We start from the raw sequence: 72,089 nt of genomic DNA, 5'->3' as shown, positions 1-72,089 counted from the left end.
GATTAGTCCGTGATCACTAACAATCTAGAATAGTCGAATGTTCTGACACATTGAAAAGAGACCCATTACTTATGATAATGTCAAACGACCAGTCTAAGTCGGATAAATGGTTAACCAAGTATGGTAAGTATAACGACCGACCATAAAATTAAGAACTAAAAGCCAATAAAGTATTATAACATCATGTCTCGACTAGGACCGATCATATCGTGAATCCTAACTCTCTAATTTCACTACTCAACCATTGTGTATTATGTATCTATTATTTTATTTTGAATTATAAAATGAAAATCATATCTATTATTTCAATATTGTCAATTAGATTTGTATAAAATGAACATGTATAGTGAGTACTAATGATTGATGTCATGTGAATCTTTAAAATGTTTAGTTTCACATCCCTAGCTATATATACCAATTAATCGTAGTTTATTTTATAAAGCTTTGCATGTATTGAAATGATTCAATATGATTTATAGTCATGTTAGGTGAGGTTATTAGTAGGAATTATTTGTGGACTTACTGGGTAATCATTGTTACTCACCCTTTCCTACCATTTTTTTTAGTTCTAGAACCTGCAGTTGATGAGGCGGGTGTAAAGCCGACAAACGAAGAACATCTAGTCGGTCAAATAGACAACCAATGTTCATTTCCTAGTGAGCATTAGGACTACTTCCAGTAGGAGTCAATTCGTCCAAGAGGTGTATATAGTTTTTGGGTTGAGTGGTAGGTCCATGTTAATGAGGGGATAATTTTTGTAATGCTGTATATTTCACTCATTGTGTAACTCTGATCTAGTTTTATGTTGTTTGAAATTTATCGTATTATGTATCTTGTATATTTTTGGCACATACTTATATACAAGATTTATTATATATGGGTTTGTCAAATTTTCGAGTGCCTTGGAACGCTAACATAAATAGAGGAAACCACGTCAAAATTTTGAGGTGTCACCTAGTACGTCAAGATTTAACCTTGGGATTTGTGTTAGTATTTGGCGGGGTGCTATAGATGCTATGAAAACTTACTAGTAGTTTCGTATTGAGATTACGAGCTCGTCCATGTTTAGAGTCCATAGAACCTAGTAAGTCTAGGATAGGATTCTAGGTTCGTTCTATTAGTAATGAAAATGGTGTTCATTACTAAATTCCTAATTGAGATATTAATTAATGTTTTCATAAGAATGATTTTGGCCGTATGATGATAAATGTCATGTGAATCTTTAAAATGTTTAGTTTCACATCCCTAGCTATATGTACCAATTAATCGTAGTTTCTTTTATAAAGCTTTGCATGTATTGAAATGATTCAATATGATTTCTAGTCATGTTAGGTGAGGTTATTAGTAGGAATTATTTGTGGACTTACTGGGTAATCATTGTTACTCACTCTTTCCTACCATTTTTTTTAGTTCTAGAACCTGTAGTTGGTGAGGCGGGTGTAAAGCCGACAAACGAAGAACATCTAGTCGGTCAGGTAGACAACCAATGTTCATTTCCTGGTGAGCATTAGGACTACTTCCAGTAGGAGTCAATTCGTCCAGGAGGTGTATATAGTTTTTGGGTGGAGTGGTAGGTCCATGTTAATGAGGGGATAATTTTTGTAATGCTGTATATTTCACTCATTGTGTAACTCTGATCTAGTTTTATGTTGTTTGAAATTTATCGTATTCTATATCTTGTATATTTTTGGCACATACTTATATACAAGATTTATTATATATGGGTTTATCAAATTTTCGAGTGCCTTGGAACGCTAACATAAATAGAAGAAACCACGTCAAAATTTTGAGGTGTCACCTAGTACGTCAAGATTTAACCTTGGGATTTGTGTTAGTATTAGGCGGGGCGCTATAGATGCTATGAAAACATACTAGTAGTTTCGTATTGAGATTACGTGCTCGTCCATGTTTAGAGTCTATAGAGCCTAGTAAGTCTAGGATAGGATTCTAGGTTCGTTCTATTAGTAATAAAAATGGTGTTCATTACTAAATTCCTAATTGAGATATTAATTAATGTTTTCATAAGAATGATTTTGGCCGTATGATGATAAATGTCTTGCTGTTGATAAACAGAAATGAGATAAACAGACAAGGCAGAGATCGATGGAAAGGTTGAAACACAGTAGAGGCGGGACATGCATCGAATCAGACCTTTGATTCAATAACGCAGCTAATGTCATTTATGGGACAAATAGCTGAGTCTTAGAAAAAGTTTCGAAAGAAGATGCTCAAGTTATAGGCTAAACTAACTGGTGAGGTGACTGAGTTGAGAGAATGCTAAGCTTTTCACAAGGGATTAACCCTAGTCCACCCCAGGTTCCACCATCGAAACCATGGCCACAGGTTATACCATTGAGGGAAGTAAGAACTCTCCCACCCCAAGCATAGACAGATCAGGTGATATGGCTACAGAACTTCCAACAACTACGTCCGCAAAGATTTGGAGGTTCTTCCAATCCAATTGAGGTGAGGATTGGGTTTTGAAGACCCAGGAAATTTTGAGTGCCATGTAATGCCGGAGAGCCAGTGGGTTATGGTGGCTACATTTCAGTTCAATGGGGATGCCAACCATTGGTGACGTTCCGAAAGAAATGTTTTGGGAGATGGACCTTTCGAATAGGCTGACTTTGAGAAGATGTTCCTAAATAGATTTATATCCAAGACAGCTTGAGAAATTAAACACCAAGAATTTTCTTGGTTGGTGCAAGGTAATCTATCCATTATAGACTACGAGCTGAAATTCACCAAATTGTCACGATATGCGCCCGAACTCATTCCAATTGATTTACAGAAGGCCCGTAGATTTTCAGATGAATGTGACCCTACCTAAGGGCCAAGATGTCAGTGATTGAGACCACCAGCTACAAAGACATAGTGAGTCAAGCTCAAAAGGTTGAGCGAGAGGATATGAAGTTGTAGACTTTGAGGTGGCAGATTAGTCGACCTTAGGCTTCTTTTCTGCCCAAATCTGATCCGGTCAAGAAGTCGATGTATTGAAGGTCGAATGCCTTCGGTTCTATATATCGATAATACTGAACTCATATGCCGTTAAGTTATGAAGCAGTTGGGGCTCCAATGAGGCCAGTAGGGCCAAGGGAACCAACCATGTAGGCTCCAAGACCACCGACTCCAGCTTACCAACCACCCGTCCCACAGAGACATGTACATGTGGGACCATTGACATGCTTCACATATGGTCAGGCGGGACATATAAGAAGAAACTGCCCTCTATCACAGCCATAGGCAGGGGTGATTCCAAAACCCTAGGAGAGGGTTTATCATTTGACCCAAGAGGAGATACCTATTTCGGACGAGGTGTTGGAAGGTACAATCTTAATTTTTAATGTTAAGATTCGAGTTTTGTTTGATACTGGTTCCTCTAAACCATACATTTCCACTAAGATTGCACAGTTGCTAGAATTAGAAATTTCTAACATGGGCTAGATAATGAAGCTGTCTATACTGTTGGGAGACTAACAAACAGTCCAAAAACTATGTCAAAATTGTGTAATTAGGATAGAGGACCAGGAGATGATTACTGACCTCATGACATTAGATTGTTGCAACTTCAATGTCATCTTGGGAATGGATTGGTTAGCAAAGAACTATGCCTATGTCGACTAATTCGCGAGATCAATTGTCTTTAGAAAGCTAAGATATCCGAGAATCATGGTTCAAAGATCCAGGTATAGAAGAGACGGTGCTTTGTATAACCAGTTGGGAACTTTGAGAGTATCGGAGTTAGAGACGTCAACCGATATGGTAGAGGTAGTCAAAGAGTTCGAGGACGTCTTTCCAGAAGAATTGCCAAGTTTGTCACCATGTCGTGAGATAGAATTCTCGATTGACTTGATGCAAGGCTCAGGGCTTATTTCTATTTCCCCATACCAAATGGCCCTGATAGAAACTCGAGAGTTGAAAGCACAGATTAATGAGTTACTTACTTGGGGTTTATTTGATTGAGCTCCTCACCCTAGGGAGCACCTATTTTGTTTATCAAGAAGAAGGATGGGTCACTTCGATTATGTATTAACTATCAGAAGCTAAATCAAGTGACCATAAAAAATAAGTACCCCCTTCCGTACATCGATGATGTGTTTGACCAACTACAGGGTGCCTAATATTTCTATAAGATCAATTTGCGATCTGGGTACTATTAGTTGAGAATTCAAGAGGTAGATGTTCTGAAGATCGCATTTCAGACTAAGCTAGGACACTTTGATTATCTAATAATGTCTTTCGGTCTAACGAATGCACCGCTGCATTTATGGATCTTATGTACCGATTATTTTGGGAGCACCTCAACAAATTTGTCATTGTATTCATAGATGAAATCCTAATTCACTCTAAGTCGAGGGAGGATCACGAAAAGTACCTCAGAGTCAAACTACAGATTCTATGAGAGCATAAGCTATATGCCAAGTTCAGTAAGTGTGAGTTCTGGCTACAGAATGTGAAATTCCTAGGGCATGTGGTGTCCAATGAAGGGATAGCAATAGATCCTTCCAAGGTTGAGGCCATGTTGATGTGAAAACAACCGAAGACATTAATAGATATTAGAAATTTCCTTGGGATGGTCAACTACTATAAAGATTTATTGAGGGATTCTCCACTCTTGCAGCACCATTGACAAGACAGACGTAGAAGAACGTCCAGTTTGAGTAGGAAGACAATTGCAAGGCTGCATTTCAAGAATTGAAAAAATGATTAACAACCACTCCAATCCTAGTATCTTTGATTTCGGGTAAAGGTTTGACTATCTTTACTGATACTTTTGGGATTGGTTTGGGAGGTATATTGATGTAATTTGAGAAAGTAGTGGCATACGTATCTAGAAAATTGAAGAACCATGAGAAGAATTACCCCGTTCATGATCTTGAATTAGTCATTATAATGTTCACACTATGGATTTGGAGACATTACTTATACGGAAAGAAGTTTAAAGTATTTTTCGATCATAAGAGCCTCAAGTACATATTCTCGCAGTGAGAATTAAATATGAGACAACAACGTTGGATGGAATATCTAAAAGATTAGTTTTTTACCCTTGAGTATCACCTGGGAAAGGCCAATGTAGTTGCCGACGCATTGAGCAAAAATACTGTAGCTTATATGATAGTAAAAAAATGGCAGTTTCTATAACAAATCATATAAACAGTATTTGAAACTCTAAGGGAAAGGTACAGACCGCACATATATCTTGGTACATTGAGGATCGAAAATGAGTTGATAGCACCAATTAGGAAAACCTAGAAAGCAGATGAAGATGTGGAAGAATATGAGCTGAGAGCTAGGGACATGACTGACCTAGATTGGTCGAAATGATCAAATAAGGTTCTCAAATTTAGAGGCAGGATATGGATACCTCAGGACTCATAATTGAGATATGATATATTGGGTGAGGCACACTGTTCTTGATATTCTATCCACCCAAGAGGTATGAAGATGTATAAATATTTACGAAGAAATTTTTAATTTTTGGGTATGAAGAAGGTAATTGCAGAATATGTTAGCAGATGCCTGACATGTCAGCAAGTCAAGGCAGAACACTGCAACCCAATAGGCTTACTCCAACCATTACCCATAGTGGAATGAAAATGGGAGCATGTGACCATGGACTTTGTAATAGGATTACCAAGAGCTAGTTACGAGTCAGATGCCATATAAGTGATTGTTGATCGACCGATGAAATCGCTACAATTCATTCCGATTTGAGTTTCATTCGACGTTGACAAACTTAGCTTGATATACATAGCTGAGATAATTCAACTGCATGGGGTGCCAGTTTCTATCATGTTAAACAAGGATCCCAAATATACTTCTCGATTCTAGGAGAGTTTACATAAAATCATGGGTACTCAGTTGAACTTTAGTACGACTTTTCATCCACAGTCCGATGGACAGTCTGAATGAGTTATTTAGATTTTATAAGACATGTTGCAAGTATGTGTATTGGATTTTGGAGGAGGTTGGAAGCGTCAGTTACCGTTGGTGGAGTTCTATTATAGTAACAATTTCCAAGCTAATATCGGTATGGCACCATTCGAGGTTTTATACGATAAGCCATGTCAATCACCGATATGTTGGATAGAGACAAGAGATGTCATAGTATTGGGACCTGAGATTGTTGAGGAAACTACTAAGATAGTATGTATTATACGGAATAGACTAAAAACTACTCAGAGTAGATAGAAGAGCTATGTAGACAAGTGGCGCCGACCTTTAGAATTTCAAATTAGGGATAGAGTACTCTTGAAAGTATTATCCCGAAGAAGAATCTATAGGTTTGGTGTGAAGGATAAATTAAAGTGGCAATTTGTGAGACCGTTTGAAATAGTGGAACGGATAAATCCAGTGACTTACAAATTGATTCTATCACCGTAGCTTGAACAGGTCTACAATGTATTCTTGTGTCCATGCTGAAGAAGTATTTACCAAATCCTTCACACGTGGTCGACTTGCAAGAGTTAGAGGTAAACGAGGATGTATCATACAAGGAAGGTACGATACAGATACTTGATAAGAGAGTAAAGCAACTCAGATCCAAATCTATTCCTCTAGTCAAAGTATTGTGGTGGCATCACAATATTTAAGAAGTTACATGAGAAAAAGAGGTTGAGATGCAAGCTAAGTATCCATAACTATTTCGAGAATAGGGTATGATTTCAATTTCAATGACGAAATTTTTATTAAGGGGGGGGGGGGGGAGAATGTAATACCCCAAGTTTTTAATTCATATCTCGAGGAAATTTGATAATAAAATTTTAAGAAATTTCTAAAAGAATGACTTAGAGTAAAATACTTGAATTTTCAATGAAAACTTACTTCGCCATTAAATTCAAAATGGTCAAAATACATACTTTAGCCTGTAAGTAAGCTCGAATTCGAGTTTAGATGAAAAGATTATAGAATCCACATATTTCGTGTCAAATGGGACCTAAAATGGTGAATTTTTGTTAGAATAAGAATTAATAAAATTCGATTTCACCAATAGGTAAACAACAAAAAATTATTAAAGATAAAGTATTCATTCATCGATTTTCAAGTTCGGGAAGTCGAGATATCGTCAACCATCGAAATAAATGGAAAAATTACAAAAGATATCCTTAGCCCTTTGTATATAAAAGAAAGTTGATTTTCTTTTATTACTTTCTCTTCTTCTCTAAAGAACCCAAACCCAACCTATTCTTCATCCAAGGGTTTCAACCCATTCTCATTAAGATCTATCGCAAACGAATCCAAGTTAATCGTCAACGAAGAAGGAAAAGTCGTCGGCATCGATAAGCTCCACATTCTCACTACCTTTGATCTTCTTTTTCCTTTCTTTCTTTTCATATCTCATCAAAAATAGTAAGTGAGTTTCAATACCACCAACTTGGAGCTTCATCTCGTTAGAAGAAGACTCGTTTTCCATTATAGAAGAAAATGAGAGTGATGTCGTCGAAAGCTTTGCAAACCCCTTGTTCATTTTGCACCCAAATCGGTCCAACTTCGAGTTCCTAGCTGTCTACCTTTGATCTTCATGCTAGCTCATCACCTTTGATGACCACGATCTTCAGTAGGGGACTTTCAATTCCTAGTGGTAATCGTAGATTTCAAAACATACATTTATGAATTTTTATCGAATATGTGTTGTACTTATGAATCGTAGAAGTCCTTTATTTTGAATTTTCAATTCATGTTAGAATTAGATATTTGATGTGTTTTTATCAAGTTTTAACAATAAATTCATGGTGCGTCGATGGATTTGAAGAATAGAGGAGAAACCCAAAAAATTGGTTGAAAAATCAAAATTTCGAGCAAGCTAAAGTGCTTACTGACGGCGTCGCTGTCAAAAGAAAAAGTCGACGCCATCATCTACAGTCAAAATTGATGGCACCGCCGTCAACACAGAAACTTTGCCAATATTGAAAATTTGTTTTTAGGTTGTCCTCCCTACTACTTATATATAGTTTTCCACCATTTATTTAATTAAATGTCCTCTTTAATTTTTAATTTATATTTTCTTTAAGTTCTTTAATGAAATTAATGAAATTAAGGTTTTTCCTCCTATTTCGGAATAATGGGAATGGTTTCAAGTTCCTAATCTCAAAGGATCAAAATCCAATTTTCGATTTTAAGAACAAAATGTAAATTTCAATATTTTCGTCAGATTTTCAAAATCAAATATCTTTTTCGTTACATTGAATTGGACTATAAAAATCACATGATGTCGAATTTCGTGCTCAAGGCTTTTATTTCCAAAATTTATTTTCAATTTAAAGAACTTTGAAAAATTAAATTTTCGACAATTAACCAAATTTATACCAACTTTCCAGTTTTGAAAGTTTGGTTTTGCGCATTGACAGGACCTCATTTTAGTAAATTTTATTTTTTATTGAATAATCAAAATCAATTTGAAATTTTGAAAGAGAAAGGTTGTGTTCGAAAAGATGAAAAGTTATAATATTGAAAAAAATGGGAAAATATATGAAACAATAAAATGCTAAAATCACACTCAAGGGGTGATTCTATTTTTTACATTGTTGTGTTGAGTGTAGGTTGGTGAATGGATATTCAAAGATAATGATTATGGTTGCATGTTTATATAATTTCTATTAGCACAAGGTGCCGGTTTATGTTTCCATTCTATTATGTATTTTAGGCCGGTGGGCCACTATTGTGTGGCGTCCCGCCAAACGCTAACACAAATCCCCATGTCTGATCTCGGGGTACTAGGTGGCACCTCGAAATTTCGGCATGGTCTCATCTGTTTATGTTAGCATTCCAAGGCGTATAACCTGCACCTGATAAACGACATACAATCCTGGATATAAAGGCATAAAATAGAATACTAGCGGAAGCTTATATATGAAAGCGCCCTGGATCCGCGGGGTTGCAGATCCGCTTTTGACCCTTGAGGTTTGGGAGTCGTCACCTAGTTATTACGGTCTAGGAATCGAATACTGACTCTAAACAGATAAAAAACTAATCTACTACAGAAAAATTGAATCCGGAGATCACATTAAGGGGTTTGAAGGTGTTAGGCACCAACCCCACCCGGCCAATGCCGGTCTCTACTTATCCCAAATAAGACTACATTGTTAATGGCAAAACCTAGATAAAAAATAATAGAAATGTTACCTTCGATACGCAAAGGTTCTATTCCCTCAGATCTGGTGAAACTGCTCCTTGTACCATACTCCTTACTTCGTTCTATCTCCAGATCTGATTTCTAACCTCCGAGGCAAGGTATCTCCTTCTTGGATCTGGATGCTTTGAATTTGATATGGATTTTAGGGTGTTTTTGAAAAGTTTTAGGTGTTTTTCAAGCTAAAATCGAAGTATGGGTGTTAGGTAAGGAGTTGGGACTCCAAAATTAGGATTTTGGAGAGGTTGTAGAGGCTTCTTCACCTACTTTTTCTAGGATTTTTTCTTTGATACGAAAATAGGATGTGGAGGCTCTTATTTATAAAGTTTTTTAGAAGAATTAGGGTTTGATTAGGATTTCTTTTAGGGTTTTAATTAGGGTTTTTACTTTGGTCTTATGAGATTGACTTAGTCTTTAGGGTTTTAATTTAGGGTTTTGACTTTAATCTTATGAGATTGACTTGATTAGTTTAGATTAGGATTTTGATTTAGGGTTTTGACTTTAGTCTTATGAGATTGACTTGATTAGTTTAGATTAGGGTTTTTATTTAGGGTTTTGACTTTAGTCTTATGAGATTGACTTTAATACTTTGACTTTAGTCTTTCTTGGTTGGCTTTTAATATCTTGACTTTGGCCTTACTTGATTGACTTTAGTCTTACTTGATTGACTTTAATTTTTTGGAGAACCGCCTTTTATTATATCTTTAATTCTTTGGGCTCCCAGATGGAGGGGTCCTTGAATAAATATTCTGACAACCATCAACAATTTTGCCTGAAAACCTAATTGATCGATTTTTTGATTAAAATTTTTAAATTAATTTTATTAATGTTTCACTTTACATTATTTAATGGTTTATTTATTAATTTCAAAATTTTTAATTATTAAAATTATAAAATTACCGTTTTACCCTCAAAGAGGATTTTTTATGTTTTAAGTCATTTTTCAATGTTTCAGGATGTTTTGGAATCAATTTTTCATAAAGAATTCAATGGGAATGTTGGTTTTTGTCATTTATGAATTTTTTTGTATGAAATGGTCGTGAACTTTATGAGGGGTATTTTCATAATTTTGTCAAATTCTATGAAAATTGGCGAAATGATTTATTTGATTTTGATTTGTTATTTTATGTGTTTGAATGAGTTTTCCTAATCGTAACATAGGCTCTAGGGTTGTTTTAATGTTAGGGGTATTTTGATAATTTGATCATTTTCAGTGATTTTTATCGTGAAACTTCTTTTTGATCTGCAAGATGATGATTTCTATATTTTTGGGGTTGTATTTTCCTAGCGTAGCGTGATTTCTAAGGTTTATCAGCTCGAGATACCTCATTCTGATTTTTGAAACATATCTGGTAACAAAAGAAAGCGTTGGAATAAACATCCATCAGTGGGAACCGTTGCGATCGGGTTGACGAATTGATTAATCAGACGAGTGCAAACATGAAGTGTCTACAGATGCCCCTCTTTGGCAGAGGGTTGAAGCAAACTAGATAGCAAATCTATTTTGGTAGATAGTGCGATATTCGAATGCACAAGCTAGTGAGAGTTCATTTTGCAACCTGATTTAGCAATTCGTCAGGACGTTCGGATCCTTAAGGGTAAAACTCTCCCTGAACAAAAAGGTTATCAGGTCCTTGAGCGAGAGCTCTCACTGACTGTGTCAGATCCTTGAATTTTAGAAAATTCTCCTTGACTGATGTAACAACTGTGCAAGTGTGTGGACTTAAAATCTGAGATAAATTTTAAAGAGTTTAAGTTGGAAATGAGTCAAATCTGAGCATGAAGTGAATATAAATTGAGTTAAACTGAGCATAAACTGAACATAATTCCTAGAAACCCTCGACGGTATCTGAGCATAGTTCCGAGAAAATCCTCGGCAGCATCTGAGCATAATTCCGAGAAAATCCTCGGCGGCATCTGAACATAGTTCCGAGAAAACCCTCGGCGGCATCTGAGCATAATTTCGAGAAAACCCTTGGTGGCATCTGAACATAATTTCGAGAAAACCCTCGGCGGTAACTGAGCATAATTTCGAGAAAACCCTCGACGGTATCTAAGCATAATTCCGAGAAAACCCTCGACGGTAACTGAGCATAATTCCGAGAAAACCCTCGACGGCATCTAAGCATGGTTCCGAGAAAACCCTCGGCGGCATCTGAGCATAATTCCGAGAAAACCCTCGGCGTCATCTGAGCATAATTTCGAAAAAACCCTCGGCGACATCTGAGCATAATTCTGAGAAAACCCTATGTGGTAACTGAGCATAATTCCAAGAAAACCCTCGGCGGTATCTGAGCATAGTTCCGAGAAAACCCTCGACGGTAACTGAGCATAATTCCGAGAAAACCCTCGGCGGCATCTGAGCATAATTCAGAGAAAACCCTCGGCAGCATCTGAGCATAATTCTGAGAAAATCCTCGGCGGTAACTGAGCATAATTCTAAGAAAACCCTCGGTGGCATCTGAGCATAGTTTCGAGAAAGCCCTCGGCGGCATCTGAGCATAATTCCGAGAAAACCCTCGGCGGTATCTGGCTGAGTAAAACTGAGAATGAAGGAATAAATCTGGGAAAGAACGATTGAAAATGAATCTGGAAAAGAGGGATTGAATTAGGGAATGAATAGATCTGGGACAGAATGAATCCCCTATCTCCTATGTGAGATCCAAAATGCATTTGTTTGAAACTCAAGGTTTTATCCAAAAGTTTTATGAATTTAAAACCTGAGTTTTTATTTCTTTTTTAAGCTCAAGAGTTTTTCAAAAACTGTTATCAAGAGGGTAACCTTAAGTTTGGGGTTCCCATTATCTTTTAGGATTGCTCAAAAACAAAATGCCCCTGGTTTGATAACAAATATGGTACTGGAGATAATTGAATACATCATGTAAAATAAAAAAATGCCCCTCGTATAAGGGGAAACTACATCTTAGAGGAAAAAGAAAAATGCCCCTTGTATGAAGGTTTAAAATATTTGATTACCACAAACGCAACAAAGATCCAACTTTTTATTTTGATTAATTTTATTGAAAATTTTGAATCAGGCTCAAGAAAGCAAAAATATTTCCTTTTGAGACTGAATTCATCTTTCTCTCCCTTGGTTCACTTGGGGAAATAAGAATTTTCAGATCGATCGTAGACAAGATACTTGTGGCTTCCGAGTCTATGTCTGGTTGAAGCTAAGTATTGAACTTGATTATTCGGACTTCTGATGTTTCAGCTCGGACCGCTCTCAGCTTGGGATTTTCTTCTATTTCTCTTTGTTGCTCTAACTTTTGCCTAGATCGCCTTTTCAGGTTTTCAATCTATCGAGCTTGCTCTAGCTTTTGCCTAGATCACCTTTTCAGGTTTTCGATCTAGCGAGCTTCTTTTTTTTTGGCTCTGATTGTTGCCAAAGTTGTCCTTTCAGATTTTCAACCTTGCGAGGTTGCCTTAATTTTTGCCTAAGTCATCCTTTTCCGATTTTCAAACTTAGCACGCTTCATCATTTTTTTTTCCTCCTCTGAACTTCTAGAGTTACTGTCTGATCATGCTTTGCTATCTTCCTTGATTTTTCATACGGTACTTAGGAGGACTTTTATAGGTAAACTTAGGACTGGGTATAAAAAGAAAGGAATTTTGAGACTCAAAAACCCAAATGCCCCTTGTGTGGCATTTCATTTAAAAAATTTTGAATTTTTTCCCCATTTTGGATGATATTTCTTTTTTTCTTTCTTTTGAACTTTTTCTAGATTTTTTCTGAGGAATTTATTCTTTTATTTTGATGTGGTCGGGCCTGAAGTAACTTCTCAGGTTGCCTACGTACCCCAGAATTTTGGGATCAGACCAAGACGTAGTTCGAATTTTTCCCTCCCCTGGGTTAGGTAATCAGGCTAAGAAATAAAAGGCATAAGTTTTCTCTTTTTGATGGCTGCAAAGGTGTTGAGAAAGGAGATAATGAACCAGGTAGTAGGAAAATTGATTCGGCCCAAAAATGCCCTCCTTAAATGTAGTACCGTTTGATCTGATCAAGGATGGTTGGTTCTTGTAACTCAATTCCATCATGATCTTGAAGCTGGCAGCTTTTCCTGGTAATATTTCCTTGATGATGTACGAACCTCCCCAATTTGGTTTGAACTTCCCTCTAGGGTCAAAGATAGGTGTCCGATTCTTTTTGAGTACTAAATCCCCGACTTGTAAGTGACGGGCCTTGATCTTTTTGTCAAATGCACTGGCGACTCTTCTTTGATAAGCTTGCACGTGATACAAAGCTCTCAGTCATTTTTCTTCGATCAAATTCAATTATTCATACCACTGGCAAACCCAATCTGTTTCTGACAACTGACTTTCCAACAAAACCCTGAGAGATGGAATTTCCATTTCCACTGACAAGACCGTTTCCATGCCATACACTAAGGAGTAAGGAGTAGCTCCAGTATAATATCGAATTGAAGTTCGATATGCCCATAGTGCAAATGGCAGTTTTTCAGATCAATCTCGATGTGATTGACACATTTTCCTGATGATAGTTTTAAGATGCTTATTAGTTGCTTCGACTGCTCCATTAGTCTGAGGGCTGTAAGGAGATGATTTGTCGTGTGAGATTTTGAACTTTGAACACAAAGTAATAACCTCAGCTTTGAAATGTGATCCATTATCAAAAATCAGTTCCGAAGGTACCCCGTACTGGCTGATGATGTTTGTTTGGATAAACTTTGCAACTCGAGACGCGGTGAGGACAAGATAAGAGGCAGCTTCGACCCACTTAGTAAAATAATCGATAGCAACTAAAATGTATTCATGCCCATTTGATACTTTAGGCGATATTTTACCAATAATGTCAATTTCCCAAACTGAGAATGGCCATGGTGAAGTTAGACCAACTAATCTAGAAGGTGGCACATGTATGAGATTTGCATGTATTTGGCATTTGTGGCAGGTCCTGACCATGTGATGACAATTTGTTTCCACGTAGGCCAGTAGTACCCTTGTCTCATAATTTTCTTAGCTAAAATTTTCCCACTCGTGTAAGGGCCGCATTCTCTTGAATGTAGTTCAACCATTATCTGTTCAGCTTGATCTTCATCGACGCACGACAAATGAATCCCATCATAAGACCTTTTGTATAAACTTCATGCACACAGGATGAATTGAGATGCTAATCTTAATAGGGTTTGTCGTTCCTTCCTCGATGCTTCTTCTGGGAATTCTTGTTTTTCCAACACCTTTTTAATGTCTGTGTACCACGGCTTTCCATTAGGTAGTCGGGTAGCAATGTTGATCTGGTAACAATATGCAGGTTTGTCTTTGACTTCGACAGTGATCGGCCTTAATTCCATGCTAGGGGGCAGATGGATCATTGAAGATGGAGTGACTAATGAGTCAGCAAATCAATTATCTTCCCTTGACACATGTTGGAACAGAATAGCTTTAAACTTACTCACTAGGTTTAACAAATACTCATGATAAGACTTCAACTTTTCGTCCCTAGTTTTCCATTCTTCTAATGACTGGTATATGATCAAGGCTGAATCCCCAAAAACTTCGATTTCTGTAATGCCCAGATTCAAAGTAGCTTCAAGTCCAGCAATGCATGCCTCATATTCAGCTGTGTTATTGGTGTTAGAGAAGGCTTACTTAATAGCGATCGAAATGTGGCATCCTTCCGGAGAAAACAGGACTGCCCCTATTCCATACCCATTCTGATTGGCAGCTCCATCAAAATACAACTGCCCTGTTTGATTCTGAGGATCTTCTTCAACATGCAAGATGTTCTCATCTGGGAACTGATCAACAGGCCTTATTTCTTTCTACTACCGGGTGATCTGCCAAGTATTCTGCTACAGCTCTCCCCTTGATAGATTTCTTTGTAACGTGCGTGATGTCAAACTCTGATAACAACAATAATCATCGTGCGGTTCTCCCTGTCAGTGCCGGTTTCTCGGAAAGATACTTGAGAGGATCCATCCGAGATAACAAGATAATTGAATGAAATATCATATAGTGTCGAAGTCTCTGAGTAGCCCATACTAGTGCCAAGCAAGTTTTTTCCAGGGCTGAATGCTTTCGTTCATACTCTAACATCTTCTTACTGATGTAGTAGATAGCCCTTTCTTTACGAGTATCTTTGTCATACTGTGCAAGCATGCATCCCATAGCTTCTTCTGTGATTGACAAATAAAGAAGAAGTGGTTCACCCGGTGTGGGTGGAACCAAAATAGGCAAGTTTAAGAGATACTCCTTGACTTGGTCGAAGGCTTTTTGACATTGCTCATTCCAAACTGTTGGTTCATTCTTCTTGAGAAACTTGAAAATAGGTTCGCAGACTTTGGTGAGTTGAGCGATGAATCTGCTGACATACTGGATTCTACCTAAAAAACTTCGAATTTACTTTTCAGTTTCAGATGGTGGCATATCTTGGATAACTTTAATATTCACAAGGTCTACTTCGATCCCTCTTTGACTAACCACAAATCCCAACAATTTTCCAGATGTTACTCCAAATACACATTTCTACGGGTTGAGGCGAAGTTTGTACTTTTGAATCCTCGTGAAAAATTTTTCTAACGTAGCAACGTGCCCCAGTCGTTCTTTGCATTTGACTATCAGATCATCTACATAGACTTCGACTTATCAAGTCATGTAGTAGAGTCGTAACTGCTCTTTGATAGGTGACTCCAGCATTCTTCAAACCAAAAGGCATAACCTTGTAGCAAAAGGTTCCCCACTGTGTGATGAACAACATTTTTTGTATATCCTGAGGATCCATTTTTATCTGATTGTACCCCGAAAAGCCATCCATGAAGGACAATAAAGCATGCCCTCATATGCTATCTACTAGAACGTCTATGTGTGGTAAAGGAAAACTATCTTTTGGGCTTGCTTTGTTTAGGTCTTTGAAGTCTACACATATTCTGACTTTTCCATCCTTTTTAGGCACCGGGACGACATTGGCAATCCACTCAGGGTATTCTACTACTTCCAAAAATCCAGCGTTAATCTGCTTCGTAACTTCTTCTTTAATTTTCAGAGTTTATTCCGGCTTCATACGTCGAAGTTTCTGTTTAATGGGTCGAGCATCCGGGTATAACGAAATACGATGTTGAATAATGTTTGTGCTTATTCCCGGCATATCCTCGTAAGACCACGCGAACACGTCTTTGAACTTTCTGAGCAAGTCTACTATCCCTTTGCGTTCATCGGGGGATAATGTGATCCCTTGTTCCGAGGTAGATAACCTCTACTTCCTCCATTAGAGGTTAAGCCCGACATTCATTTTCTTGTTCAAGTAATTTGATTATTTCAGGGGGAGGTTCTTCTCAGAAGATTCTCCTTCCGAAGCTAAATTATTAGTTAAATTATTATTGCGCTCAGGATAATCAAAAATTTATTTCATTTCATTGAAAAGAGATGGGGTAACAGGACTCACTGCAGACTTGACAGACCCACTTGACTCGGCAGGAAAAATAGACTCAGCAGAAACAACTAACTTATTTGACTCAACAGAAATAACGGACTCAATTGGCATGTCAGCCTGAACAGGACTAAGGGGACTGACAGATCAAGTCTTGACATGCAACACAGGACTAATTATATGATAGTTAGAGAGACACCCTACAGCGGGTTTGATTGCAGACTGAGGATTTGGGATCCCCTTCTCAATTGACAACACCAAGACACTGCGATCTTCAATGAATAACTGGTCAATGTTGAGGGAGTCTAGATTAAGCTGCCAGTCTTCAATTTTCTTATCTTCAGCTTCTATGCTTGCTTCCTTTTCAGGCCAATCCATACCAAAGAAGATCTCAAATCCCGGCAGACGAGTACCTGTGATGTGGTCATTGAATGGCTCTGGGAACCCACAGTAACGTAAATCTTCTCCTTCCTTCACGAAATAGCCATTAAGAGTCTTACGATAGGACTTCATTTTAATGAGATCCGTAGTGCATTTTTGCCATTTTGTAACTGCCTTGTCCCGCTTTGTCTTTCAGTATTGGGCCCAATCTTCCTTAATAGGCTTATATCCTTGCCCGAATGTGTCGATGACCTCTTTAATCACTAGTGCCTCTTTAATACCTTGCTGCTTGCGACCTAAGCCCATACCAAGGAAAAATCTTATTTTCTTGAATATATTGGCCATGTAGCAGCTAGAGGTATTTTCCATTGGAAAATATTCTTTCATGACTTGATCTCATTAAACTGAGCATATATTTTCAAACTCGAACCCACTGAGCTCTACTCCTTGTTGTTCTGGCTGAATCTCAAGCAACGGCTCATCCTTAGCTTCAGTACTGTTTATAATCCCTACAATTTCAGCATCTCCATGGAGAGTAATCACTAGCCCATCCTTGATAAACTTAACCTTCTGGTGCAGCGTGGAAGGGATAACTTTGATCTGGTGTAACCATGGCCTCCCTAACAGTAAATTGAAAGAAGACTGGATATCAATAACCTGAAATTCCACAGGAAATTCAGCTATGCCTGTGGACAGTCGCAGGTGCAAAATTCCCAGTACATCCCTTTTGGTGTTATCATAGGCTCTAACCCCTTGATTAGTGGGCTTGAGATCTTCAGTTTTAAATCCAAGGCAAGTGGCGGTCTTCAAAGGGCAACTGTGGCAACTGTGATGTGCAATGGCTTTGTGTGGCTTGTTCCTTCCTTTGGGAGATCGGAGTCTAAGAAGGATAAGATATTTCTCACGTAATTCGTCCCTACTATGTTGGTCAGCTGATCTGGAGAAGTATCAAGGAAGACTTGGGCTGTACTTAATGCTTTGAGAATGGCTTCTCTATGAGTAGTGAAAGCCTTGAGTAAACCCCATACTGAGATGTTGGCCCCTGATTTCTTCAACTGCTTGATCACAGAATTATCTTCTTCGATATTTTCTTTGATAGGATCTTCTCTTTCTTTTCTTTTAAGGGCTGCCGGATTATCAACACAGAGTTTTTGGAGCTTAAAAAATCTTCTCCCTCGAGTCATATGTCTAACTTCATCATAGGAGAGGGAGTAAGGCTCATCTTCTTCAGTCAGCAAGTATGGATCTTCATCTGTCAAAGATACAGGGCTTTTCAAGTTCATCTGAGCCAACAGGTAACTAGTGAATGCGGGGCTACTATATCGAGGTGGGGATAAACAATGCGTATCATCCGAGGTTAAATCAAATGGTTCATAGTTTGTGGTGAAAACCTCATCAGTGAAGGCTATCTCGTCAAGGGGGTAACTAGGCGGTTTGACTTGGATGGGATGGATAAGAGAGACAGGATCGAATGGAAATGGTGTATCAGAAACCATGTTCAGGGTTGGTGGAGGTTGGTAGGTAGGTAGTGGATTAGTGGTAACATTTGGTGGGCTAGGGATTGTGACCTTTTTGTTGTCAATAAGGTTTTGAATGGCATGGTGTAAGGTGATACATCGATCCGTGTGATGGTCAGGATTTTGATGGAACTCGTAGAATAAGTTAGAATTGTGTCCAGCTGGCAAAGGATTAGGTAAAGGTCAGGGTTGGATAGGGGTAAGAAGCCCTTGTTTCACCAATTTGTGAAGAACTACAGTAAGACTCATCCCTAGATTGGTAAATTGACGCGGAGTTCGAGGTTGACTTGGGTGAGCATGGTTATTAGTTCGGACTGGGGGTTGAGCTGGGGTAGCTGATGTGTTGGCTATGTAGACATGGTTGGTGCTAGATTTAGAAACATAGGGTTTCTTAGACTTGTTATCTGAGGGGTTAGAGAGAATCCCAGAGGCAAAAGCGTCCTCAAGTTGGCTTTCAGCTTGTAACAAAGACTCAAAAGTAGGGAGATATTGGGCCTCTAAGTGCTAAGCATATCCTTGTGAGAGGTTCTTTAGGATAATTGCTACTTGTTCCTTCTCCGAGGGTCTATCCCACATTTGGGCAACCTTGGCCCTCCAGCGACCAATGAAATCAGTGAATGTCTCCCCATTTTTCTACTTAGTTGCCTCCAGATCTCTTCTTAAAGTCTCAATCTCGGTACTGTACTTATACTGATGCCAGAAGGCCTTTGACATGCTCTCCTAGGTGCCCACAATAACTGGATCTTGAGACATTAGCCAGCGTAGTGCTGATCCTGATAAAGTTATCTGAAACAACGACGTCATATGTTCGTCCTGAGCCCCATAGTGCGCATGTTAGTAACATACACCTTAAGATGTGTTTTTGCACACCCTATACCACTAAACTTGTCCATTTTCGACATCACAAACTTCTCGGACAAATAGATTCTAGGGATGCGGTTCAGAGTTTCAATGCCTGTTGTAATTTCATCGATACCCTTTATGCTCTTCATAGTCGACTCTAATTGAAACATTCTGTTAGCTAACACTGAATTTTCATCAACATACTCTTCGTCTCCGTCGAGTTCGAAGACTTCACGTTGACGTCTCTCTTCTGCCTTCTTTCCTTCTGGGTCATCTAGGGGATTACCCATTGATTCCAAGGTTTGTTCTAACACTTCCACTTTGCCTTTTATACTGTTGATATCATTGGCAAAGGCTACCAAGATCTTACGGATCTCTGTGAGTTCAGATTCTGAAGCCATCTCTGCTTGTTGACTTGGTACTGTAGCTCGTTCTAATCGACTAGACCTAACACTCCAACTAGGAGGTGGACACTTGAGTTTGGGCGCAATGATAATCCTATATGACCCCATCAAAGGTAGATTTAGTTAATTTCAGTATTATCCTCTTGATAACATTTTAAAAAATCACTTTATTGAGGTTTGTGCACCAATCCATTCACACAACGAACATTCAAAGAAGAAATAAATATTTATTTGAAAGAAAAAAATATCTTTATTGAAAATGATTGAAAAAGAAATGTTCTCATTAAAAACATCTTTCAACAAATTTGACTTGAACTATTTTTACATGGACGCTTGGCTTTGTCTTGATGGTCATCAGGATTGCTGTCAAGCTTGACCCTTTTGGCTCTTTGAATTCTGCTGGTCCGTCTAGATACCCTAAGGTACGCTTGTTCCAAGCTTTCTCAATGAGGTGTACCAACTTTTCAGTCAAAGGCTCGGGGGGAAAGAAAGCTTTGTGCTAAGGTAAAGATAACTCTATAAGTACGTCGTACTATTCTGGGATTAGATTAGGATGGTAAAATGATGTTTCTTCTAAACCGATCAGACGGACATAGTAGGATCCTTTGGTTCCTAGAACAGGGGGATCAGACATCACCAAGGGCACCTAAAACTGATATGACAGGCAAGGCGAGAGGCTAACCATTTGCTCTAAGCTTTGACTGAATTGTGAGGCACTAACAGGTTTCTCTTGGAAAAGTGTTCTGGCCCATATTCGAGGTTTAAGGGGACATCTACGATTTTGAGACGATCACAAAGCCACATATAGAGTAAGTAGGGGCTTCCTTTGAAGCTTTTCCGCTCACCATTTTTTATGGCATCTAAACCTGAGAAAGTTTCAGCTAGGATGAGAGGTATTGGGTTGGCTTTCCTTGAGAGTTGAGAGGCTATATCTATGAAGGACTCAAGGATAGTTTGGCCATCACTATTAGAGGTCAGTATGTATTGGGCTAGGATTCCTAGGCACAATCGATAATCTCTAGTAGCTCGTCAGGCTTCGGGTTTTACATTGATAGGGTGACTGCGGAAGCGATATGGGCCCAGTGAAGATACTAAGTCCAATCTCCCGTTATGAACTAAGGCCTTGGCTTCTTCCTTGGTAATGTTCAGTCCTGTGGCGAGGTCACAAGAATATCCGATCTTCAATGAGGGCCTGAAGTGGATATCCCCATGATGCCACAATAATCCTCGTGAGTGGGGCACAAGTGCATATACCCCATATGGAATATATGAGATGGGGGTTCCATCGCTTAGCCATAGCGCGTAAGAGGTTCCAGTCTATCTCAAACTCGTGGAAGTAGAGAGCACTCCTCAACATGAATTTTCCAAAATTGATCTTCTCTACAGGGTGCATCCCTACGACGATTGTTTTGACTAACTGATCGATTGGGTTATCGCCTGCGACTAGCATCCTGGTTTGACACAAAAGGGTATTTTAGTACTCTTCTAAGGTCCATGTAAAATATCAATTTTCTCTTTATTTTCTTTTAGAAAATATTTTCCTTTTGGAAAATCTTGTTTTTATGGAAAATATTTTTTCTAAATAACACTTCTTTTGAAAACATTCTTCTCTGGAAAATATTTTCTTTCTATAAACTATTTTTTCTTTGAAAATTTGACTTCCATTTGGATTTAAATGGTCCGGTCCATCATGATTGTTGGATCGGGATGGACTAGGTAATTATTATAAAAGAATGGATTCTTTATTGGGTCGGTGCACCCATATTAATTACTTAAAAGAAAAACTTTAATTCTTGAAGGCAGCCATACATTTTGATCTCATCATCCACATCATTCACATCAATCACAAAGTCCTATAAGATTCCATTCAATGAACAACCCAGGAACACCCACGATAAGTTCGAGTCGTGACCTATAGGGAAGGTTTCTAAACTCTAAGCTTATTACGTGCAATGCATTTTTATCTTGCCACCCTTGTCCAAATACACCTATATACCTCTCGATACGTGGTGACTTGGTTTGATATACCGTATAGGTGACAATCTAAAACCTCAACTCACTTCTCTGAAGTCAAAAACAATCAGTTTGATCTCCAGTTGAGAGGTGGCGCACGATCCTGAGCAAGGGCCCACTTAAATACCTCTCATCTAGAATAGACGTAGTCTATCCCCCTCATACAGTAGGGTACAGCGGGGCATGATCTCGCTTAGGCACCAATTTTGACCAAGAAGTGCAATTGGTATACTTAGATTATCTTTTACATACCTATAGGTACGAGTCAAGGGTTGTAGCTTTCATAAATGGTTTGGCATCCCACAAGGGGACCGACCACGTACTAGTACTACGTTGGCAATCGGGACATGTGACTGTGTGGCTCACAATAGGTCAGAGGCTCAGGTCCTTCAAGCCTAGGTGCATCAATATACCTCTTAGAATCACCTGATCAGAAAATATTGATGTCCCAATTTGATATACCCTAAGGTACGTGACTGGAGTTCTGGTTTTTATGAATGACGTCGCATCTCCGAAGAGACCAGGCCACGCACTAGTGCCATGTTGGCTATATAGGATGTGTAAGTGTGCAAAATAGTAAACGTGCATGTGGTGTGTGCAACACAGGGTGGGGTGTGCCCGGGCCCTTTTTCAAATAAATGGACCCATGGGTCCAATCAAATCAATCATTATAACATGAATCACATGAATATTTAATCGAGACCAACACCATTCTAATCACATAGATATTTAATCAAGATCAACAGCATTCTAAACACATGATTAAAGATAAGCATATCAACCATATATCCATGTTAGAAACAAACATTTAATCCGACATATTTCTTTATGTGTTTCAATCAAGAGTCATTTTGGATGGTCCAAACCAAATTGGTATTTCTAAGGATATTGGATTAAGAATGAAGTGACAATCGTTGGGATGAAAGGTTATGATGATCTTTAAACAATTTGAAAGAGAAAAAAAAAAGACAAGAAAATAAATCAATAAAAAAAATGAAACATTTTAGAAAACAAATCGTTTTTTATTTTTTTTTATTTATAAGCAAACTTAAAAGAGCACATTAAAAAAAAAAAAACTATTAAATGGACAGCAAGTAAAAACAGCAAAAAAAAAACTATTTAAAAAAAAAAAAAAAAACAAAAGGCCATTTTGTAGGATGTTGTTAGGAACTATCCATCGTATTCAATAAAGGGGGGTGTCCTTAGTAAAATGAAGATTTTATATAACCCTCACACCATCTCCTCCATCTGTTTTCAGCCATGTTCACGTTTTTTTTTTACAAAAACTGATCTAGACTATCAACCCGATCAGTTGAGGTCAGTTTGATCGATTTAGAACTCTTTACTTATCATTGATCTCCTATGATTTCAACCCTGGTTTAACTACAATAAGCCGCTGCCATTAACGGTTTGTTCAGCTCAAGATCGAAGTAGAAAAAGTCTCCACAAACTCTACTGGCCACGGCTTCCTCCACGTTTGATCTAATGATCACATGGTCTCCCAAGTTACAGATTCAATTAAAAATGAAGTAGAGTAGTTCGTGGTCTGAGTTTGAACTTGAAAAATGCAGATTTTGCTTATAACCGATGGGAATTTCTAAAAGAAAACTTTCTATAATCAAGATTTGATTTTTTTGCTCCAAATCTTGAATCAATCAGATTTATGGATTGAGGCTGATCGGATTGTGTTGGCTTTTATAGCCTAATGAAGACGATGAACTCAAATCTTAAGCCATTTGGGGAAGATGGTGTGGGAATATAAAAAAATAGACTTTATCAATTACACACCATTCCACACTCTCAAACATTGTTGATAAGTTGGTGTGTAAACCAAAAAATAATGCCATTACTCATGACACACCAACCCAAACAACTTGACAGAACCTCAAAACGAAAAAAAAATCCTTTTTTTTTTGTTAAAATTTTTCTTTTTAATTTCCTTCTTGCTGTCAATGAATGGACAACACTACTTTCCTAAAAACAAATTATTTTATTTAAAAAAACTAATTACATACTTCTTTTTTTTTTTTTTAATTAAAAAAAAAAAAAAAAACTAAGCAAACAAAACGCTGTCCAATGATCAATGGCACACACTCTAAAAAAAATAAAAAAAATATTAAAAAAAATCTACACACGTAAAGATCAAATGTTATGGTCCAACAATCATATTATCTTCAATAAAACCAACCATTCCAAAACCCTTCATGATCACCTTAGATGACCCTTGATTAACTCACAAGAATAATATGCCGAAGCCAAATATTTAAAATAAAAAAAACATGCTCAATAATCGAATAAAAAAATAACAAAAAATAAATATGCAAATATAATAATGAACAAACTAATAAATAACAAAAAATAAATAAATAAATAAATAAAATAAACAAATAAAAACATTTTAAATCATTTTAGCGATGTTCCCATACTTGGGGTTTTTCAAGTTTGATCCTCAATGTCCCCAATGGAGTCGCCACTGAAAGTGCCTTGGATCCGTGGGGTGTGCGGATCCGCTTCTGACCCTTGAGGTTTAGGAGTCGACACTTAGTTATTACGGTCTAGGAACCGAATACTGACTATAAACGGATAAAAAACTAATCTGCTACAGAAAAACTGAGTCCGGGGATCACATTACGAGGTTGGAAGGTGTTAGGCACCAACCCCACCCGGCCAGTGCTGGTCTCTACTTATCCCAAATAAGACTACATTGCTAATGGTAAAACCTAGATAAAAATAATAGAAATGTTACCTTCGATACGCAAAGGTTCTATTCCCTCAGATCTGGTGAAACTGCTCCTTGTACCGTACTCCTTACTTCGTTCTGTCTCCGGATCTGATTTCTGACCTCCGAGGCAAGGTATCTCCTTCTTGGATCTAGATGCTTCGAATTTGTTATGAATTTTGGGGTGTTTTTGAAAGGTTTCTAGGTGTTTTTCAGGCTAAAATTGAAGTATGGGTATTAGGTAAGGAGTTGGGGCTCCAAAATTAGGGTTTTGGAGAGGTTGTGGAGGCTTCTTCACCTACTTTTTCTTGGATTTTTTCTTTGATACGAAAAAAGGGTGTGGAGGCTCCTATTTATAAAGTTTTTTAGAAGAATTAGGATTTGATTAGGGTTTCTTTTAGGATTTTAATTAGGGTTTTGACTTTGGTCTTATGAGATTGACTTAGTCTTTAGGGTTTTAATTTAGGGTTTTGACTTTAGTCTTATGAGATTGACTTGATTAGTTTAGATTAGGATTTTGATTTAGAGTTTTGACTTTAGTCTTATGAGATTGACTTGATTAGTTTAGATTAGGGATTTTTATTTAGGGTTTTGACTTTACTCTTATGAGATTGACTTTAATACTTTGACTTTAGTCTTTCTTGGTTGGCTTTTAATATCTTGACTTTGGCCTTACTTGATTGACTTTAGGATTGACTTTAGTCTTACTTGATTGACTTTAATTTTTTGGAGAACCCCCTTTTTATTATATCTTTAATTCTTTGGGCTCCTAGATGGAGGGGTCCTTGAATAAATATTTTAGCAGCCATCAACAATTTTGCCTGAAAGCGTGATTGATCGATTTTTTTGTTTAAAATTTTAAATTAATTTTATTAATGTTTCACTTTAAATTATTTAATGGTTTATTTATTAATTTTAAAATTTTTAATTATTAAAATTATAAAATTATCATTTTGCCCTTGAAGAGGATTGTTTACGTTTTAAGTCATTTTTCAATGTTTCAGGATGTTTTGGAATCAGTTTTTCATAAGGAATTCAATGGGAATGTTGGTTTTTGTCATTTATGAAGTTTTTTGTATGAAATGGTCTTGAACTTTATGAGAGGTATTTTTGTAATTTTGTCAAATTCTGTGAAAATTGTCGAAATGATTTATTTGATTTTAATTTGTTATTTTATGTGTTTGAATGAGTTTTTCTAATCGTAACGTAGGCTCTAGGGTTGTTTTGATGTTAGGGGTATTTTGGTAATTTGGTCATTTTCAGTGATTTTTATCATGAAGCTTCTTTTTGGTATGCAAGATGATGATTTCTATGTTTTTGGGATTGTATTTTCCTAGCGTAGCGTGGTTTCTAAGGTTTTGTCAGTTCGAGATACCTCATTTGAATTTCTGAAACATATCTGGTAATAAAATAAAGCGTTGGAATAAACATCCATCATTGGAAACCGTTGAGATCGGATTGACGAATTGATTAATCAGGCGAGTGCAAAAATGGGGTGTATACAATATACATCTAATATCGTACGATAGATCAGAGTACGGAAGAAGGAATTAATATACAAGATTATACAAAACTCCTCACTCTAACAAAAGTCCTAACGCTCAAGATAAAATCAATAAGACTACCTGGATGAACTGACACCACTAGGGGAGTATAGCCTCAGTACTCACCAGGTAACGGACTCTGGTCGTTTATCTAACCTACTAGATAGTCCTCACTCGTGTTCTACACCTGCTTCGCCAAGCTCCAGATCTGAAACTAAAAAAAATGGAGACGGAAAGGGTGAGTAACAATGGTTACCTAGTAAGGAAACAAACAATTTCTACTAATAACCCCTCCTAACATGAACGAATAATCATACTGAATCATTTTAAAATATATAAAATTTTACAGAAGAAACTACGATTAACTGGTACATATAGCCATGGATGAGCAACTAAACATTTTAAACTACGATTAACTGGTACATATAGCCATGAACGCCCCTACGACATTCTGCACCATGATGAATGACCTCTTCAGACCATACCTCGACAAGTTTGTTGTGGTATATCTTGATGATATCGTAGTATACAGTTCTACCTTAGAAGAGCACGTTCAACATTTACGCAAGGTATTCCAAGTGCTTCGCGATAATCAGTTGTATGTCAAGCTAGAGAAGTGTTCATTCGCTCAAGAGCAGATTATGTTTCTTGGCCACGTTGTGGGTAATGGACAAATTCGGATGGACATGGAGAAAGTACGAGCCATTGATGAATGGAAAACCCCATCTACCGTCACAGAACTCAGGTCATTCCTTGGTCTTGTGAATTATTATCGACGTTTCGTCTAAGGGTATTCCAAACGGGTCGCACCTCTCACAGACCTGTTGAAGAAAGATCACACTTGGTTCTGGTCGAACAAGTGTCATGAGGCGTTTGAAGACCTCAAGCCATCTGTTATGCAAGACCCAGTCTTAGCTCTACCCGACATCACCAAGCCGTTTGAAGTTCAGACAGATGCATCTGACTTTGCTATTGGAGGAGTGTTGTTACAGGATGGGCATCCGCTTGCTTATGAAAGTCGGAAGCTCAATGATGTTGAGAGACGTTATACCGCACAAGAGAAAGAGTTGTTAGCCGTCGTCAACTGCTTGAGAGTTTGGAGACATTATTTATTGGGATCACAAGTTCATGTGAAGACCGATAATGTGGCAGTGAGCCATTTCCTGACTCAAAAGAAGTTGACACCAAAACAAGCTCGTTGGCAAGAATTCCTCGCAGAGTTTGACTTGGCCTTGGATTACAAGCCAGGAAAGAACAACAGCGTGGCCGATGCCTTAAGTTGTAAAGCAGAGTTAGCAGCATTTCCGCGACAAGTTTCTCAAGTTACTAGCACTTTACAGCAGAGAATTCATGATGGGTTGAACAGTAATCCCCAGGCGAAGGCCATATTGGATATGGTGCAGAAGGGGAAAGCACGCCATTTCTGGCTTCGGGATGGGTTGTTATACACCACCAAGAGCCGCATGTTTGTTCCACGTACGGACGGACTAAGACGAGAACTGATGAGGGAGTGTCACGACACTCCATGGGCTGGCCATCCGGGTTGACACCGCACATTAGCTCTCTTTGAGTGAGGATACTACTGGCCGAACATCCGTGATGATGTGTTAGATTATGTGAAGACCTACCTCATTTGCCAGCAAGACAAGATCAAGCGCGACAAACCAATCAGGCTACTGGAACCGCTTCCAGTCCCCCAAAGGCCTTGGGAAAGTATTTCTATGGACTTTGTCTCAGGTTTGACGAAGGTTGTAGAGTATGGATCCATCCTTGTGGTTGTGGACCGTTTCTCCAAATATACTACATTTATACCGATCTCGACATATTGCTCAGCAGAAGAAACATCGCACTTGTTCCTCTAGCATGTCATCAAGTATTGGGGTGTGCCCAAGAACATTGTCAGCGACAGAGATTTAAGATTTACAGGGAGATTCTGGACCGAATTGTTCAGATTACTTGGGTCTCAGCTTGACTTTTTGACCAGTGGACATCCTCAAACAGATGGGTAGACTGAAAGATTTAATGCCATGTTGGAGGAGTATCTCAGGCATTTTGTCACTACCAACTAAAAGGATTGGGCGAATCTACTTGATGTCGCACAGTTCTGTTTCAACCTTCAGAAGAGCTCTTCCTCCAACAAGAGTCCTTTTGAACTTATTACTGGCCAACAAACTTTAACTCCTCACACTATTGTTTCAAGATATCAGGGACAGTGCCCAAGGGCGTACAAGTTTGCTAAGTTTTGGCAGGACAACAATGAAATTGCCAGATCTTACCTTGAAAAAGCGTCGAAGCGGATGAAGAAATGGGCTGATGAACATCGTCGATCAGATCGTTTCAAAGTTGGTGACTTAGTTCTACTCAAGACAGATCAGTTGAGAAGATTCAACCGAGTACAGCGAGCACACAGGGGACTACTACAGCATTATGAAGGTCCAATGCTCATCCTCTCTCGAGTCGACAAGGTCTCCTACAAGCTGAAGTTACCGTACTGGTTACGCAACATCCACCCTGTCTTCCATGCCAGCTATCTCAAGCCATTCCATGCAGATCCAGCAGATCCAGCACGCAGCATTCCAACACGTTCACCATCTCGTTCAACAATCCAACCGAAACGTGTTGTCGACCAAGTTCTCGCCGAGCGTCAAGTCAGCAGCAGTTCAAGCAAGCAGCAGCACATGGAGTACTTTGTCACATGGAAGAACTTGCCAGAATGCGAAGCCACCTGGAGAGAGCAGAGAACCTACAACCATTCAAGCAGAAGATTGAAGAGTTTGTCAGGGACAATGCGACGAGGACGTCTACAGAATAAGTAGGGGAGACTGTAACGGCCATGTACTCTGACACCTAGAGTTTAGGTGTAGCTCACCCCGGAGTCACCTGGGAGCACCTATGTAATACTATGTAAGGCTCGTTATGAAGCCATGTCAGCCCCACGTACCAGGGCATATCTGTTAGCTTAGGGTACATGTCAGCCCGTTGCCAGGGCACACTTGTTAGCTTAGTGGCATTTTCGTAATAAGGGAGTATGACCGACCTCTACTTTTGATTTTCCTTCTGAAAACCTAGTAAGAGACTTAGCATACACTTTGTAAAAAGGGTGGCAGTGCTATCCCAGCCCCGGCCTACACCCACATTATTTGTGTTGAAGCCCTTAAAGCCCAGTCGTGAAAGTCCCGCGTGTCATAGGATCAATCTGTGCTTGTAACGCATCTATTGCTTTTGTAACGCATTGCAAACCGTGTAATTCAATATTAGATCAACAAAGTTACCTCCGGACTTTGCCTCGGTTGCCTCAATTACTTGTTGATGAGACTATCGTTGTTCTTCTCACCGGAGTTAATAATAATCTTAGTTTTACCTTACTTGTGGGGCAAGTAGGGGATCGAACCCAAGAGAAAGGAGGAATAGAGCTAAGCTAAGAAGATAAAATTCAAATTAACTAAAAGGAATTAAAACTGTTTTTTCTTTGTATTTTTGAACTTATAAGAAGATGTAAAATTGCTAGAAAATAAACTAAAGTAAATGAAATTAAAAGCAAGTAAACTTATGAATTAAAACACCATTGGAGGTGGATCTACCTAAAACATGTTAATGAGCAATTTCTAGTCTCTAGCCTTTTTATAACTCAATCATAAGGGCTTGGTGTTAGCTCCTTAGATCGGAAAGTTTTGCAATAAAATGAAATAAAGGAACAAAATAAAGTAGAATTTCTTGAGAACTTCTTACTACAAATTATCTAATTTAAGCATACTTTATCTTGATCTAATCTAAGCATAAAGTATCTATATTAAGAATAAAATGTGCAAGAAACTTAAAGAGAATTCATAAGCATTTTAAATAAAAGAAAGGCATAAAATTAGAAATAACACAAGAACTTGCTCTAGGCTTTTCCACTCTCCAATGGAGGGGAACTTAGCCTAATGTCATTGCAAGAGAGGGAAGACAAGAGATGAAAGAACTTTTCTTCATTTCATGGAGAAAATTACAACTTCTTCTTCTTCTACTTCTTACAAGACTAGTTAACCAAAAGAAAATAACTAGAAAATGAAAATACAAAAAATAAGAGAATAGGCAAAGAGCCTTAGATTAAAGGAGTCTTGGATAAGAGAACCAAGATGGGACCCTTTCTCTAGAAATGAAGGCTCTATTTATAGAGAAAAATGTGTGTAGAAGAGTCTAAAAGTAGCCTCCACTTTTCTTTGCACAAAAAGACAAAAGAGGAGAATATGAGTTAAGGATTAGGGCATTCCAAAGGATTAGGGCATTCCAAAGTGTTAGGGCATTCCAAAGTGGGCCCAAATGCTTTTGCCTTGAGATTTTGATTCCAAATTGTTGATTTTCTGCACAAGAAACACACGTAATTAGATTTATCTAGTAAATGAATTTATTTATATATAATTAAGCCTAATTAACATGCAACGTGGTGGTTTGAGGCTTATCATGATTATTATCTTAATATAGAGAAATAGGTACAAAAATCAAGATAAATATCAGAAAATGTGCGTATAATTGAGTGTTTGGAGACACTCATCACACCCCCCAAACTTACCTTTTTCTAGTCCCTAGAAAATAAAACTGCCACTTTCGCAGGCACCTCGACTGCATTTAGCGAATGCAGCAAGCCCTTGAACCGCTAGGTTACCCCTAGTGGACGAGTTTGACTCGTGAGGGTTTGCAGAAAATATACCCACAAAATTTGAAAACAACTTTGAAGTAAAAATAGTCAAAATCAAAACTTATATTGAAAAGCACAAGTCTTTTTTTTATTTTATTTTGTCAATCAATTAGAAGTACTGCTTGGTATAGAGTCCCAACCCTTATTTCTCTACGACAAAACTTAGACTTAAATTGACCTTTGAGCGATAGTGATTCTAACTTAGAAATTTAAGAGATTCGATTTCTCAAAATGAGTTTCAACCTTCTAACTACTCAAGAATAACTGGAGTAACTTAGGGTTTAATTCTAAACTTAGCATCCTGTCTGGGGTAGTGAGAAGTGTGGATATTCACTTTAATACCTCTAAGGGGCTTTATCTGTGATATTCCAGTATACTCACATTTTTTACATTGATGGCTTTCACCCTACTAAAACTTTACATAAACTTTTGGATCTTTTTACTTTTTTCTCTTTTTTTTTTTATTTTTTTTATTTTTATATTACTTCTTCACTATTTTTCTAAGAAAAGTAGGCAGCCCTTTTCAAGGTACCCAGTCTAATTCAATGGTTGCTGTACAAGGTGTATACAATCCAGTTCTGTTTTTCTTCTAATCAACCAACCAATTGAACAAGGAAGTCAAAGTTCATCAAACCTAGTTTTTCCTTAAACTCTAGGTAGAAAGAAGGTAACAAGCTCTTTTAATACAATCTAGACTCTTGGTAACCTTATTAGAAGTGACTATAAACCAAAAGATAACTTTGCTCTAATTTTTGCCTAAGAGAAACATAAATGGGGACTCCAGATCATAGCTTCCAATGAAAGACTGATTAAATATTTTCACTAAGTGCTTAAAAGATACAAGCTAAGACTTTGAGAAAAATACAACAAAGTTGCCAACCAAATATTTTTCAGTTTTTTTTTTTTTTTTTTGTATAAAAGAAGAAAATAATAAGTGGAAGTCCAACCCATACACCCCCAAACTTAAACATTATATTGTCCTCAATATTTCAACAAATACATGCAAAGGAAAAATTGAAATTGACAAAATGAAATGAAGTGGGTTAGATAGCCCCTGAGAAAGACCTTATAGTCCTGTTGATATTTAACACAATGTCCCTTGAAGTGCATGGATTGCCTCCCAGAAGCGCTAAGTTTAACGTCTTTAGCTAGACGAAAACATAGTCAATTTTGATAGACGGGATCATCGAGAAAAAGAACTTCCTCCTGCGGAACATACTCGAGAAACGGTTTGAGACGTTGGCCATTCACTTTGAAAGTAGATCCGTCCTTAGGATTAAGGACTTCAACAGCACCATGGGGGTAAACTGTTTGGATAATATATGGGCCAGTCCATCGAGACTTAAGTTTTCCAGGAAAAAGGTGGAGTCTATTATCATACAACAAAACTTTTTGATTAGGAATGAAATTCCTCCTAAGAATGTGCCTATCGTGAAAGAATTTGGTACGCTCTTTGTACCTTTTGGCACAATCATACGAGTCATTTCTAATCTCTTCTAACTCGTCTAGTTGTAACTTTCGCTTCTCACCGGCTTTATCAAAATCAAAGTTGAGGCGTTTGATCGCCCAATATGCACGATGTTCTAGTTCTACAGGGAGATGGCAGGCCTTGCCAAAAACTAACCGGTAGGGAGACATCCCTATGGGTGTCTTGAATGCAGTCCTATAGGCCCAGAGTGAATCACTCAATCTCAAAGACCAATCTTTCCTTGAAGGATTGACTGTTTTTTCTAAGATAGTCTTTATTTCCCTGTTAGAAATCTCCACTTGTCCACTTGTTTGTGGGTGGTAAGGTGTGGCAACCTTATGCGTTATGAGGTATTTCTTCATCAACGCAGCAAATATCTTGTTGCAAAAATGCGAGCCACCATCACTTATGATAGCTCGTGGAGTACCAAATCTTGAAAAAATCGTCTCCTTGATGAATTTTATCACAACTTTGTGATCGTTAGTTCTACATGCCACAGCTTCGACCCATTTTGACACATAGTCAACGGCAACTAGGATGTATTGATAACCCTGGGAGATAGGAAAAGGTCCCATGAAGTCTATACCCCACACGTCAAAAATTTCGATGATCAGTATAGGATTTTGAGGCATTTCATTTCTCTTAGAGATTTTTCCTAATCTTTGACATCTATCACAAGATTTGCTAAACTCGTAGGCATCACGAAAAATACTAGGCCAGAAAAAACCGCATTGTAAGATTTTCATGGCGGTCTTCTTACCACTGAAGTGCCCTCCGCAGGCATGATTATGGCAAAACTCTAGGATACTGACTTGCTCATAGGTTGAAATACAACGTCTAATGATTTGATCGGGACAATACTTAAATAAGTATGGTTCATCCCAGAAATACCATTTTGTTTTTGACAAAAGACGAAGTTTTTCTTGACTAGTCATTTTGACTGGGAATTGACCTGTAACTAGGTAGTTGACAATGTCCGCATACCATGGAGCATTGGCTTGAGAGATTTGCATAAGTTGCTCATCGGGAAAGGATTCAGAGATGGGTAAGGATTCCTCGGATGGCTTGTTAACTATCCTAGACAAGTGATCAGCTACGACATTTTCTGCCCCTTTTTTGTCTCGGATCTCGAGATCAAACTCTTGTAGAAGTAGAATCCAACGGATTAATCTTGCTTTAGCATCTTTCTTTGATAGAAGGTACTTCAATGCTGCGTGGTCTGTGAAGATCACACTTTAGATCCTATAAGGTAGGGGCGGAATTTTTCAACGGCATAGACCACTGCTAGCATTTCCTTCTCCGTTGTAGAGTAGTTAAGCTGAGCATCGTTAAGGGTTTTACTAGCATATTGGATAACATGAGGTTGTTTTTCAATTCGCTGACCCAAAACAGCGCCTATTGCATAATCTGAAGCGTCGCACATAACTTCGAATGGAATGCTCCAGTTTGGAGGTTGAATAATGGGTGCCGAGGTTAATCGGACTTGAGCTTGTTGAACGCAGAAAGACATGACTCTGAAAAGTCGAAAGGAACATCCTTTCCCAATAGCTCACATAAAGGCTTCGAGATTTTTTCGAAATCTTTAATGAATCTACGATAAAAACCCGCATGGCCTAGGAATGACCTAATTCTTTGACCGTTCTAGGAGGTGGTAATTTTTCAATTAGACCTACCTTTGCCTTATCTACCTCAATCCCTTTAGCAGAAACAATGTGCCCTAGCACAATCCCCGATGTTACCATGAAATGGCATTTTCCCCTATTGAGGACTAGATTGACCTCTTTGCAACGTTGAAGGACCAAAGTCAAGTGATCGAGACATTCCTCAAAACTTGGTCCGAAAATTGAAAAGTCGTCCATGAACACTTCGAGATATCTTTCTAGCATGTCGGAAAATATACTCATCATGCACCGTTGAAAAGTAGCGGGTGCATTGCATAATCCAAAAGGCATGCGACGATACGCGAAAGTTCCAAAGGGACAGGTGAACGTTGTTTTCTCTTGATCGATTGGAGCAACAGGTATCTGGTTGTACCCGGAATAACCATCTAAGAAGCAATAGTAAGAATGTCCTGCCAGACGCTCTAACATTTGATCAATGAAAGGTAAGGGGAAATGATCCTTAGGAGTCATCGAGTTGAGTTTCCTATAGTCAATACACACTCTCCATCCATTTTTGGACTCGAGTGGGGATTAATTCATTATCTTGGTTCACTACCACAGTGATACCAGATTTCTTAGGAACTACTTGTATAGGACTCACCCAACGACTGTCAGAGATAGGATAGATAATACCCGCATCTAGCAATTTCATCACTTCCATCCGAACCACGTCTTTCATGATAGGATTTAGTCGTCTCTGAGGTTCTAAGGAAGGTTTAGCAAAATCCTCTAAACGAATGTGGTGCATCACCACAGATGGACTAATTCCCTTGATGTCAGCTATGCTCCAACCAATAGCTTCTTGATGTTCCCTTAATACTCCTAACAACTTTCCCTCTTGGACTTCATTGAGGTGAGAGGAAATGATCACAGGCAAGGTTTGATTCTTGCCAAGAAATGCATATCTCAAGGTCTCTGGAAGAGACTTGAGTTCCAATTTTGGAGGCTCGACATGAGAAGGAACAAGATTGGATGTGCGTACAGGAAGACTTTCAGCTTTTGTGTGCCACCGCACAGAATCTAAGAGTGGAACGGATTCAAACAAAGCATTGACTTCGCTTATAGACTCTTCTACGTCCAAGTCAAGGCCAAAGTGAGCCAAACATTTCGTTAGGGGATCAGAGTACCCTAATTCTTGATACATTTGATTGACTAGCGTATCTATCATGTTCACTTCCTCCATACCATCATCTACATCAATTCCTTGGAAATTGTGGAAGACGTTCAGTTTCACTTTCATATCCCCAAATGCTAAAGTCATAATTCCGTTTCTACAACGAATGACTGCGTCAGACGTGGCTAAGAATGGACGTCCTAAGATGATAGGAATATGACTGTTCGAATTGATGACTGGCTCTGTGTCTAAGACAACAAAGTCAACAGGAAAATAGAAATCTTTGACTTTAACTATCACGTCCTCAACTATACCCTTTGAAATTTTTATGGACCTATCAGCTAGACTCAACGTGATATCTGTGGGTTTCAAAACCCCCAACCTAATTGTTTATAAATCGATATGGTAAAAGGTTCACACTGGCCCCTAAGTCTAAGAGACATTTTTCGACCACTTGATTTCCAATATGAATAGAAATTGTCGGACATCCAGGATCCTTAAATTTTGGTGCAATCGTTTGTTGGATGAGTGACGAAGCTTGGGTTGCCATAATAGCTTCCCGAGGAAATGGTGTTTTCCTTTTAGTTGTGGTCAAATCCTTTAAGAATTTCGCATAAGAAGGTATCTGCTTAATGGCATCTAGGAATGGGATATTGATATGCACATTTTGGAAGACTTCTAAGACACCCTCAAACTGCTTACCTTTTTTAGAATCTCTAAGGCGATGGGGAAATGGAGCTTTTGGAATTGGCAAAATGATAGGAGGATTTTCCAAATCTTTCTTCTTCTCTGTTGGAGACTCTATGGCTTCTTTTTGAACTTTGTCCTCTTCTAAGACCTTTTCTCCCGTGTCAATAGGTTGGACCTTGTTGTCCACCTTCTTTCCCGAACGCAAGGTGTGGATAGCCTGGACTGAGTCTTGTGGAGCTCCAGAATGGCTTCCTACTTCGTATTGACCTTTTGATCCGTTGGAATCAAAGGTTGACCTCTAGGGTTAGGGATAGTTTGACTAGGAAATTGACCTTTCTCTCTCCACTCAAGGAAAGAGCTAACTGCCCCAACTGAACTTCCATCTTAGCTATGGATTGCGCAGTGACCTGGTTAATCTGAGTTTGATTTTGATGGGTTTGCTGTTGAGTTTGGATGAACTGCTGTTGCTACCTCATCAACTCGGCAATCATAGATTCTAAAGACGACTGTTGTTGGGCAGGCTGCTGGTAATTGGTCATGGGATCTGGTATGATGGCTCTGCAATCGGTAGATTGTTGGGGTTGATAAGGGACTTGAGGAACAATAGCTTGGTTTGTGGAAGAACCAGATTGCCTAGGAAAACTCCTATTGTAACCTGATGGACCACTAGATTGAATAGGTTCATTCTGTCTGTATGAGAATTAGGATGGAACCTATTATCTGGGTGATACGTTTGGCTAAAAGAGTTTGGAGTTGGCTTCCTAAAAGTACTATAGCCATTAATCGCATTTGCTTGTTTAGCTTTGATTTGAGGCAAGGTGGGACAACACTCGACCAAATGGTCGTTTGCCGTCGCATATGACACACAAAGAACTCGGTTCGACAGTCACTTGCGAAATTGTTCGAGGGTCTAGGTGAGGTTTGGATGCTGAGATGGCAAAGGCATCTAACTTCTTCGTGAGATTATTCATCCCACTTACTAGACTACACATGACATTTTTGAGATCAGGGTCTACCTTCATCTCATACATGCCTGTCTTCCTAACCGGATCGTCTCTATCAAATTCTTCTTGGTTAGTGCTCCAATTTTGAGCACTCTCAGCTAACTCTACGAGGAAATCATACGCTTGGTTGGGAGTCTGGTTCATGAACTGACCCTTATGCATTGACTCAACTAAGGTACGTTGATTCATTGTTAATCCTCTATAAAAACTTTGCACCAACTGTGCTTTGTCAATGCCATGGTGTGGGCATTTGACCATAAATCATTGAATCTTTCCCAAGTTTGGGAAATTCATCATCAGGACGGGCTCTAAAATTTCTAATAGAGTCTTTCATTTTCTCAATTTTGGCCACGGGGTAGAATTTGGCCATAAATTTCTTGGATGATGATAGAACATCTCAGGTAGATATGGAATTGGGTGTTAGGGAGTTCAACCACGCGCTGCGTGGTCTTCCAAGGATAACGGGAACAGAATAAGCTTGATACTCTCCTCATCTAGATTTTGATTTCTAAAAGTTTGACATATAGTCAAGAATCGATTAAGATGGGTGTAAGGTTGTTCACGCTCTAAACCGTGGAACTTAGGGAGCATATTGATGGTGGCAGTCCTAATTTCAAACTGAGGTGCATTGTTCATGGTAAAACAATGCATGTGGGAGGAGATGCGGAAGCTGATGGAGCGAAGAGCTCATTGAGAGTTCGCTCTCGATCACCCTCATAATAACTACTGATGGTGTTTGCGTATCCTACTGATGGTACGTTCGATCTCAGGATCAAATGGTTCTAACACGTTATTTTGTGAACGTTCCAACCATACAAATCACACAGTCGATCAAACAATCACGAAAAGAAAAGACTGGACCTAGATAGGTTGCCTAAAGCTAGACAGCTCCTAACTGGGTAGAAATAGCGCAACTAGCCTTCCAACTCGGTTCTATGAAATCAAGTTTGAATCATTCGGATCTCCAGATCGGAGGAGGAGGGGCGCATATGCATAAGCAAGAGCACGCTTAAATACCTTCCTTTCTTGAATAGACTGAGTCTATCCCCTCAAAGGGCAAGATCTTACTAGATACAAAAATGACCAAGAAGCGCAATTGGCACAACTTGAAGTGGAATTTCTCCTATTGAGCTCGTGGGGCCCTATAGTCAAGTCTAATTGATTTTAATTAATTTGATTGGATGACTAGTGAATTGATTATCCTAATTAGAGCAAGGAATTGGTAATGACTTCCAATCCTTATCTTATCATGCCATCCCTAGGAGGGGGTGCTCTATTTACTACTTAATTAACTATTCCAAGTGTGTGCAAATTGGAAAAATAACATACAAAGGCAAGGAGTAGTAACCACTAGCAAAGAGAGGCGTGGGTGTTTCGGGATTACCTCCCGTGCTAGACGGGGTGGTGAAGACGGTTTGAGTCGACTTAGGCCACCAACTCCAATTTTGGTGTGCGAACCTAAGGAGCCGTGACGGTATTGTCCACCCGTCGTCCTTCCTTAGTCTATTACAATCCAAACCTTCTTGGATATTAATAAAAATTACAAGAAATCCTATACAAGAGTTTCTAAAATAGAAAAATAAACCTAACTAAAGATTAAAGGAAATGAAAGAAAAGAAGAAAAGAAAAAAGAAAAAAAAAATGTTCACCTACAAGAAGCAAAACAGAAATGTTAGCAGAAATGATAGTAAATGGACTCAAAAAACAGAATCTGACTTACGCTCTATCTTGCTGATTTTGTCACTTTTATAGAAAATTTCGTTCTACCCCAAATCGATATATACTAATAGATAATCGGAGATCGGAGAGTAGAAAGTTACAGTCAGTTAAGTTCTGCTGTCAAGGGTGAAAAATGAAAAAGAAAACGAAAATGACTTTTTTTTTTTTTCAATGTTTTTTTCTTCTTTCTTCTCTCTTAAAATCTCAAGAACACTTGAACTTATAGAAAGAAACCAAAAGAAAAAAAAAATAAAATAAAATAAAAATGAAAAAAAAAAAATTTTAAATCAAAACTTACCACTACTACCTTTACCTTTCCCCGGCAGCGGCGTCAAAATTTTGATGAGACTATCGTTGTTCTTCTCACCGGAGTTAATAATAATCTTAGTTTTACCTTACTTGTGGCAAGTAGGGGATCGAACCCAAGAGAAAGGAGGAATAGAGCTAAGCTAAGAAGAGAAAATTCAAATTAACTAAAAGGAATCAAAACTGTTTTTCTTTGTATTTTTGAACTTATAAGAAGATGTAAAATTGCTGCTAGAAAATAAACTAAAGTAAATGAAATTAAAGCAAGTAAACTTATGAATTAAAACACCATTGGAGGTGGAGGTGGATCTACCTAAAACATGTTAATGAGCAATTTCTAGTCTCTAGCCTTTTTATAACTCAATCATAAGGGCTTGGTGTTAGCTCCTTAGATCGGAAAGTTTTGCAAATTAAAATGAAATAAAGGAACAAAAATAAAGTAGAATTCTTGAGAACTTCTTACTACAAATTATCTAATTTAAGCATACTTTATCTTGATCTAATCTAAGCATAAAGTATCTATATTAAGAATAAAATGTGCAAGAAACTTAAAGAGAATTCATAAGCATTTTAAATAAAAGAAAGGCATAAAATTAGAAATAACACAAGAACTTGCTCTAGGCTTTTCCACTCTCCAATGGAGGGGAACTTAGCCTAATGTCATTGCAAGAGAGGGAAGACAAGAGATGAAAGAACTTTTCTTCATTTCATGGAGAAAATTACAACTTCTTCTTCTTCTACTTCTTACAAGACTAGTTAACCAAAAGAAAATAACTAGAAAATGAAAATACAAAAAATAAGAGAATAGGCAAAGAGCCTTAGATTAAAGGAGTCTTGGATAAGAGAACCAAGATGGGACCCTTTCTCTAGAAATGAAGGCTCTATTTATAGAGAAAAATGTGTGTAGAAGAGTCTAAAAGTAGCCTCCACTTTTCTTTGCACAAAAAGACAAAAGAGGAGAATATGAGTTAAGGATTAGGGCATTCCAAAGGATTAGGGCATTCCAAAGTGTTAGGGCATTCCAAAGTGGGCCCAAATGCTTTTGCCTTGAGATTTTGATTCCAAATTGTTGATTTTCTGCACAAGAAACACACGTAATTAGATTTATCTAGTAAATAAATTTATTTATATATAATTAAGCCTAATTAACATGCAACGTGGTGGTTTGAGGCTTATCATGATTATTATCTTAATATAGAGAAATAGGTACAAAAATCAAGATAAATATCCAGAAAATGTGCGTATAATTGAGTGTTTGGAGACACTCATCACTTGTTTACTAGATACGTGTGTGTGGTGTACGATCATTTTACAGGCTTGCAAGTGGATTTGACCCCCTTGCGCCGTTCATTTTATATATCAAAGTAAGGCAAAAGATACATAATACATTATAGTGGAGTATTGGAATTAGAGAGTTGGGATTCACGACTGGATTGCTCCCAGTCGGGACATGATGTTACAATTCTTCTCTGGCTTTTAGTTCCTGATTTTGTGGTTGGTCGTTGTTTACCACGTTTGGTTGACCATTTTTCTGGCTCAGGCTGGCCGTTTGACGTGACCGTAAGCAATGGGTCTCTTTTCAATGTGTCAGAACGTTCGACTACTATAAATTGTTAGTGATCACTGACTAATCATCTTCGTCTATGCCTATCTGGCGTGCATGTGATTCTCAAATATACAAACCATTCGTATACGACCACCTTTACATTACAAGTTCACTGGTAAAGATAGAGAGGAATAAACCCGGATTCCAGTTGTGACTTCACTTTCATACGCGTCCCATACCACGTATGAGCTTGGTGGTCCCTACCGTACATCCTAGGATAGTACACCACTCCGGATGATATGACGTACTATCCCTTCAGGCATTCACAGACTATTTAACAGCTCACAAAATAGCTATATATATATATATATATATTATTTTCTTTTCTTTGAAAACGAATCAGAAATTTTCTTTGAAAACAAAAGAAAAATTAATAATACAAGGTTGAGAATGGATATCCAGTTTCCTTCCATACAAGTGTGGCCACCCGGCCTAAAATAAATAACATAACGAAAAGTAAAACATCGCCTCACGCTAACAGAAATTTAAATAAACATGCAACCAACATTATTATCCTTGGATATCTGTTCACCAACCTACACACAACACAACAACGTAAAATGCAGAAATCACCCCTCGGGTGTGACTCTGACATTTTACCATTTCATACCCTTTTTTTCCTTTTTTCGATTTTTACAGTTTTCAATCTCTTTAATAAAATAGTCATTTTCTGATATTCATCAACTCAATATGAGTTCATTGAATATTAAATCACATTTTTCAACTATAGAATTTATTTCTATCAATAATATTGAAAAAGAATACAAATTTCATATCAAAACGGCGTCCGAGCAGTGCATAAGACCCAATTTATGGAAATAATCCGTTAAAATACCATACCCACATATAATTTTTTAAAAATACAATTAAACATATCAAACATGCAATTTCTGGCGTGAATTTTTTGAAATAACAAAAGTATTCTATATTTTGGAAATACATCCAAAATTTTTCCAATAAAATCCTAAATGCAATTTTCACAATATATGATTACTAATAGAAATTGAGAGTTCCTTACAATCACTAGACGACGGAATTGAAGCACATGCGCAAAAATCGAGATAGACCAAACTTCGAAGCGACTGATTTTAGAAATCGATCCGATGGTTTTGAAGATTTAGATGTGGTCGTCCTTTCTCCCTTCTGCGACGGAGGACGATTTGACCCCGAAACCGATGAAATTCGAGGTCGAAGTTTCAAAATTCCCGTATATAAATACGACTGATTTTTTACGATATCGGGTGAAATAAAAAGTGAAACGAAAAAAGATTGGGTTGGTTTTGTAGATGTTGAGGCTGCGAACGTTTCTCCCTTCTGCGTCGGAAGACGGTTTGACCCCGAAGCAGACGAAATTCAAGGTAAAAGTTTCAAAATTTTCGTATATAAATACGACTGATTTTTGACGATATTGGATGAAAAAGATGAGAAAATGGAGGGAATTTGGGTGGGTTTTGTAGAGAACGCAGTTGCGGACATTTCTCCATTCTGCGTCGGTCGTCAACGGCGAGCCGTTTACCGTAGATCTGGGGTTGAAGTTTAAAAAAAAAAATAAACTTTTTTTAAACGTTGGCTGTTGGACGGTTGGAGAAGACGAAGTAATAAGAAAAAAATTAAAATTTTATTTATATAAAATTTGGGACAAAATCGATATTTTATCTATTGTTTCGATCGACGTTAACTTGACCGTCCGGACTTCAAAACTGACAAATGAATACTCTATTTCATCTAATTTTTTATTCTGGATCTAATGGTATGATCAATTTCTACAAATTATACCTCTAATAAATATTTATATTTTTGGCCTGAGGTGATCCCTAAACTTGACGTCGTTTTCGTTTTTAACGATAATTCAACTTCCTAATCTCCAAAAATGACAAATAAATAGTCTATATTCAATAATTTTTCATTACGAATTCAATGGTATAATCGAATCTTAATAATTCTTACTCTAACAAAAAATCACTATTTTAGCCTGGTCCAACCTGATAATCGAGGATTTTACAACTATTATATTCGGACTCGCATTTGAGCGTGCTTATAGGCTAAAGTATGTTTTTCAATCATTTTGAATTTAATGATGAGGTTAGATTCCATTAAAAATGATCAGAAACTTTCTAAAATTTTACTCTTATATCCCACTTTCAAGATTTTCTCAAAATTCTAATATTTATTTTTCCTCGAGATACGAATCAAGAACTCAGGGTTTTACAATTGTATGGTAGGAACTTGAAATCTATTCTCAACCTTGTAATGTTGATTTATCTTTTATTTTCAAAGAAAAATGATATATATATATATATATATATATATATATATGTACCTATTTTGTGAGTTGTTGAAAATCTTGTGAATGTCTGAAGGGATAGTGCGTCATATCATTCACAATGATATGGTATCCTAGGAAGTATGGTAGGGCCAACCAAGCTCATGCGTGGTATGAGACACGTATCAAAGTTGAGTCACAACTAGAATCCTGGTTCATTCCTCACTATCTTTACCAATAAACTTGTATTGTAAAGGTGGTCGTGCATGAATGGGGTTGTATATTGAAAATAACATGCACGCCTAATATGCATAGACGAAGAAAATTATTAAGTAATCACTTAATAATTTATAGTAGTTGAATATTCTGACACATAGAAAAGAGACCTATTACTTACGGTCACGTCGAACGACCAGCCTGAACCTGATAAATGGTTAAACAAGTGTGATAAGTACAGCGACTGATCAAAAAATTCAAAACAGAAAGTCAATAAAGTATTGTAACATCATGTTTCGATTGGGAGCGTTCCAATCGTGAATCCCAACTCTCTAATTCCACTACTCTACCATTAAGTATTATTTATCTGTTGTTTTATTTTGAATTATAAAATGAAAAGCATGTCTATTATTTCAATGTTGTCAATTAGACTTGTATAAAAATGAAAATATAATGAGTATTGATGATTGATGTTATATGAATCTTTAAAATATTCAGTTACTCATCCCTGTCTATATGTACTAGTTAATTGTATTTTATTTTGTAAAGTTTTGCACGTATTGAAATGATTAAATATGATTACTCAATCATGTTAGGTGAGGCTATGAAAGCACCCTCGATTCGCGGGTTGCAGATCCGCTATTTTGTTGAGGTTTGGGAGTCGTCGCCTAGTTATTATGGTCTAGGAACCTAATCATGACTCTAAACAAATGAATAACACTAATCTATGAAAAAAAACTATGGGTCCGAGGATCACATTACGAGATTGGAAGGTGTTAGGCACCAACCCCGCCCGACAAATGCGGTCTCTACTATTCTCCAAATAACACTACATTGCAAAATAAACCTAAACATTAATAAAAAAGAAATAAAAATAATTACCTAGCGGATTACGACAGTTTCCTCAGTACTGGCGGAGAGTATCCTTGTATGAGTTTCCTTACTATTACTCCGTCACTGGATCTGTTTTTAATCTCTAAGTTGAAATATATTTCTTCTAGATCTGAGTGTTTTCTATGTTTTCTGAAGGGTTTCTAGATGTTTTTAAAGGTTTTTGAGAGTTTTTTGAACAAAAACTGGGGTTTGGATGAAAGGTAGGGGGTTAGGGCTTCAAAATCACGGTTTGAAAAAGGTTAGGGAGACTTTTTGACCTACTTTTCCTACGGTTTATTTGGACCTGCGAAATTAAGTTGTGGAGGCTCTATTTTATATATTTTTTTGGAAGAGTTGGTGTTTAATTAGGTTTCTTTTGGATAAAATGAATTAAGGTTTAATTAGGATTTTAACTTAAGTCTTATTTGATTGACTTGATTTCTTTAGATTAGGGTTTTAATTCTTACATACAATGAAAGAAAATATTTTTGATATTTGGAGAACCCCCCTTAATTATATTTTAATTCTTTAGGCCCCTAGATGGAGGGATCTTTTAATAAATATCAGGGGGCTCCACTTAAATAAGTGGGCAACCATCAACAATTTTGCCTGAGGGCATGATTGAATAATTTTCTTGGTTTAGATTTTTAAATAAATTTTATTATGATTTCGCTTTACGTTAATTAATTTCGAAATTTAAAATTTTTAAAATTAAAAAATTTATCGTTTTACCCCCGAAGATGATTTTTGTGTTGAGGAGTTGTTTTTCGATGTTTTGAAATATTTTGGAATCGGATTTTCATAAGGAATTTGATGGGATTATCGGTTTGTGTCATTTATGAATTTTTTAGCATGAAATGATTGTGAACCCTATGAGGGGTAATTTCATAATTTTATCGAATTTGATGAAAATTGGCATAATGGTTTATTTGGTTTCAATTTGTCGTTTTATGTGTTCGAAAGGATTTTTCTAAGCGTGATGTGAGATCTAAGGATGTTTTGATGTTAGGGGTATTTTGGTAATTTGGTTCTTTTTTAGAGATTTTTATCATAAAACTTCTTTTTGTCTGAAAATGATGATATTTATGTTTTTGAAGTAATATTTTCCTATCGTAGCATGGCTTCTACAGTTTTACTTGTTTGAGATACTTCATTTGAATTTCTAAAACATATCTAGCAACAAAATAGAGCATTAGAATATCATCCATTATTGGGAACTGTCGCAATCGGGTTGACGAGTTGATTAATCAAGCGAATGCAAAAATGGGGTGTCTACAAATGCCCCTCTTTGGCAGAGGGTTGAAACAAACTAGATAGGAAATCTATTTTGGTAGATAGTACGATGTCCGAATGCCAAAGCTAGTGACAATTCATTTTACAACCTGATTTAGCAATTCTTCAGAACGTTCGGATCCTTGAGGGTAAAACTCTCCCTGAACTAAAAGTTGTCAAATCCTTGAGCGCGAGCTCTCACTGACAGTGTCAGATCCTTGAATTTTAGAAAATTTTCCCTGACTAATCAGAAGTGCACGTGTGTGCACTGGGTGATGCCTACTGAGTATTATATTGGATCATTGAGAATAAACTCTCCTCGATAATCACAAATTTCAAGTCCTAGAGATCTTCTCTTGCTGACGACGATGATTCAAATTGAAATGCACATACGCAATGAAAATAATCACACAATATGATAAGTTTGAATAACGAGATAGGTGATATAGAAACTTCATTAAATCCTATCGAAATTCTTTTTTAGAGTTCGAAAACATTTGAGTCTCATTTATCAGATTCTAGCTTATTGAAGCCACGCTTCTCGGGCTAAGGTCTGTAGGCCTTTCAAAAGACCTACTTATTCTATGATTTAAAAAAAATTAAAGTTTAATTTCTCAGACTTGAACTTATTGGAACCACGCTTCTCCGACTAAGGTTTGTAGGCATTTCAAAATACCTACTCATTTTATGATTCAAAAAAAGTCCGAGTCTCGTTTCTTGGACTCGAACTTATTGAAGCCACGCTTCTTGGGCTAAGGTTTGTAGGCACTTCAAAAAACCTACTCATTCTATGATTCAAAAAAAATCGAAGTCTTGTTTCTTGGATTCGAACTTATTGGAGCCACGCTTCTCGGGCTAAGGTTTGTCGGCACTTCAAACTCAGTCTATGATTCAAAAAAAAGTCAGAGTCTCGTTTCTTGTATTCAAACTTATTGGAACCACGCTTCTAGGGTTAAGGTTTGTAGGTACTTCAAAAAACCTACTCATTCTATGATTCAAACAAAAGTCGGAGTCTCGTTTCTCATACTCGAACTTATTGGAGCCACGCTTCTCGGACTAAGGTTTGTAGGCACTTAAAAAATCTACTCATTCTATGATTCAAAAAAGGTCGGAGTCTCGTTTCTCGGACTCGAACTTATTGAAGCCACGCTTCTCGGGTTAAATTTTGTTAAAGACTCGATATTATCGAGCTCAAAGATTGGGAGATTGGACCACTATTGGATTATCATGCATCTGGATTCATAATTATCATTGGACTTCGCCAAACTTTTAAGCTTTTGTAAGATTTTCCTTTTTGTCATGTGATTAAGAACAATGACTTTCAAAAATGCCCCTAGTTTCAAGATTGGATTTAGCTAGAACTTAACTACGAAACTGATGGAATAGATTGCACTTGAAAAATATGAACGAGCAACTATGGACTCTGATATATGACTAACAGAAGAATCTACATTCCTTTAAATTTTCAAGACTCTTAAGATTGTCATATGTGCAATAAAAAATTTAATCATTTTCTTTTTTAATTTATTTTGAGAAATGCTTGAGCTAGACTTAAAATCTTGATAATTACTAGAATAGAAGATATTTTTCTTCAAAGTGGTTGATGGTTCTACAATTTCCTTTGGCGAACACTTGGACAAGTAAGCATACTCCTAAAGATCTTACAATGTTCAAGATGGCTTCTGAGTTTCTTCGACTTCAACCCTATCTTTGTTAGATGTGAGTTTTCAGTTGAAAAATGAATGTTGTGACTTGAACAATTTCTTGCACTTCCTAGTTTCTGCATAAGCTTCCTTCTGAATTTTTCTTCTTGATGGGACCTTTCCCCCTATTTGATGATGACCTAATTTTTTCCTAGATCGCCTCTTCAAGTTTTCAATCTAGTGGGCTTTGTTTTTCTTTTTCTGATGATGCTTTGATTTTTGTCTAGGTCGCCTTTTCAAGTTTTCAACCTAGCAGGCATTTTTTTATTTATAGTTATGCCCTAACTTTCGCTTAAGTTACCCTTTAGGATTTTCAACTTAGTGGATTTCTTTTTCTTCTTGATGATCTTGAATATTCAACTCGACAGCTTCTTGGTTCCGTGCACCTTAACTGAGTCAATTACCATTCAGGAGGACTTAATAGATGGGCTTAGGACATGGTTTAGAAAGAAAGGGTATAAAGGCTTAACTTTCCCAAAATGCCCCTAGTCTGTATTCTCTTTTTTTCTAATGCCTCTAGCTAAGAATTCTTTTTTGTAAATTCTTTTGACTCTTTTTTTAATGTCCCTAGTTTGGCATTATTTTCTTTTCTGTCAATTCTTTTTATTCTTTTTTTCTAATGCCCCTAGTTTGGCATTCTTTTCTTTTGAACCTTTTAATAGCGGATTTTCCTTTTTGGATGACACTTTTCTTAAGAAAATAATTTTTTTACGACACCGGACCTGAAGTACTTCTCAAGTTACCCACGTACCCCAAATATTTCTTTTCTCTTTTGGGATCAGGTCAAAATGTAATTCATACTAGACTTCCCTCCCGAGGTTGGTTGGTGTGATTTAGAAAGAAGAGGTTATTGATTTTTTTTAAGGTTGCATGGGGCTAAAGAAGGTTATCTTTTTATTGGTAAGATAGGAAAATGGTTCGTGTGGCGCCCCGTCAAATGCTAACACAAATCCCAAGGCCAAATCCCAAGGTACTAGGTGACACCTCGAAATTTTGGCATGGTCTCCTCTGTTTATGTTAGCGTTTCACGGAACTCAAACCTGATAAACCAATTTATAACAAAACCTGCATATAAAAATGTAGATACAGAAAAAAATAACAGCAGAAGACTAATTACATCTAACATGCAAGTAGATCAGAGTGCGGAAGATTTATCAATATACAGGCTTACCAAAACATTCTCACTCTAACATAGGCCTAAACTCTCAATCCAAAAACTACACACATCCTGGATGAAACTGACAACGCTAAGGGATGTGGCCCTAGTGCTCATCAGACAATAAACTCTGATCATCGATCTGATCGACCAGATACTCCTCAATTACTGACTCTACGCCTGCCTCGGTAGCTGCAAGTGCTGAAACTAAAAAAAAAATAGGAAAGAAAGGATGAGTAACAATGGTTACCCAGTAAGTCCACAGCCAATTCCTACTAATAACCCTTCCTAAGCATGATCGAATAAAGCATACTGAACATTTTAATACATGCAAGGTTTTACAATATGAAGTACGATCAACTGGTACATATAACCAGGGATGAACAACTAAACAGTTTAAAAATTACACATAGCATCAATCGTCCATACTCATTATACATTTTCCATTTTATGCAAATAGTATTGACAACATTGAAATAATGACATGCTTCTCAGTTTATAATTCGAAATATAACAACAGATACATACTACAAATGGTAGAGTATTGGAATTAAAGAGTTGGGATTCACGACTGGATTGCTCCCAGTCAGGACATGATATTCCTCAATAACATCGTAGTTCCTGATTTTGTGGCTGGTCGTGTCTTCCACGCTTGCGGGACCATTTATCCGGCTCAGACTGGCCGTTTGACATGACCGTAAGCAATGGGTCTCTTTTCGATGTGTCAGAATGTTCGACTACTACTAGATTGTTAGTGATCACTTACTAATCATCTTCAATTATGCCTATCAGGCGTGCATGTGATTCCCAAATGACACTCCACTTGTATACGACCACCTTTACAATACACGTTCACTGGTAAAGATAAGAAAGGAATGGACTCGGATTCCAGTTGTGACTCCACTCTCATACGCGTCCCATACCACGTATGAGTTTGGTGGTCCCTACCGTACATCCCAGGATAGTGTACCCCTCCGGATGATGTGACACACTATCCCTTCAGGCATTCACAAACCCTTTAACAGCTCACAAAATAGCTACGTACATATATGATTTTTCATTTAAACAAAAGAGAAATTAACAGAACATGGTTGAGAACGGATATCCAGTTCCTACCATGCAACCGTGGCCACCCGACCTAAAATAAATAACAGTACTCAGCACACGCGCTAACATAATCGAAAATAAACATGCAACACCTTCATTAATAACCTGGATATCCTTTCACCAACCTACACACAACATACAATGTAAAAGGCAGACATCACCCCTCGGGTGTGATTCTGACAATTTACCGTTTCATCCCTTTCCCATTCTTTCAACATTCTCATTTTTCGTCTTTTCAAATCAACCATCCATTTCCAATCTTTCAAGGTCATTATTTCGGTCTTTCCATTGAAAACCTTCAAAGTTTATTCACAAACAAGGTCCCGATGACGCACAGAGCAAAAGCTGTTAAAAATAATGAAAGCTAGTGAAAATTTGGCTAAATGTCGGAAACTCAATTTTTCAAAGTTCTCGAAATTGAAAATGGGTTTTTCGAAATGAAAGTCTCGCTTACGAGATTCGACACCATATAGTTTTTGTAATTTAATTCAAAGTAATGTGAAAATTATTATATTTTGAAAACTTGTCGAAAACGTCGAAATTTACGTTTTGTTCTTAAAACCAAAATTTGGATTTTGATCCTTTGAGATTTGGATCTTAAAACCATTCCCATTGTTCCGAAATGGGGGGTAAAACCTTAATTTCATTAAAGAACTTAAAGTAAATGGAAAGTAAAAATTAAAGAGGACATTTACTTAAATGTTTTTAATGAAAAAAAGGGTGACAAATAGTGTATAAGGTGTGAGGAGGTCAAGCCAAGAGTAAGAACACTGTTCTGATCAAAACTGTGTCTGTCGGTGGCTGAACCAGGATTCTGTCGGTGGAACCGACAGATTGGTCATCGGCAGATGTCGATGGGACCGACGGTCCTGCCGCCAGAACAAAATTTTCTCGCGTTATTTGGTTTCGTCGGTGGCAGAAACCTCATTCTGTCGGTGGGACCGACAGGATGCCTTCGGTAGGTGCCGGTGGCACCGACCCTTCCCACCTACAGCCTGAACCTCACTCACGATTTTTTTTTTTTGGGTTTTTCGATCCCTTTCTCGATTTCTTCTTCCACTCTTCGAACCATTCGACCCACCCACGATTTTTTTATCAAAATTCGATAAAACATAAACAAAACACCTACTTCTATCATGAATTTGAAATCAAACACCAATTTCTACGATTTAAATGCAAACAATAAGTTTTGTTTCAAAATCCTAAATGCACATTTCGGAAATCTAAAGCTACCAATAAGAATTGGAAGTCCCTTACTTGGTTGTGGACGCCAAGGATACAAGCTAGCACTACAAATCAGGGTTGGATGGCTCGAGAGTCGAGGTTGGGCTGACTTGGATGCCAAATAAGTAAGGGTTTGCAAGGTATCCGACAATGACGTTCTCCTTCGCTTCTACAATGAAGTATAGACCTAGCTCCTAACTCGATGAAGCTCTCGGATGGAATGTGTTGGGGTTTACTCGAGCTACCCGGCTGGTTTTGATGGAGGATGGAGAAAACGAACAAGAATGAACAACCAAAGGTGGTGAAGTTGTAGCCCTCGTCGTGGCCGACAACTTTGCCTTCTTCGTCGAGGTTCAACTCGGACTCGTTCGCTCTAGAACATGGTGAGAATGGGTTGAAACCCTAGGTCTAGAGAATGGCTGAGTTGAGTTCTTTGAGAGAAGAATGAAGAAGTGAAATGAAATAAAAGAAAGTGAGTTTTCTTTTATAAGAGGGCTGAGGGTATACTGTAATTTCCCCATCATTTCTAGTTTCGATCGTAACTTAACTATTCGGACTCGGAAAACGACAAACGAATATACCATTTCGAATAATTTTTCACTACGGATCTAATGGTATAATCAAATCTTTTCGATTCTCGTTCTAACAAAATTCCACTCTTTTGGATCCCACTTAACGCGAAATTCGAGGATTTGTTAACTTTTTCCTCCGAACTCGAATTCGAACTTGCTTACAAGCTAATGTATATATTCCGATCCTTTTGAATCTAATGGCGAAGTCGTTTTTTTCTCAAAATTAATCATAGCAATATTCGAGTATTTTACTCTAAATCTCTCCTTCGACATTTTTCTCTAAATCTCACCATTTAATTTCCTCGAGACATGAGTTGAAAATCCGGGGTGTTACAGTTTGACCAAATAAGGCCTTATTTGGATAAAATCTACTTGAATTCGTCAAAGTTTAAGGAACTCGATACCTTGATTGCTCTGTCGAGTAAAATCTTCTTTTGAGAATGAGTAATCTTCTGTCTTCTTCTACGGAATTGAGTGTGGTTGAGTTCTTTATATTTAGCTGTTCAACTCTTTTAAAACTTCAAGAAAATCTTTTATTTTTTTGTAAAAGAGAACTCTCTTTACTCAAGTAAAAAACATGAGGAATCCCTTCTTGTGTATTTTATCACCCTTGTCGATGGTTTCAACTACATCATTCTTGACTGATAAACTTTGACTTTGAAAATCTCCCTTGACTTTATCTCTTGATCTATCTTGGTGCAATCTATCAATATATTCTCATAAGAACATGTAGGAACGTTGTTGAATTTCTCAAGTATGTTTATTAGTCTCTCATATTCCCCTGTGGATCATGTTGTACCAATTTGCACTTCTTGAGTGTACTCTTTAATCCCAATATTTATAAAGTTCAATTTGTCAGCCTTGAGTCATTCCTCATGTTTGATATTATGCTCAAATTGTTATTACACACATGATAATTAGAAGCTTCTTTATTCTATTGGAATTAAAAAAACATAGACTGACAAACTCGACTAAAGAAAGACTAACGTAACTGAAATGACCCATTGAATTTCAAAATTGACGAAAATTGAACTAAAATTAAAAGGAAACTCAGGAACACTTATCTACAAAGCAGGAAGGTCTTTCTAGGTGGATGGACATAATATTATGGTGCAAGGGTAGACTTGACATTGGTACTTTGGCTAGATGACTCTTTCGACGGACCTAGAGTAGTATAGATGACAATTTAGAACATTTGGAGGCAATTATTACCTGAGGGGAAATACACCTAAGATTAACAATTGATTCTAAAGGTTTGACTCTAAACCACATGATCAAAAATTTGATGTAAATTAGCCCAAATCCAGTAAAAAACATCGAATCCAAATGCACTATAAGTCTATAATGGTCATAAGGGTGAGAAATGTTAGTCACGGGTCTACCCTAATTAGGATAGAACCTTTGATCAGACAAGTAATTTGACCCTAAAATCAAATCTTTTTGGTATAAAATAATCTAAATCTTTGAAAGTAAAACCAATTGGTCCAACTGATTTGGTGTTGATCAGTTTGATCCATTTGTTGATTGGGCCAATTGATTTACATTTCACACATTGGGTCAGACCAATATTACGGGTTTAATTTGAATGGTTTGGATCGGTCCGCCCACTTACCTGTCGATTGTATTGAATAAAGTAACAAGGGAACACCCATAGTCAGTTCGGTTCGTGACCTATAGGAAGGCTCTTAGACTCTGGGTTTACTACGTGCAATGCAATTTATCCAGCCACCCTTTCCCAAATGCACCTATATACCTCTCGAGAGTACTCAATCAGACGGTACGTGGTGACCTGGTTTGATATACCGTATAGGTGATAATCTAAGACTCCAACCCAAATCTCTGAAGTCAAAAGCAACCAATTTAATCCCTAGTTGAGAGGTGGCGCACAATGCTGAGCAATGGTACTCTTAAGTCACCTCTCGTCTAGAATAGACTTAATCTATCCCCTTTGTACCGTAGTACATCGGGGTAGGATCTCGCTTAGGCACTGATTTTAACCAAGAAGTGCAGTTGGTGAACTTAGATTAACTTTGATATACCATATAGGTACGAGTCTAGGGTTGGCGATCGGGACATGTGATATTGCGGCTTACAATAAGACAAAGGCTTAAGTCGCTCCACTGTGGGTGCATCGATATACCTTTCAGTGTCATCTGATCAAACGGTACTGATGCCCCAGTTTTATATACCCTAAGATACGTGACTGGAGTTGTGATTTTCATGAATGATGTCGCATCTCCGAAGAGACCGAGTCACGCACTAGTGCCACGTTGGCTATAAGGGACATGCAAGCGTGCAATGCAGTAAAATAAATGTGCTAGTGGTGTGTGCCAAATAGGGTGGGGTGTGCCCGGGGCATTTTTCAGATAAATAGGCCCATGGGCTATATCAAACCATACAAGTAAAGATAAATATTGATCAAGACATACAAAAAAAATATCCATATCATTCAGTTCAAAATCAAAGCATGCACATCTCATGTATATATCAATTAAGATCATGGCATTTCAGATAATCAATCAACAAAGATAGCACATCCATAATCAAGCATCAACCAATCACAAGAACAAACCCCCCTCCCCTTTATTTATTTATTTTTTTAATGAACAAAAAACTTTTTTTTTCGTGGTCCAATCAAGGATTGCTTTGGGCAACCTAGACCAATTCGAAATTTCAAAGAACATTGAATCGAGGATATAATGATAGTTGTAAAGAATGGGAATTTAAAAAAAAAAAAAATTGAGGGACATGCTTGGCAAATCTTTGATAGAATTTTTAATACAGATTCCCTTACTTTATGAAGTTTGTCACTCAACAAATTTGTGAGTGAACATAGGCTATTTTAACTAATTAAGTAAGATTTGAAACCTTACGAAGGGTATTGAGTTCACGTAGAGCATCAAATCGGTATATGAATACGACAACGTTCTTGATTTCACGTACAAAGCTTGGATTGAAAAAATAAAAAAAGAGATTTGAAAACAAATTCTCCTTTTAAAAAAAAAAAAAAAAGTTTGGACCCAAGATTTTGAAAATAGACGACTATCGAAATTTTAAAATAAATAATTTTTTAAAATTTTCCTGTTTTTGCCACCACGTGGTGTGCTCAACACCCCTTAGTGAAGGAAAAAATCATACAAAGTTAGTGAAGTTAGCCATAACATCCCAAAATTTATTTTAAGTAACAATTCCATAAAGCAAGTAACAACTTCATACAATAATTGAGTGTTTTTTTTTTTTTGTTAAAAAAAATAAATAAATAAGGTTTGCCAAACCCTCTTTTTATTTTCGAAAAACAAATTGATTTTAAAACAAAAGGAATTTTATAAAGAGTGTTGCAATTCTTTTTCTAATTTTTCAAAGAGTGCTGCAATTCTTCTTGTTCGATTTCAGCATTAACAAGTTCATCTTTGGAATCATCCAAAAAAATCTTGTTTCACAATTTCCATGTTTTCCTTTAAATCGCTCATCTCGATTCTAAATGAACAACAATAGCTTGCTTCTAAAATAGAATAAACGAAAAAAAAACCTGATGGAGGATCTTCAAGAGAGCTTTAAGGGCAGTTTTGGGGATTCTTAAAGAGAGTATGACTCGGATCTAAAGATCAGAATATGATCACTTTTGATATTTCCGTCAACAAAATGAATCAATCGATGCAACTAAACAAATGAGAGAGAGATATAGAGGGATAAAGTAGGGAGACGTTATTTTCTCTTTTATTTTGCTATCTTTTCGTCCTCTTCTTTTTCATTGGAAAGGAAGATAGAAATAGAAAAAAAAAAACGTTTTCACTATTGGCAACCCACACAAAAAAAAATATTTTTTTTTTAGATTTTTTTTTTTTGGAATCCTCCCCTCAACAGGAACAACATTAAAAAAGCAATTTTTGTATTTCTTACCCCATCACTCACAAATAATTTATTTGAGAATAAGATGAAAAATAAAAAATTATTTTATACTAACGGCACACCACGTACAAATATATATATATATATATATATATATATATATAATTTTTTTCTTGGAATTCTCTCCTCACCACGAACAACATTAAAAAAATAATTTTTTTTGCTTCTTAGCACGTCACTCACAAATAATTTATTTTCACAACTCGTCGCCTATGCTTAGTAATGTGTTCAAAAAAATTCATCCAAATTTTTTTATTTTATTTTTTTTAAATCCATAACTCTCATCCCAACCACCATCATTCTGTTCTCAATTCATGTCAATTTGAATATTTCATTATTTAGGGTAACCAAAAAGTGACCGTCAATTGGATAAAAAAATAAAAATATAATATCCAAAATGCAAATAAATGATCCACAATCAAGTCATAAAAAAATAAAAATAAATAAATAAATAAATAAAATAAAATAAATTGAACTAAATAATATAAAAAAAACTAGATCTATTTGACAATGCATCAATATTTGGGATTTTTGAAGTTTGATCCTCAAATTCCCCAACAGAGTCGCCACTGAAAGTACCTCTATCCACAGGTTGCAAATCCACTTTTTTATTGAGGTCTAGGAACCTAATCATGACTTTAAATAGATGAATAACGCTAATCTATGAAAAAAAAATTACGGGTCTGGGGATCACATTATGGGGTTGGAAGGTGTTAGGTACCAACCCCGCCCGGCAAATGCCAGTTTCTACTATTCCCCAATAACACTACATTGCAAAATAAACCTAAAAATTAATATAAAAAAATTAAAATAATTACCTAACGGATTACAATGGTTCCCTCAGTACTGGTAGAGAGTGTCCTTGTATAAGTTTTGTTACTATTCCTCCGTCATTGGATCTACTTTTGATCTCCAAGTGGAAGTATCTTTTTTCTAGATTTGAGTATTTTCTATGTTTTGTGAAGGGTTTCTAAATGTTTTTAGAAGATTTCTGGGAGTTTTTTGAAAAAAACTGAGATTTGGATGATAGGTAGGGGGTTAAGATTTCAAAATCAGGGTTTGGGGAAGGTTAGAGAGACTTTTTGACCTACTTTCCTAAGATTTATTTTGACCTGCGAAATTAGGTTGTGGGAAGAGTTTGTGTTTAATTAGGTTTCTTTTAAATAAGGTGAATTAGGGTTTAATTAGGGTTTTGACTTAAGTTTTATTTGTTTGACTAGGTTTCTTTAGATTAGGGTTTTAATTATTACATACAATGAAATAATATATTTTTGATTTTTAGATAACCCCCCTTAATTATATTTTTATTCTTTAGGCCCCTAGATGGAGGGATTTTTTAATAAATATTAGGGGGCTCCACTTAAATAAGTGGGCAACCATCAACAATTTTGCTTGAGGGCTTGATCGATTAATTTTCATGATTCAGATTTTTAAATTAATTTTATTAAGATTTCACTTTAGGTTAATTAATGTTTTATTTATTAATTTTAAAATTGAAAATTTTTAAAATTGAAAATTTATCATTTTACCCCTGAAGAGGACTTTTGTGTTGAGGAGTCATTTTTCGATGTTTTGGAATGCTTTGGAATCGGTTTTTCATAAGAAATTTGATGGGATTATCGGTTTGTGTCATTTATAATTTTTTTGGCATGAAATGATTGTGAACCCTATGAGGGGTATTTTCGTAATTTTATCGAATTTGGTGAAAATTGGCGGAATGATTTATTTGGTTTCACTTTGTCTTTTTATGTTTTCGAAAAGGTTTTACTAAGCGTGATGTGGGATCTAAGGGTGTTTTGATGTTAGGGGTATTTTGGTAATTTGATTCATTTTTAGAGATTTTTATCGTAAAGCTTCTTTTTGTCTAAAAATGATGATCTCTATATTTTTGGGGTCATATTTTCCTATCTTAACATGGTTTCTATAATTTTACTTGTTTGAAATACCTCATTTAATTTTCGAAACATATCTAGCAACAAAATAGAGCATTGGAATATCATCCATCATTTGGAACTGTCGCAATCGGATTGACGAGTTGATTAATTAGGCGAGTGTAAAAATGAGGTCTCTATAGGTTATTAGTAGGAATTATTTGTGAACCTATTGGATAATCATTGTTACTCACATTTTTCTTCAATGTTTTTTAGTTCTAGAGCCTGCAGTTGCTGAGGTAGGTATAGAGGCGACAAATGAGGAACATCCAGTTGGTCAGATCGACGACCAGTTTTCGCTGCCTAGTGAGCCTTGGGACTACTTCTACTAAGAGTCAATTCGTCCAGGAAGGGTATATAGTTTTTGGGTTGAATGATAGATCCATGTTAGTGAGAGGATAATTTTTGTAGTCATGTATATTTCACTACTTACGTAACTCTGATCTAGCTCTATGTTGTTTAAAATTTATCGTCTTTCACATCTTGTATATTTTTGGCACATACTTATATACAAGATTTATTATATATTGGTTTATCAGGTTTTCGAGTGCCTTAAAACGCTAATATAAATAGAGAAAACCACGTCAAAATTTTGAGGTACTACCTAATACTTCGAGATTTAACCTTGGGTTTGTGTTAGCGTTTTATAGGGCGTTACAAGTTCCTTAGGGAACAATTAAGTTCTAATGTCCGTTTGTTTCTTTTGTAGTTTACTTGCAATACACGATTTGTAAGAACTCTAAATAGCTCAAGAGAAAGGAGTTATTCCTCCATGTGAGGTAATCTTCCCCTTTCTAAATCCATAATAAGTTTATTTTGGGAACCTCGCATGTATACACTTTTGCACACACCATATCTTTTGTTAAAAAAATGCAAAGAGTCAAAGAACGTAATCCTCTTGGATGGTTAGCACTTGAAACTCAAAACATATATATAAAAAAATAGTCCTTTAAGGACACATCTTTGCACCCACTCACATTCTTTTTATCTCATGCATACATTCATTTCTTGCATTCTAACTTAAAAAATCTTTAAAAATAGAGTTTTATTTTTCGTTTTTTGTCACTACATGGTAACTATCAACTTGATGAGTGAGATGGGGTGCCAACACCTTCCTCATCTCACAACTGAACCTCCTAACCCTAACCTCTAGATTTAAACCAGATTTTAATTACCAACTCTTTGAAAATTTTAATTTAAAGTTGTCCATTCACACCTTAAATTCTTTAAATAGTAGCGACTCTCAAATCCAATTAGATGAGGTTTAAATCCTTAAAATCTTACATATCTACAATTATAATAGTGAAGATAATTTAATTTCATATTAAAACTCTACAATAGAAATACAGTTTTAAAAATGGGTCAAGATTTGTAGACTCATGAAAAGTGAATTCATGATATGTTCAACCACAATCTCAACTGTGTATATGAGAGATCCAATGGTTGGTATAAAAGATGTATCTCGATAATATATTATGGATGTCTAAGATAATTCTCAATTGTTGGATCTCACATATACACGGTTGAGATTGAGAGTTAACATATGAGTTCACCTTCATGAGTCTATGGATCCCAACTTTTTAAAAATAACATCTTACAATAACTATGAAGAAAAATTTAACCATATACACCATTTTTGTTAAGTCAGTGCAAGCACACGTCCCCCCAACAATAATTGTATAATTAATTGGGATAATTGTTAAAGCTGATAATTACAAAGAGTGCTGATAATATGACGTGGTTTTAGAGCATGCACTTGATGCGGTTGCTCACAGCCCAACAAACGGTTGACATGTGGCACGAATGACATCAGCAATAAAGAGATTCTCTCTCTTTCCACTGCCCACATAATTATTATTTTTTATTTCAAATCTTAAAAAGAGTCGTTGGGCCCACATTGATTATCACATTTACAATCCAATAACACAATCTTTTAGATTTCATGAAAATATGCATATTCAAAAAAAAAATTTAAATTAAATATTGTTTTTCGAACTTGATCCAAGATGTTGAAAATGGACGGTCAGCAAGCACCCAAATTTAAAAATAAAATTCAAACATGAAAAATAATTTTTTTTTTAAAGTTCATATAATTTTGTCCTTTACAATTGCATTGGATCATGTTTTTAATGCCACAAGGTGATCAAATCAGAAAGTTTTCTTTATTTCACTATGGGCATGAAAGAGAAAATGATGCTAAGTGCATTAGCCACAAATTGCATCATATTATCAAAATTCAATTCAAACCATTGTAAAGGCAAGGGCCTGATACAGTAAGCTTGCATTTAGCGTATTTTATCGAATAGGATGAGTGAGAAGCCAAAAAAGATAGTTTTTTTTTTTTTTTTTTTTTTTAATATAGTTAATACAGGATACTTGCATTTATTAGAATTTACTTTTACAAAAAAAAAATTTCCAAATAATGCCAATGAAAAGGTTATATAAGTAAATTTAAATAAATTGTATTTATTAAATACAAGTATAATAGTTACTTGTTTGGTAAAAAATTCCAATACCATATAGGGTATCCCTTATTTGTACTTTACCTTTGAATGCTAAGTTTGGGAATATAAGGTTCAAAGTTAAGAGAATAGAATTAGTAGAAAACTAGTGCATTTCATCCTATAATATCAGTTGAAAATCAAATAACAATAGTGTCAACATTACTATTTGCCTCATCTTTCCCACTAAATTAAATCATAGAAAAGTAAAAGATGGAGAGAAAAATAAAGCAAATAGTATGAAAAGACTGATTAGGGAAATTTAATGATAAATCCAGGGGTGGATTTAGAGTGGGGGCTGTGCGGGCAATTGCCCCCACAAGAATTTTTCAAAGTCTATGAATTAGTGAGATATTACAATAGAGTTTAGCGGTGGATAAAAAAATCCACCACTATTACCCCCACAATATTTTTTTCCAATCTTAGTTGCTCACACAACTATTTTTTTTCACTCTTAGTTGTCCCACAAAAGAATTTCTACTCTTTGTTTTCCCCACATGGGCAAAATCCTTTTTAAAACTGGAAAACCCAACCTTGACTTGAATATCAATCGAGCAAGCTCAACTCGGTATCTTGTTGATTTATTCGAGTCAATAAATTGCATATTAAGATAATTAATACATAAAATATTTTTAATATGTAAATTGTTATCTATTTTCTGTAAAAGAACATTAAATAAAACATGCATATATATTAACTGGGTGAATTCCAATTCAATTCAGCAATATATTCTTTTTAAGTTTGTATTCCGAATCACCTCGAAAGTCCACAGAGTTTGGAGATGACTCTTCCAGCTTTAATGAAACTGAACAGCAAGAATTCTCTCTCTTTCGCTTTTGCTTTGGTATAATTTTGGAAAATGCTAGCCTCAAATGAGGTTTGATGCACAAAGTATGGCTGAGACGGTAAGATATTCCTTGGGATTCTCAAATTGATATTTCTTTATATTATCTTATCACTAAGGAAAAGTGGGTTGCCCCCCATCTCGAGATTAGAAATTTTTTATAATTTTCAAGCCATCATTTATTTAAATTGAAGCATTTTTAATGTTTTTTTTTTTTGCTTTATGTTTTTACTTGCGGCACAATTATGTGAAGGTAAAGTTTCGGACAGGGATTTGCTCCCTCTAGTCACGTGATTGAAATTTGGTGGCCCCTTGACTTACCATGTTGCAGCTTCTTTGAGGTCCTGGCACACCACCATAGATAATGAAGGAGCACTCTATTTGCACCCTGCCTAACTGCTCATTTCACCCACCTAAAGAGTGCGTGAAAAAAGTAAGTTTAATTTTATTGCTTTCACCCACATCCCCTATGGAATCTGATTTGATCTCCTCCTCCTTCTCCAACTCCTCTTTATTCTTCTTCTTCTTCTTTTTTCTTTTTTGTAGCATTCACTTTTCCCTCTTTCTCATTCTTCTTCTTCTTTTTTGAACCTATGTAAGTTTCAACTAGGATTTCGTGATACAATAAGCAATACCCATAGAGCTTGCAAGATTGATTACCAATTATCATGAAAATTTCAACTCGAATGTAGAAGTTCTTAGAAAATCTTGGTAGCGAAAAAAAAAAATTCAACCAAAACTTCATTCAATAGGTCAGTATCAAATTCGCCAACATAAATTTAATAGATTCCTACCGAATCTACCTATTGGGATTGTTGTGTGGAAGCGTAACAAGAATAAAAATAAAAAATAAAGAAGGAAAAGTGAAAACATAAGATCACAAGATTTAAGTGGTTCAACAAATTGGCTACGTCCACAAAGGAGAGAGAAAAATCCATTATCAATAATAAAGATTACAGATTCTTGGTCATTTGTTGCAAGGAACCTCACAAAGCAAAAAAACATCAAGAAACCCTACATGAAATAACTATGTATATCTACCCAAATGTTTTTTGAAAAAGGTCCATTTTGATGTTACATTGCCTCTTGTAGTCCAAGCCCAATAAGAATACCAATTAAACATCTCACTATAAGGATTTAGTAGGTTTCTAAGGAGTCATTTAAGGTGGATTTGATAGGATCTTATTGAGTCATAGTGTAAATTTTCAGTAGCTTCCTACCGAACAAAAAAAAATTCTTTTTTTAAATGGATGTGACAAGTAATTTTTCTCTTTATTAGAAAATAATGTTTAAGTGGGTGCGGCGAGCAAAAAAAAAAAAATGGGTGCAAAGAATCCAGCCCTGCAACAAATCATCTTATTCTGAAACATCTAACCCTATAGGACAAATGGTTGTCAATTGGATTGTTAAGTAGGGAATGTTACCAAATCCCAACCCTATACACCATCTCTCTCTCTCTCTCTATATATATATATAGAGGGAAATGATCAACACCCAACCATTTGCCCAACATGTTTGGGTTAGAAGTTTTGGAATAGGCTGATTTTTGGTGAGGATGATCTCTATGGTTAGAAGATCATCCTCACCAAAAATCAGCCCATTCCAAAACTTCTAAGCCCGTGTTTACAAGTTGAAAAATCGTGGACCGTCCATTTTTTGTAAATCATTTGTGAAGGGGTTAAAAGTTTTGGAATGGGTTGATTTTTGGTGAGGATGATCTCCTCACCATAGAGATCATCCTCACCAAAAATCAGCCTATTCCAAAACTTCTAACCCATGTAGGACAAAACATGTTGGCCAAATTGTTGGGTAAATGGTTGGGTGCCGAACGGGACCCATATATATATATATATATATATATATATATATATATATATATGGGAAATGTTCAGCACCCTAAGTTTTACCACACACTTTAACAAACGTTTTTTGTCCTACATGGGTTAGAAGTTTTGGAATGGGCTGATTTTTGGTGAGGATGATCTCTATGATTAGAAGATCATCCTCCCCAAAAATCAGCCCATTCCGAAATGTTTAGCCTCATGTTTACACGTTGAAAAATCGTGGACCGTCCATTTTTTGTAAACCATTTTTGATGGGGTTAGAAGTTTTGGAATTAACTGATTTTTGGTGAGGATGATCTCCTCACCATAGAGATCATCCTCACCAAAAATCAGCCCATTCCAAAACTTCTAACCCATATCAGACCAAACACGTTTGTTAAAGTGTGTGGTAAAACTTAGGGTGCTGAACGGGACCCTATATATATATATATATATATAGAGAGAGAGAGAGAGAGAGGACAAGTGGTTGTCAACTGGATTGTTAAATAGGGATTGTTATCGAATCCCAGCCCTATATACCATTTCTCTATCTCTTTCTTTACACACACACACATATAGATAGATAGACATAGAGATATATATATATGGGAAATGTTCAGCACCCTAAGTTTTACCACACACTTTAACAAATGTTTTTTGTCCTACATGGGTTAGAAGTTTTGGAATGAGCTGATTTTTGGTGAGGATGATCTATATGATTAGAAGATCATCCTCCCCAAAAATCAGCCCATTCCGAAATGTTTAGCCCCATGTTTACACGTTGAAAAATCGTGGACCGTCCATTTTTTGTAAATCAATTTTGATGGGGTTAGAAGTTTTGGAATGAGCTGATTTTTGGTGAGGATGATCTCCTCACCATAGAGATCATCCTCACCAAAAATCAGCTCATTCCGAAACTTCTAACCCATGTAAGACAAAACGCGTTTGTTAAAGTGTGTGGTAAAACTAAGGGTGGCGAACGGGACCCATATATATATATATATATGAGAACTATTTGTTACAACATTTTTTACAATGCCCAGATGCCATCCATTTTACAAGATTCATTTTCACAACATTGCTCAATGTCGTTGGATCTTATAAATGGATGGCATTTGGGCATTGTAAAAGATTTTGTAACAAATAGTTTTTATCCCAATGTTTATCCCCACACAAAGAGGGGTTTAGATTCAATCTTGAACATATCTTGAGGAAACTTTTAATTCTATTGCCTTTTCACTTATCCTTTTTAAGAATATTCCAATTTGATTGTCTTTTCTCTTATATCATTTTTACAAAATTACCTATTTTTTTATATATTGCATTTTCTCGTCTCCCCTTTCCAATAATACCCCTCCAACTTTATTTTTTTTTTCCCCTCCATTTTTTCAATAATATCCCAAAGAGAATGCTTATGCTAGTAGTTAAAAACAAACTCTAGTGTATGCATATGTACTTTCTACCATCTTTTTGTTCAAAAACCCCCTTTCCATTTCCCCTTAAGGTCTATATGATTGCCGATGAAAAATGATTTTTCCTAAAAATAATAATTTTTTTAAGTGTATGATTGTAAATTTCTCAAAAATCATTTTCTAGCCGAAAACAATTTTCTACCATTGGCTAAAAAACGATTTTCCACCCTAGGTACAAAAAAACAAAAATTGATTTTCACCTTCTAATTATATTCTTTGACAATTCCCCTTGGTCCTAGACTAAAAACCAGCTCTCGTTTCTACATTTTCTTTGGTGCGATCAAATGGTAGAATTCATTTTCCAAGGAATTCATAATCCTGTGAAAACGAATTTCCTCCAATCATAAATAATAAGATCCGTGCTACTCGCGCCCACCATATACACTCTCAGCATCCATTTACTCGTGGCTCCCACCTAATTTTTCATAATACTCTTTATATCCACTTATTAAAATTCTTAAAAGTCACCGAACAAACTTCGGTAGATTCAAAATCGAACTTGTTTTAGCTGATTTGATAGGTACCTATCGAACACTATAAAACCAATTCAATATGTACTGACATACCAAACACAAGGATTTACATAAGAAACTTATATTCAATTGGTATCTGCATAACTAATTCCATAAGTACCTACTAAACATAACTTTCTCGTGTAAATCTCCAGTTTGGTATGCTAGTGTCAAATCTTTGTGTATAAGATCAGTAGGTACCTACCAAACCTTACAATTTTTTATTCGATACTAGCATACCAACCCTGAGATTTCACACACAAATTTTCTCATATGAATGGCTTGGACTTGATTGATTTTTTAGGTGTTAATATATATAAAAAAATTATTTAAGATTAAAGAGAGAGAAGACCCTCATTGAAACTTGAAACCCTTGTTCCCACATTCAATTTTTCTAGATGCAAAGAAGAAAAAGAATGAGAGAATAGATAGAGAGATGATGAGATGATTAGGGAGTCATTTGATAGAATAGATGGTGAAGATTGTGGGTGTACATAGTACTACGATAATAGTATAAGTGTAATTTCCATTTTTTAAGATTCCACTAATTAAGTGGGTGCTGAGAGCACATATGGTGGACACCAATAGCACGACGCAAATAATAAACACACCAAATTCCACATACTAAAATGGCATTAATACATGGATCCGTATTGAGATGAGCAAAAATGTAAAAGAGATAAGATATATTTATATCATTATTTCATGAAGACTAGGAAGCAACCTTAGTAGGAATTACATAGAGAGTAACAACCACCCAAAATAGAAAAAAATATCCTACAAAGAAGTCAATTGTAAGGAATGCTAATTGATTTTCCTTTCATCATAGCTTTCCTTTTGTGGTCAATTCGATGTATGTCATGCACAATTAAAAAGGTGCATTACAACATACTGAGTAGAATTAACTTCAGGATAAAAAATATTCTTTTGCAACTAACTCTACCCAATAAATTTTGGAGAGATTAGTCGTAAGAATCTCGTGTTCCAGAACAGAATCATTTGATCCATATTGGATTCTATTATCAATAAAATGATAAGATTCCGCTCTTATCATTATATGATGTTTGCCCTCACGCATGAGAGTAAAGTAAGGTTTACCCAACATCAGTTTATAAAGGAGGTTTTGCGCAGTGAGCTTCTGTTCCCGAATTTGCATATCGAGAACATAATCCACAATGCATTACAACATACCGAGTAGAATTAACTTCAGGCTAAAAAATATTCTTTTGCAACTAACTCAACCAGATAAATTATTTTTTTTTCATCAACCTTAATATGCATCTTTTAGAAATAGTCCAGATCTTATACTCCCGAGAGTCAGGCCGCAAGCCCAAGTCCTTCACATACATCGATGATGACTTAGGATGAAGTTATAGTAACTGAGAATAAATGAAACACTGCCATTAGTTAGCAAGGACATATGTTGTTTTATCATGTCTGTAAAGGAGTTGGGTTTGGAACATATAGATTCCTATACAAATTTTCATGTGAAGAAAAACAAAAAGAATTAGTACAAGATAGCATAAGGAAACACATATCCACTTGATTATGTTTCCAAGATCTTTGGTAATTCCATGTGTAAAAGATTGAAAAGTAAAAAAGAAGTTTTCTATTGCCAGGTTCCTTGACATGAAGCAAAGAATTCTAAAGTAGAAATAGCACAACCTCTTAAGCGTTCCACATATAATAATAATAATAATAATAATAGTCTCCAATAATAAATATAAAAAAACGGTGGATGCCAATATGATGCATCAGTATAGTCCATTTTTTAGCAACTAATAAAAAAATTAGTATCAGTAAGATATTTCATCATCATTTGTATTTGTTTGCTTGTGGGCCCATACCAATTTAACTTAACATATCTTTCACTAATCCTTTGAGATAAACCTATATGATTACTAGTGGGAATAGATCCTTTATTTTGCTTAGTGGGGATTTTATACCCACTATTTGAAAAACACAAGGAAAAAAAGTTGCTTAGCATCTAATACCATACCATTAGTTTTCATTCTATGTCACACATAATTGCAAACAACACACAAACATATACTTGATAAGACCAGACACTCTTTAAGCACATAGGGGGAAGGGCTAGTAAATAAATAATCCGATTTTCCAACAAAGGAAAATCCAACAACAGCCAATCATAAGCAACTAAAGTCCACCATGTTAAACGGGTTGTCTGCCATATTAATTAGAAAATTGGCTCTCAATTCAATTACCTATTCTTCTTGACCCAATTGTATTTAATTGCATATTGGCATATATATGTGTACTTATATTGTATCTATAATGGAAGAGAATTGACTCTTTTTTTTCCTTAACATGGATCTGTATTTGATACGATACCTTACTAGGTTTTACAGTTTGGGCCTTATTTCTTAAATATTTTAGCTTCTTTAAGCATATGGCAGTGATTTTGACACAATAGGACCAAGAAAAAGAAGTTAGAGAGATTCAAGACAAAACCCACCCATAATGTTTTTTGAGAAGTATGAAGGAATGAACAAGATTACATTGTCTGCCATTTGCAATTCTTTTTATTTCAAATGAAATGACAGCACTTATAAATATCTTAATGGGATAGGATCCAATGAGATTTCAAAAAATAAAAATAAAAACAAAACAATACAAAAAACCCTAAAATAGTATATGTTAGGACTACTCCAAGAAGGGTTTAATCTTCATCCTTTCCACAATGAGCAAAGTTTTGAATAAAAATCTTGCTAAGAAGGCTTTAAAGGGTAACAACAAAAAATGGTCTGTGATGATAGTTTCAACTTCAAAATAATTAAAAACAGATTAATAATAATAATAATAAAGAAGAAGCCTAACATCACCTGTTAAAATTACTCCTTCCCAGAATAAGTCAGATTATTTCTGAAGCAATCTCAATTGAAGGAAAACAAGAAAAAGGGAGGAGGTGGGGGGGTTGGGTTGGGTTGGAGGAGAGGAAAAGAAAGAAGTTAGTAAAGGTTTATAGAATTGATAAACTGACCACCATTTTTGCACACCACATACATAAGTAAAAGTGCTATACATATCTGACATATGATCCTTGTAAAGTTTTATTCAAACTTTAAGAAGTGAGGAGCTTTTGCCCATTAAATATAAGAAAGAAAAGAGAAAAAAGAAACACGAAGACATGATACGCAAATCTACTACTTGGCATATATGAATTTTCAAGTACATTTCATGAGCCATTAGATACTCAATTCAACATTAAACCATAACTCCAAGTACACTTTCTACTACTGCAACTACTAGTCTTCTACTACTACCACCACCATCACTACAACTATTGTTCATCAAAAGGAAAAATAAATAAATAAAGGATACCCATTAATCCAAACATAGGTTCATCAGCGGAAACAAAACAAAAACGCCAAAAAAACAAAAAAAACAAAAAAAAAAAAACGAACAAAAAAATAAAGCAGCTTAAACTACTTGAATAACTAACAATTTATAACTAGTTTAGCTATTAGAAGGGGAAATTAGAGAAGGAACTCATAGAAATTTGGGAACTAGAAAAGGTAGAATGCTCCTTGACTGATTCTATTGAAGTATAGAGATAATTTTCCAATGATGAGATGCACCATATCAATGATAGAGTGCAACTCATACGCATGATGACAATGCATCAAACTTATCTCTGTCATCCATAACTTATCTCTTTTAGGAAGATTGATTAAATATGCAATTTTGCTAAATTGCATTCGGAGGGGGCAATTGCGGTGGCAACTGTGGCCGCTTCCGCTTTTTCTTCTCATAACTTATCCCCCTTGCCTTGGCCTGCATTTCACGCACCTCGCGCAAATAAAGCCTTACAGCTCGAGCACCAAAAGGGTTCACCTCAGGTTTTCCTCCGTGTTCTTCGAAGGCAGCTCGAAGGCGTCCGATGAGAGCATCGAGGCTTCCCCAAGCTTGACGGAGTGGGCACGGACAAGGTGCGGGTGGATTTGGGTGGCCAAAGAAGGGGCAAATTTGGTTGTGGATTTTGGTTTTCCCGAATTGATCGAGGTATCGAAGGAATTCGAGGACATGGGCTCCGCTGCACCGAGAGAGGGAGAGTGGGGGCCGATGATTCTTTAGGTATTGGCCGAAGGTGTTCCAGTCTCGACGCTTCTGGTTTTCATATCGGCTTGAAGTAGGAAGAGATGATGAGGTTGCCATGGAGTTAGTGGTGGTGGTGGTGATGGTGTTCTCAGAATTTGAACTGTCTCCTGCTCCAATTGCATCCATGGAAATGATGGTTTTCTTCTTTTGTTATGTTTTTTTTTTTTTTTGAATCCTGAAATAGAAATATTTGTTAGTGATAGAGATATGTTAAGTGTACCGTAATAATCAGTCTATCATTACTATTGTGCATCTGATAACATCTGATAACATAAATTAAAGATTTAGATTAGTAGTATCTGTTAGTATGAATGATCGGGATGATGATGTTTAATCTCTTCTTGGGATGTTTTGCTTGCTTTTGTTATTTCCACTCGCTTCTTCTTCTTCTTCTATCTAGGGTTTGTTCTCTTGCTTCTAAGATTAGATGTAATAAACAGTAGCGTATGTAGTGAGGGAAAACAAACCAGAGCAGATATGTAGAGATAGAGACATTAAAATAAAAGGAGACTGTAGCGAGAGAGAAACAACCAGAAACAGATGCACTTCACTTGAACAGATCAGACATCTTTTGTTCTTCTTCTAGTGCTTCCAGCGGTGATTGGATTTATTTCAGATTTTACTGCTTATGAAGACTTCAAACTCTCAAAACAAAACAAAAAATAATTAAAACACAAACACAAAAGTTTTTGGTAGATTTCCAGTTGGGTTCTATTTTTAGCATGCTAGAGAGAGAGAGAGAGAAGAATTTAGTATGTTTTCCTTCTGTCCCTTCCTTGTCTCTTCTTGTTCTTCTTCATCACCATCTTCTCCTTCTTCAGTTTCTTCTTCTTCTTTATATACCTAGGGTTTTCCTTGTTTCCTTCTAAGTAGAAGTGTGTAAGAAACTCTAAAGAGTGCTTACAGAGAGAAAACAACCAGAAATAGACTGTAGAAAGACAACAAGTTAGAGAGAAAGAGAGAGAGGATAAGAAACCCACCACAAACAGATGAACTTCACTCGAACAGATCAGACATCTGTTCTTCTAAGTTTTGCAGCTGTGATTGGATCTATTTCAGATATATGTTACTGCTGATGAAGACTGTTAACTCCAAAAATAAAATATATAAAAGGCTTTTGATAGACTTTCAAATGGGTTCCAGTTTTAGTATACGAGAGAGAGAGAGAGAGAGAGAGATGGAATGACAAAGAAGATTTTTCTGTTGAAGGTAAGATGATGGGTGGTGATGAAATTGATGGAAGGATGGGAGGTTTCTTTGTTTCAACAATATTAGAAACCTTAGAAAGATTGATAGATTTTTTTCCTATAAAAGGGAGAGCAACTGAATTCCTGTTTGTTGATGATGAATGTATGGTGTGTTAGAGAGAGAGAGAGAGAGAGAGTAAGTTTGGTAACTGGTATGAACTCTGTTATTAGGGCTATTGTGGAGTTGAAATAAGAGGTTGACAGTAGAGACTGAGATGATGGAGACAGAAAAAAGTTGTGGTAAATTATTAGAGAATAACATGATTTTGTTTCTACACCCTTGCCCTTTTGTAATGAAGTGAATGACAATACCTATCTTTCCCTTTCTCATCTATAATGTACCTCTCCTTATAGAGGAAATCTCAGATGTTGCTCACAAAGACATGTCCCACATGTTCATCATCGTGATCAATATTGCCACGTATATATAGCCAAACCTCGTGCTTGCTACATCAAAAATCAACTTCATTAATGAGTTCTAATTTCATTATGAACAAGAATTATGGGTAAAAGAAATTCAAGAGATGCTCAAATTTTTGATGGCTAGAAATCACCTATAAAGCTGATTTTAGGTTTGAAGTTCATCCAAGAGTGGGCCTAGATATTTATGTGATCATTGAGTTTAAACAGTGTTCCAATTGGCAGTATTTGGTGTGACTGTTCATGAGGACAGTTATTTATGATCGACACCACAGGTTTCCTCATGGGATAATATCTAGGAATAGATTTGATTCTTTCATAATAAAAAATTTACTTATAAAGCAAAAAAAATTTAATTCTCTTATATTACTAAACATAATGTTTGCAACGGGTGAGAGTCTATTTGATTATCCATTATTAGACATCCATAAAAATGAAATTATATCGGAAGATCAACCATCAAATCATCCAGTCTGATCCAACTTGTTTATTATCAAAGGTGCATCATCCAACTTGTTCCATTGACTTGGAAGTTACTGATGATCCTAGGGGTTACCCATTGATTGGACCGTCTAATCAAATAGCATCTACCCCTAATCTGACACATTTTGTACAAATTAAAAGAGGGAAATTAAGAAAAAGAAAAGAAAAAAAATTCAACCTTTTAGTTTGTGTGAGAATGACTTGCACAAAATTTCAACCCTACACTTAGAGGTGATGTATTTGATCTAACTACAGCTCTAGCGGTCAGATTCAAAGATTTAGAGTGACACTGAATTGTTTAGATTTCAATTAGATGAATAGGGATACTACTAGCCACAGTTCCTGAATATATGTTTCAAATACGATACCAATCACAACATGAAAAACCTGTTGCGAGGGCTATAAGAGAGAACAACCAAAATTTACTTGGTTGGTGCAATATATAGTTTAGGTTATTGGCCAACATGTCGGGTCCATGGGCATTGTGGGGATTTTAAAACAATGATATTTCATCCATATTTGACGTGTGTTGCCTCGAGATGCATATTATGTGGGCTGTCCTACCTCTAACATATTGGACAAATTGCTCCCAAACTAATTTCCAGGGATGCCCACATAGATCCCATGTCCATGATGGGTTCACTTACATAACCAGAAAAGAGAATCTACAACTATTAAATAATTTTTCTGTCAATTTTAAAATTTTAAGGCATGTTTATTCATTATGGAGAAAACATTTGCCCAAAAAATCATTTACTTGGCAAAACAATTTTTCAAGAAAATGATCTCTCACTATTTCATTTATGTTTGATTAATTGTACACGAAAAATTGTGTGAATAAAAAAAGACTAATGATTTTTTAACTCAACCTAACAGTCGGAACTCAAAATTGACTGACGTGTAATGTGCAAAGAATCGTAGATTCTTTCCCTCGAGATACACAACTGTACCCTCAAGATACACAACTGCAGATGGCAGGTCAGTCAGGTCAGTTGTATATCCTGAGGGATAGAATCTACAATTCTTTGCCCATGCCACATCAGTGAGTTTTTGAGTTTCCTTGTCCGGTTGATTTCAAAAATCAGCATTCATAAAAAAATAAGAACATATCCCCACAATCGGATTTAATACCTACAGATCCCTGAATAGGATAATTAGCAGCAAGAGCAACTCATTAGCTTGTCATACAAAACGTGAGGATTTTAGTTTTAGAAAAAGAGCCCACACACTATAAGGGATGAATGATACTATCATAGGGTGGGTATATGATACTTTGGAGGGATCCCGTCACAAAAGTTAGTAGACACGAGATCTTTTTATTTGTAAATCAATAATATCTTACCTGTGCATAATCAACTACGATATTTTCATAAACATTGATCACAATCGTCGAAAATCAAGGAAAGACGCCATTAATTAATGATAAGAATGAGAGGAGTATCTGAAAAGGAGGGATAAATCTATAAGAGAGGATTTATTTCTTTACTTTGTTTTTATGTGATTCCAACCATAAAATTATGGTGAATCTTACCTAAACATTAGAGTATCTTTAGCAGATATTACATTGGTGCCCTAGTGTTGGTGATTAAGGATGGTTAGTGTTGTGTATCTCGAGGTGTTGTATTGATGAAACCCCCCCCCCCTAAAAATAGTACAAAAAATGTTTTTTTGTAAGTTACTTCACTTGAACAACTAGAAGGAAAGTCATTTTTATAGTCTGATATTATTACTATAAACACCACAATTTATCCGAACCAAGCCCATGGGTTAGCCAAGGCCCTAGCCAATTTTGCACAGAACCTTAGGTAAATCAATGACTCAAGCAAACATTGCATTCTAGCACACCCACCCAAGGCCCATTTGGTTGAGGTTGTTAGAGCACATGTGCGCACAAGATTTTCTTAGGGGAAATGACTTCTTAAACCCCTTCTTAATTAATTATTCTTCAAGAAAATCTTATTTCTTCAATTCCCTACCCTTGCATTAAACCCGCACCATAATCCAAAGCATAGACTTTTTAGTCTTACCCCCCTTCTAATCTTGACTCCAAGTCAATTGTTGGTCCCCACATGAGTTGAATTACCTCCTTAAGCCATCTTATTAATAAACAATAAAGCCAATTTACTCTAGCGCCCCCAATCTTGCTCACCATTCAAAGAGAATTTTATGTAATTTGACCATATTTCAAGAGCCTTGACCATTTTGTTCAACCATAAGAAAGCTCTAGAATTTGTGTACAAAGACCCCTTTATCTTTAG

The 72,089-nt window shown here is 36.4% G+C and overlaps 2 protein-coding genes across 2 annotated transcripts; one reads left to right on the top strand and one right to left on the bottom strand.

Moving 5' to 3' along the window:
• Positions 1–26,369: 26,369 nt before the first annotated feature.
• Positions 26,370–56,742, top strand: LOC147396449 (uncharacterized). The gene is made up of 5 exons (XM_086450127.1): positions 26,370–26,699; positions 26,799–27,480; positions 27,579–27,898; positions 28,059–28,695; positions 56,627–56,742. The coding sequence occupies exons 1-5, from the start codon at positions 26,370–26,372 to the stop codon at positions 56,740–56,742; spliced, it is 2,085 nt and encodes a 694-aa protein (XP_086306253.1).
• A 9,929-nt stretch (positions 56,743–66,671) lies between these two features.
• Positions 66,672–69,120, bottom strand: LOC147396448 (protein LIGHT-DEPENDENT SHORT HYPOCOTYLS 3-like). Its single transcript, XM_086452258.1, has one exon. The coding sequence runs from the start codon at positions 67,805–67,807 to the stop codon at positions 67,271–67,273; it is 537 nt and encodes a 178-aa protein (XP_086308384.1). The 5' UTR covers positions 67,808–69,120; the 3' UTR covers positions 66,672–67,270.
• Between the last annotated feature and the right edge of the window lie 2,969 nt (positions 69,121–72,089).

This window comes from Akebia trifoliata, chromosome 8 (assembly GCF_017979445.1).
Source record: "Akebia trifoliata isolate Shusen 1 chromosome 8, ASM1797944v1, whole genome shotgun sequence".
Taxonomy (NCBI): Eukaryota; Viridiplantae; Streptophyta; class Magnoliopsida; order Ranunculales; family Lardizabalaceae; genus Akebia; species Akebia trifoliata.
The sequence above is the reverse complement of the archived record's forward strand: the minus strand, read 5'-3'. Positions and strand labels throughout refer to the sequence as shown.

Coding starts and splice junctions, on each gene's coding strand:
- LOC147396449 (XM_086450127.1), top strand. CDS start 26,370: ATGAACGCCCCTACGACATTCTGCACCATGATGAATGACCTCTTCAGA. Junction 27,481..27,578: donor TCCATGGGCTGGCCATCCGG/GTTGACACCGCA, acceptor CTCATTTGCCAG/CAAGACAAGATCAAGCGCGA. Junction 27,899..28,058: donor GAATTGTTCAGATTACTTGG/GTCTCAGCTTGA, acceptor TTCAACCTTCAG/AAGAGCTCTTCCTCCAACAA.
- LOC147396448 (XM_086452258.1), bottom strand. CDS start 67,807: ATGGATGCAATTGGAGCAGGAGACAGTTCAAATTCTGAGAACACCATC.